The sequence below is a fragment of the Mauremys reevesii genome, linkage group 26 (assembly GCF_016161935.1).
Source record: "Mauremys reevesii isolate NIE-2019 linkage group 26, ASM1616193v1, whole genome shotgun sequence".
NCBI lineage: Eukaryota > Metazoa > Chordata > Testudines > Geoemydidae > Mauremys > Mauremys reevesii.
Genome location: NC_052648.1, coordinates 14,874,640 through 14,946,089, shown reverse-complemented (window position 1 = coordinate 14,946,089; position 71,450 = coordinate 14,874,640). Strand labels below are relative to the sequence as shown.

The window sequence follows — 71,450 nt, the reverse complement described above, 5'->3', positions numbered from 1 at the left end:
CTGCTTCTCTCCTCAAGCCCCCTCCCTCCCCCTCTCTTCAAGCAAACACTAGCTGTGGGCGTTCCAAAGGGAGCCCCCTGCCTGCCTCTGCTCATTCACAGCAAACAGTAGCTGTGTTTGTTTTTTTGATAAGCAGCTTCAGAAGCCCGGAGTTCACAACAAAATAGAGGCATCACAACAAAACAAAGAGAGTAATTTTTACTTAAAAGGATTATGGGAAGCTTCTGGAGGTCAGTTACAGCATACTAAGATTATTCCCTGTTTACACTGACACCCCAGCGCTGCAGCAGCAGCGCTATACTCTTCATTCCTCTTGTGGAGGTGGAGTACAAGCAGCGCTGTAGCCAGGGAGATACAGCGCTGTATGTGCCTTGCCAGTGTGGACGGGGAGTGAGTTATAGCGCTATAAAGCCACTAACAGTGCTGTAACTCTCAAGTGTAGGTAAGGCCTAAATCTGCTGGGCTGTAGTTTGAACCCATTGCCTCTTGTCCTACCCTCTGTGGCAAGAGAGAACAACTTTTTCCCATCTTTTTTGTGGCAGCCGTTCAAGTATCTGAAGATACTATCATGATTCCCCTTAATCTCCCCTTTTCCAAACTAAACATACCCAGTTCCTTCAGCCTTTGCTCATATGGCTGCATTCCATCCCTTTGATCATCTTTGTCACTCGCCTCTGGATCCTTTGTAATGACTCCACATCCTTTCTATATACTGGAGATGAAAACTGGACACATACTCCAACTGAAGTCTAACCAGTGCTGAGTAGAGCGGTACTATCACCTCCCATGACTTGCATGCTCTTCCTCTGTTCATGCAACCTAAAATTGCATTTCCTTTTCTTGCAGCAGCATCACACTGCTGACTCATGTCGAGGCTGTGATCCACCACAACTCCCAGATCCTTCGCAGCAGCGCTGCTGCCAAGCCAGTTATCCCACACTTTGTATTGGTGTATTTGTTTTTTCTTCCCTAAGGGTAGGACCTCACATTTGTCTTTGTTGAGTTTCATTTTGTTGTCTATAGCCTAGTTCACCAATTTATCAAGATTGCTCTGAATCTTAGATCTCTCCTCCAAAGTGTTGGCAGCTCTCGTGCCCCCAGCTTTGTGTCATCTGCAAACTTGATCAGGATGCTTTCTGTTCCTACAGCCAGGTCTTTAATAAAGATGTTAAACAACATCGGACCCAGAACAGATCCCTGTAGAACCGCACTTGAGACCTTCCTCCAATCTGACTGTAACTTTAGCGTCCTCATGGCCAAGATGGAGTCTGCTCTGCAGGCAGCTCTGGCCAAGAGAAGGCGCGCGCAGAAATGCAGCAGGAGAAATCCCTTCCACCCCAGGGGCACCTGTCAGGGACACCCAGAGGATTCAGGGGGCCTGGGGTCTTCAGCGGCGGGACCTTGCACTTTGGCGGTGGGTCCTGGGGCGGAAGGACTCCCCGCCGCCGAATTGCCACCGAAGACTCACCCCAGGACCCACCGCCGAAGTGCTGGAAGGACTCCCTGCCACGGGTCTTTGAGGCACTTCAGCGGCGGGTCCCGGGGTGGAAGGACCCCCGCCGCCGGATTGCTGCCAAAGACCCGGAGGGGAAGAAGCTCCGGGGGCCCAGGCCTTGCGAGAGTTTTCTGGGGCCCCCGGAGCGAGTGAAGGACCCTGCTCCAGGGGCCCCGACAAACTCTCGTGGGGGCCCCTGTGGGCAGCCCTGGTGCCTGTTCCAAACCCCCCAGAGTGAACACCCCCCCCCCCACAGGAAAAGTACAATGGCTATAACAAAGGGAGATATTTATTTACAGAGGGATGAGAAGAGAAATACAACGGGGGAATATAGGGGGAGCAGTAAAACAGGGCTGCATCCAAGCCCAGGCCCCACGGGCCCAGCGGTAGCACAGTCTGGAGGGGCAGGCACTGAGGAGTGTGTCTGCACACAGAGTTCAGGAGGCCTGAGCAAAGTTCCAGGCCAGTGGTGAGTCTTGGGGGCTCCAGGTCATCTTCAGCGCCAGTGAACTCTCCCCAGCAAACCCCTCGGGTGCCCTCTCCTGCCGCTCTCTGCAAAGCCCCCGAGAGCGACCTCCCTCCTTGCTCCCAGTGCAGTCACCAGCCCCAGTGCTCCCAGCCCCACGCAGCCCTGGGCAGGCGTGATCCTGGGTCCAGCTCCGGCCTGTCCTGCTCGGGCGATTCCCCCCCTGGCACCGGGCTGCTCCTGGCTCCTGTCCTGGGCTGACCCCGATCGGCCGCCCTGCCCTTCCCAGGCCTCAGGCAGGTTCTCTCTGCTTCCTTTGCCAGGGCCTGCCGGCTGCTCCCCCTCTCCCCTGGAACTCCAGCCCCACCCCCGGGAGTTTCCCTCCTTTTTTCTCACTCTCCCCCTCCCCCCTGGGAAAAAGATTTAAAGGGGCCATGCTCTCTAAACCCCAGAGGGGTTACATGACATTGTTCCAGTAATAGTTACTCTTTCTTTGTGGTTATTTAACCAATTATGTATCCACCTAATGCCAAGCTCACATTTCTCCAGCTTACTTATCAGAATATCATGTGGGACTTTTTCAAAAGTCCACTGAATTTCCCCTATCCACCAAACTAGTTACCCTGTCAGAGAAGAAAATCAAGCTGGTTTGGTATTATTTGTTCTTAGTAAATCCATGCTGGCTGCTAGTTATTACCTCTTCATCCTCCAGGTATTCGCAAATTGAATGTTTTATATATTGCTCTAGTAGCTTCCCAGATATCAAGGTCAGGCCAACTGGTCTATAGTTCAGCCTCTTTTTCCCCTTTTTAAAAATGGGCACGATGTTAGCCCTTCTCCAGTCTTAGAATCATAGAATCTCAGGGTTGGAAGGGACCTCAGGAGGTCATCTAGTCCAACCCCCTGCTCAAAGCAGGACCAAACCCAACTAAATCATCCCAGCCAGGGCTTTGTCAAGCCTGACCTTAAAAACCTCTAAGGAAGGAGATTCCACCACCTCCCTAGGTAACCCATTCCAGTGCTTCACCACCCTACTAGTGAAAAAGTTTTTCCTAATGTCCAACCTAAACCTCCCCCTCTGCAGCTTTAGACCATTACTCCTTTTTCTGTCATCTTCTACCACTGAGAACAGTCTAGATCCATCCTCTTTGGAACCCCCTTTCAGGTAGTTGAAAGCAGCTATCAAATCCCCCCTCATTCTTCTCTTCTGCAGGCTAAACAATCTCAGTTCCCTCAGCCTCTCCTCGTAAGTCATGTGCTCCAGCCCCCTAATCATTTTTGTGGCCCTCCGCTGGACTCTCTCCAATTTATCCACATCCTTCTTGTAGTGTGGGGCCCAAAACTGGACACAGTACTCCACATGAGGCCTCACCAGTGCTGAGTAGAGGGGAATGATCACATCCCTCAATCTGCTGGAAATGCCCCTACTTATACAACCCAAAATGCCATTAGCCTTCTTGGCAACAAGGGCACACTGTTGACTCATATTCAGCTTTTCGTCCACTGTAACCCCTAGGTCCTTTTCTGCAGAACTGCTGCCCAGCCATTCGGTCCCTAGTCTGTAGCAGTGCATGGGATTCTTCCGTCCTAAGTGCAGGACTCTGCACTTGTCCTTGTTGAACCTCATCATATTTCTTTTGGCCCAATCCTCTAATTTGTCTAGGTCCCTCTGTATCCTAGCCCTACCCTCCAGCGTATCAACCTCTCCTCCCAGTTTAGTGTCATCTGCAAACTTGCTAAGGGTGCAGTCCACACCATCCTCCAGATCGTTAATGAAGATATTGAATAAAACCGGCCCCAGCACCGACCCTTGGGGCACTCCACTTGATACCGGCTGCCAACTAGACATGGAACCATTGATCACTACCCGTTGAGCCCGACCATCTAGCCAGTTTTCTATCCACCTTACCGTCCATTCATCCAGCCCAGACTTCTTTAACTTGCTGGCAAGAATACTGTGGGAGACTGTATCAAAAGCTTTGCTAAAGTCCAGAAATAGCACATCCACTGCTTTCCCCTCATCCACAGAGCCGCTTATCTCATCATAGAAGGCAATTAGGTTAGTCAGGCATGACTTGCCCTTGGTGAATCCATCCTCCCTTGCCTGTTTCATTCAGCTATTGTGGCTCAGAACCCTAGACTGCAAGCTCTCCAGAGCCAAGGCCGTCTCTTAGCCACATGTTTGTGCAGCAGCAAGCATGGCGTGGCCATGATCTCTGACTGAGGCCTCTGCAGTACAAATAAACAGTATCAGCTGGATATTAACCTCCCAGCCACCCCACTGCTGTTGTTATAATTTACATTAGTGCCCACAACGTGCCAGACTCTGCACAGGCCTATCAGGAGCCAGCTCCCCACGAGGAGCATACACCAAAACAGACAAAGATCAGGAAGAGGTTACAGATTGCTGGGAAGGGCTGCAGTTGGACCCCCAACTCCTGGACTCTTCTGCAGCAAAGCTTTCTGCCATCTCCAAATTCTTGTGGCTGATGACCCTGGCCATCACAGGCGCCGGTTTCCGCTGGGCCCTAGGGGTCCTCAACCCCTGGCTCCGCCCCAGGCCCAGTGATACTGATCAGAGCGATTGGGCAATAATTCTTTGGGTCATCCAGCTTCCTTCCAGGCTTAAGAAGTGTCACTATGTGTAACCTTCACCAAACCTTTGGAACTGATCCGCATTCCAGACAAACATGAGAGAGTCTTAGCAAAAACTCACAACATGTGATGCAGGAACTTCCCATGGATGTTGTTAAGCTCAGGAGCCTTGTAAGATTTTAAGAAAGAAACAGCTGATTTCCTTTGCTCTTTTCCTTTTCCTTTGCTAGTGAATGGCTGGGATAAACTGGAGTTGGCTGAGAGAGTTGACCAAACCTTCCAGGCATGAACTCCATTTGTGATCACTGGTTGGCTGTTGGCCACAAGGTGGGCTGCCCAGAGCATTTGCTGAGCATTTGTCTCCTCAGCCCAGAGGAGACAAAGAAGGCAGAAGGACCTACAGTTTAAGTGGGTGAAGTCCACATTCTCACCACATTCACGCCACCTTTCCTGCCTCTTAACATTGAGATGTTCCATTAAGATATTAGTGGCTTGTTTTGTCCCCTTAGGCAAAGCAGATTCTCTGACTTTTTGACAGAAGTCATGTAATGGGGGACACTCAGCTCTGGAGCACTGCCTGCTGCCACTGCTGGCACCCTCTGTAGATTGCCGACTTGCTTGGTGGGTCTTCAGTGCGCCAGCCTTCTGGCCAAGTCACACAGTCAAAATGGATGAACGCCTTCTGAGGTAGCAAAAGTCCAATCAAACTATCTGCCCCCACCAGGGTCTTCAGCTCCACCTCTGGGCCCTTTAAATCTGGCCCTTCAATTAGGCTTCTAAGCAAGCTGTGTCTCTTCTTGGGGCTTAGGCTACTTCGCCAGTGGTCGGTGGGGGAGCCCGGGCCCACCCACGACTCCGGATCCCAACCCAGGGATCCTATAAACAGCAGCCACATGCCACTCCCTTTAATTCCTTCAAATATTTGCTGCTGCCTCACCTGAGCCTCTTTCCACCTGGTCTCTTTACCTCCATCCATTCCCTTAGGGCTAGAGCTCTCAGGTCCTTTTGCTCTTAGGTTTAGCAAATGCAGCTCATTCAGCTCCTGTGGCCAGAGCATCCTTCCTCATCCCTCTGGTCCCAACCAGGAACTGACCTGCTGAGGCCCTGCAGCTCCTTTTATCTGAACCTTCTGGGCTCTGATTGGCTGCTTCTGTGCAGCCTTTCTAGGCAGGCCTGGGGAACCCACCTTTGCTGCTCCTTCCTGGCACAATGTGTAGTAGGACCTAATGGCCTCCAGCAGGGGGCCACGAGGGGCCAAAGACACCCCATCACAGGTCATCACAGAAATCATCCCATAAGAACATAAGAACGACCATACTGGGTCAGACCAGTGGTCCATCTAGCCCAGTATCCTGTTTTCCAACAGTGGCAAGTGCCAGGTGCTTCAGAGGAAATGAACAGAACAGGGCATTTATTGAGTGATCCATCCCCTGTTGTCCAGTCCCAGCTTCTGGCAGTCAGAGGTTTAGGGACACCCAGAGCATGGGATTACATCCCTGACCATCTTGGCTAGTAGTCATTGATGGACCTATCATCCATGAACTCATATAACTCTTTTAAAACCCCACTATACTTTTGGCTTTCAACAATATCCCCTGGCAATGAGTTCCACAGGCTGACTGTGCACTGTGTGAAGAAGTACGTCCTTTGCTGCCTATTAATTTCATTGGGTGACCCCTTGTTCTTGTGTCATGTGAAGGGGTAAATAATACTTCCTTCATTTTGTCCACATGATTAATGATTTTATAGACATCTATGATATCCTCCCTTAATTGTCTCTTTTATAAGCTGAACAGTCCCAGGTTAATCTCTCCTCATACTGAAGCTGTTCCATACCCCTAATCATTTTTGTTGCCCTTCTCTGTACGTTTTCCAATTCGAATATATCTTTTTTGAGATGGTGCAACTGGAACTGCATATAGTATTCAACATATGGGGATACCATGGATTTATATAGTGGCATTATGATATTTTCTGTCTTATCTATCCCTTTCTTAATGATTCCTAATGTTCTGTTAGCTTTTTGATTGCCGCTGCACACTGAGCAGATGTTTTCTGAGAACTATCCACAATGACTCCAAGATCTCTTTCCTGAGTGGTAACAGCTAATTTAGACCCCATCATTTTATATGTATAGTTGGGGTTATCTTTTCCAATGTGCATTACTTTGCATTTATCAACACCGAATTTCATCGGACATTTTGTTGCCCAGTACAGATCCTTGGGGAATCCTTTTATTTACATCTCTGCACTGTGAAAACCAACCATTTATTCCTATCCTTTGTTTCCTATCTTTTAACCAGTTACCAATCCATGAGAGAACCTTCCCTCTTATCCCATGATTGCTTACTTTGCTGAAGAGCCTTTGGTGAGGGACTTGGTCAAAAGCTTTCTGAAAGTCCTAGTACGCAATATCCCTGGATCACCCTTGTCCATATGTTTGTTGACACCCTCAAAGAATTCTAATACATTGGCAAGTCAAGATTTCCCTTTACAAAAGCTGTGTTGATTCTTCCACAACATATTGTGTTTATCTATGCATCTGATAATTCTATTCTTTACTATAGTTTCAACCAGTTTGCCTGGTATTGAAGTTAAGCTAACTGGCCTGTAATTGCCAGGATCACCTCTGGTGCCTTTTTTTTTTTTTAAAGGCATTACATTAGGTATCCTCCAGTCATCTGGCCCAGAGGCTGATTTAAGCGATAGGTTTCATGCCACAGTTAGTAGTTCTGTAATTTCACATTTGAGGTCCTTCAGAACTCTTGAGTGATACCATCTGGTCCTGGTGACAGATTAATGTTTAATTTATCAGTCTGTTCCAAACCCTACTCCTGTACTGACACTTCAGTCTGGGACAGTTCCTCAGATTTGTCACCTAAAAAGAATGGCTAAGGTGTGGGAATCTCCCTCACATCCTGTGCAAAGAATTTGTTTAGCTTCTCCATAATGTAGGACCTACCTCAGCAGGGTATATGTGTAAGGGGACTGTTGCCCCCCTTACTAAAACTTCATAGGGGTGTTTTGGTTGGCTGCTCCCAGTACCAAAAGGAAGGGGAAGGGTCGATGGGAAATCAGGACCCTGAGACTGACAGTCCCCAGGAACAACGTGGAGAGGCCAATGCTCTAGGTCAGCCTGATTGACAGGGCGGGCAGGCTAATCAGGGAGTCAGGAGGCCAAGGTGGGTCCCCTCCTCCGTGTGAGCTGGAGCTGCCTGGGTCAGACAGAGTGGGACCGAGCTAAGGAGAGAGCAGGGGCCCAAGCTGAGCTAGGAGCAGAGCCGGGCCAGAGCCAGGCCAGAGCCAGAGGGGCCAGAAAAGCAGCCCAGGAAGCAGGTCAGAGCTTGGAGCAGAGTCACAGAAGCAGCCCACAGAATAGACCTGTGCTGGGAGCAGAGCTGCAGCAACCAGAGCCAGAGAGGCCAGAGAAGCAGCCCAGGGGGCTGGAGGCAGAGCAGCAGCAGCAGCCGTGCTGAGGCAGAGTGGAGCTGGAGCTGGAGCTGGAGCTGGAGCTGGAACCGTCCGGAGCCGGGTGCGGTGAGCAGCTGGGGAGAGTGAGGGGGGACTCTGGGCAGTGGGCCCAGCACAGGGAGAAGCCTCAGCCAAGAGGCTCTGCAGGCCAGACTGGGAGGGGGATCGTAACCCTGACAGGGCGGGGGTGACGCTGGGAAGAAGGGTCCTGCCACCCAGAGCCTGAGAGTGTGTGGCCACCGCCAGAGCAAGTGTCCAACCCGCAGCGTCCCTGCAGCACAGCCAGGGCCTGAGGAGGAGACCTGGGACGTGTGAGGAACAGACTGTGAACTGCCCTGACATTCCAGAGACACTGGTTGTGATGTTCCCGTACCACAGAGCGGGGTGATGTGTTTTCCTTTAACCTTTCCCATTTTTTTCTTATTTTTTTAATTGGTTGCTGTTTAATAAATTGTATTTGCTTTGAACTATATGTAATGATCAGTGGGTCAGAGAAGCATCCAGTGCAGAGAGCACCCCGGAGTGGGGACACCCTAGCCCCTGACCTAAGTGACCACAACAAGGTTGGAGGTCGAGCCCCCCAGGAATCCTGGGCCCAGCCTTGTTGGGGTTACGAGGACTCTGCCACACAGGAGATGGAAGGGGAGCCCTCGAGGTCAGACAGGCCTCTGGGTAAAGGAAGTGGGAGCGAGGACTCAGATCCTTTCGCTAGCCCACTTCACCGGGGTAGTGCAGAAGCCAGGAAAGTTCCCCACAATAGCGGGACCATTCCCCCGCTTACATATGTGCCCTACAAAAATCATATGGAATCAACTTTCTAGCTATACTTAATCAAGTTTCACGGAAGACCTTGTAAGCCAAGTTCACATCATCAGCCACATAGCATGAGGCCCTGACTATAAGGAGTTTTATTTCTTCTCTGAAGCAGTCCTAACATACTGACTGCACGTGGACTATATACAAATAATTACCATTGGCTTTGCCACCTCCAGGAGGAGAGAGGGAAGGTGGTATGGCCAGCATTTCTTTTTTCCTTTCATAGTGTTAGATGGAATCCTGTGGGTAATAGTGTGGGGCTGGCAGAGTAAACGTATATATGTAAATGGGCATATCAGGGCACTGCTGAATGAGGGCAGAGTTAAGGCTGCATGGGCAACCATAACTCTGCATTTCCTAGTTTTGAGAAGATTGAGTTTTGCTCAGATCAACATTCTGCAAGGGGATGTCATACCATTAAGCATCATAACTCTGCATTAAAATATTAACATCTACAATGTGTGTGTGTAGTGTATGTATGTATATATATATATATATATATATATATATATAAACATACCAAAAAAAAAGACCATTAATATTGCAAAGTCAAACACACAAAGTACAGTTGGCTGAAATTCAAAATTTCCCATTTGAAAATTATTCAGGACAAAACAAATTTTGTCCAAATATCCCGTGAAATGGAAATTCTGTAACATTTTCATTTCAGAAACACTGAAAATGTTTCTGTTTTGAATCTTGATGATTGGTATTGTTCTATGGTACAACCTCTTGCAAGACTGCCTGTCTGTTTTGTGTTCAGGAGGTGCCTAGATCGTTTGGAGCCAAAGCTGAGCTATAAAACTGTTGATGACATACTCATGTGATTCCCGGTAAGCTAAATTTGTTAATTGTAGAATTATAGAATCACAGAAGTTTAGGGATGGAAGAGACTTCAGGAGGTCATCCGTCCAATCCCATGCTCAAACAGGACCAACCCCAACTAAATCATCCCATCCAGGGCTTTGTCAAGCCGAGCCTAGCTCCATCCTCTTTGGAACCCCACTTCAGTTAGTTGAAAGCAGCTATCAAATCCCCCCTTCACGCTCCTCTTCTGCAGACTAAACAATCCCAGTTCCCTCAGCCACCCCTCATAAGTCATGTGCCCCAGCCCTCTGATCATTTTCATTACCTTCCGCTGGACTCTCTCCAATTTGTCCACATCCTTTCTGTAGTGGGGGCCCCAAAACTGGACGCAATACTCCAGATGTGGCCTCACCAGTAGAGGGGAATAATCACTTCCCTCGATCTGCTGGCAATGCTCCTACTAATACAGCCCGATATGCCATTGGCCTTCTTGTCAACAAGGGCACCCTGCTGACTCATATCCAGCTTCTCGTCCACTATTATCTCCAGGTCCTTTTCTGTAGAACTGCCGCTTAGCCAGTTGGTCCCCAGCCTGTAGCGGTGCATGGGATTCTTCCATCCTAAGTGCAGGACCCTGCACATGTCCTTGTTGAACCTCATCAGGTTTCTTTTGGCCCAATCCTCAACTTTGTCTAGGGCATTCTGGACCCTATCCCTACCCTCCAGCGTATCTACCTCTCCCTCCAGCTTAGTGTCATCTGCATACAGTGCTGCCCAGTGCAGCAGTCTGGGAGCTGACCTTGTCTGTGAAGACTGAGGCCAAAAAAAGCATTGAGTACTTCAGGTCTTTCCACATCATCTGTCACTAGGTTGCCTCCCTCATTCAGTAAGGGTCCCACACTTTCTCTGACCTTATTGTTGCTAACGTACCAGTAGAAATCCTTCTTATTACCCTTCACATCCCTTGTTGGCTGCAACTCCAGTTGTGCTTTGGCCTTCTTGATTATACCCCAGCACACTCCACCAATATTTTTATACTTCTCGCTAGTCATCTGTCCACTTCTTGTAAGCTTCCTTTTGTGTTTAAGATCACTGAAGAGTTCTCTGTTAAGCCAAGCTGGTCGCCTGCCATATTTGCTATTCTTTCTGCACATTGGGATGGTTTGTTCCTGAGCCCTCAATACGCCTTCTTTAAAATACAGCCAGCTCTCCTGGACTCCATTTCCCCTCATATTAGCCTCCCAGGGGATCCTGCCCATCAGCTCCCTGAAGGAGTCCAAGTCTGCTTTTCTGAAGTCCAGGGTCCGTATTCTGCTGCTCTCCTTTCTTCCCTTTGTCAGGGTCCTGAACGACCATCTCATGGTCACTGCTGCCCAGGTTGCCACCCACTTCTACTTCCCTTCCCAATTCTTCCCTGTTTGTGAGCAGCAGGTCAAGAATTGGTTGGGAATAACTAATGGTCCTAATTTGAAAAGTACTGTCCACGGTAAAAGTTGACCCATGAAGAGTTAAAATTAGTTACAACTCTTCCTGGGATCAACAAATCTAGTGTATTAGATTTCAGCTTCCCTTGAGCTGGGATTTGGGCACAGCTTGCTGAGGCCAGGGCAGGCTGAGAAACATTAATGCAGACACTGCTCCCTCACTCCATCTGTGGTGTCTGCTGCTGAGGGGAAGGCTTGAACCTGGACACTGGTGACCCAGAGGTGGCCACACAGCCTAAGGAATTCATATTCTCCTGTTGGTGCCCATTTTCTTTCTTTCCTGCCCTGCTCCATTCGCTCTCTGCCTGTCTGCTGTGCATCCTCCTCCACTGACCCTTCAAATCCGTTTCCAAAATGGCCACTGCCTCACTCCCACTTCATGAGGAGACTTATATCAGTTACGTCAGAGGTTTGGCAACATGAATGCTCAGAAGGAGCGAATAAGAAGGGGGCACAAACAGGCCAGAGTCAGCCCAGGGTCTGATGGGAAGAACCCTTCATACATGGATTTTATGTTATGGGTGGGGTTTTCAAAAGTGCTCAGCACTAGCTGAAATCTGCTCTCAACAAAGTCCCTGGGTCTCCTACCATAGGCTCAGTGGAAGTAGGTTTAGGCCAAAACTGAGTAGTTCTGACAATACAACCCTCTGAGACCTGCTCTGCTGAGAATCTCCATTGGTGAGAGCTACCCACATGCAGTTCATGAGCCACCATGACTGGCAGGCATCAGCAAGCTAGGCCTGGATTTCTGACACTGGGTTCTGGATTGTTAGTTATTCCCACATCAGATCAGAGAAAACCCTGTCAGTCCAGCCTGTCTGAGCTTGCCTAGTGCGCCTCGGAGGGTTCTGGGCAGAGCTCGTGCCAGGCCTTAGGGAGTCATGGCCATTAGGCTGCTGTGCAGTTTTCATGGAGAGGGTCCTTCAGGCAGAGGTTGGCTGGTACCAAATAAACAGAAAGTGTTTGTCAGACTGTGCCAGCGAGGGGACGATCACACACCCTTTGAGGCGGGGATGGAGAATTGACACTAGCCCAAGCTCGACAGGTCCAGCAGGGAGTTCAGTGGGCACTGGATGAGGGAGGGAGGGTCTGTAGGAACAGTGCCACCAGTTCCATGTGTTTCTTTCCATGGTGTCACTCCTGGCTCAGCTACATCTAACATGCCATGGGGAGCAGGTGAGGAGGAGCCGCCCCTATGAACAGAGCTAGCCTTGTTGTCTGCACAGCACACTGCTTACCTTTCCCCTCGCCTTTTTATCCTGCTCCCATGATTAACTGGGTCTGTAAAGCTTTGGCTCCCAGCCACCACATCCTTACTGTGGGGAGAAAAAGCAGGCAAACTGCACTCCAGTCTCCAGCATAAAGGCTGCTAGGCCAGTCCCATATTATGTGTGGCTCAGTGTGTGTGTGAGCATGTACATAGCAATGGCCAATGCCACTCTAGCTTCCTATGGTGTGAATAGACATTAGAGTTGAAAAAGGCCTCAGGAGCCGGCTCAGAGGGAGGCTGCGCCCTCACATGACACCCTAGTACTGAGACTGAGAGTCCCTTGAGAGGGCCACTCCAGTACCTGCTCCAAGAGCGGCAGACTTTACCTCCCCTGCCTCTGGGGGAATCACAGGAACAGCAGTGTCCACTGATCCACCACCCCCAGGCGGAGCTGGTGAGTCAGGTTCCTCGCCTCCTCTTAGGGCAAGCAGATGATCTATATCCCACCTCACGCTGTGTTGTAGCGGGCTCGGATCACACCGGAATAGCAGACCAGCACTTTTGCCACATGGAGGACCCCATTTTGTCAGGTCACACTGCATGGAGAACGCCATTTTATACAGCCAAATAGCGTTCTCTGCGTAGTGTGACTTCACACTTGCTGTACATGTGAAACGGGGCCTGGTGTGGAACGGGGGTGGTGGGAAGAGGCAGGGTGGGAGCTTGGGGGAAGGGGTTAGGTGGTGGTGGTGCCCAGGGGCCGGGGGGTGAGCACCTCCTGGGCCCAGAGGAAGCCGGCACTTATGCATGACAGGATCTGATGATGAACACACCTGGTGTGTATAAACAAGCTCTGTAGCTGCTCCATACCTGGTACAGGAACATGACAGTCCCCAGGCCAGGCCCCTCACTGTGCCTGCTAGAAATGCCTCAGTCACAGAGGCGGTTGGGGTTGCTTCCTCCTTCTCCCTTCAGTTTGGCTCCCTACATATGAACAGAGTATTAGCACTTTCCCTTACGGAAGGGAGCTTAAACAAAAAAAGTTATCGCCTGCTATGCAATGGGCCAGTCTTACCATTAGGTGGCACCAGTGACCCACATATGGTTGGTACAAACAGCCTCTCCAGGCTATGTCTACACTAGGCGCTAAGGGTGTGATGTCCCTCCTTGTGTGCACGTAATAGCTGCAATAGCTTGATGAGAACTAGCACCACCATGGCAGCATGAGCAGCAGGACCACAGAGACGGCTGAGCTTTGCCAAGTATGTGCCTACAGGCCTCCATCTCCTGTGCTGCCATGGCTACCAGCTCCGCGAAAGCTCTTGCAAGCACATGTACGGGAGCAGGGGAATCACACCCCTAATGGGTAGTGCAGACATAGCCATGGCCCCCAGACTTCCTGGAATATCCCTCTGGCAAATGCAGCCCAGCTTATGCGGGGAGGGGAGGGGACTCTGGGCTGTCCAGTGCAGTTTTGCCCTTCATTGCCCCTTATTCGCCGGCCTGGCCATTCTCTTCTACTCGAGACGTGCTTCCTGCTGCTTGGTCACCTCTCCCAGTGGACTCCCAGCTCCCCTGGGCATTGCTCAGCAGCTGGGGGCAAACATGAAACAAATGGCCATGCTTGTCTCTGGGATCTGCACTCCAGCCTATGGCTCCCATTTGTTACACTTGCCCGTCCTCCTGTTGCTTGTGGGTCAGCGACTGCTGTGAGACCCATGAAGGAGATAGCCTGAGCCTGGGTGTGATGCTGCTGGTATCCATGATGTATTGAAAACTGTTAAATTGTAAACTATCACTTTACATTTCTAAGGAGTCTAGGGGGCTCTGTAGGGAAGTGTGGGATGAGTCAGTCTGGAAAGAGCCAGCCTGCAGCAAGGTGGAGTGAGTTGTGTCTCTCTGTGTCAGGGAGCAGCCTGCTTTGTCTCTCTCTGGTTTTGGTTACCATGTGTATTTGCTCAGGATTCTAAGAATAAAAGTCATGTTTTGATGCAACCTTCCAGCCAGAGTTTTTTATGTTTTATCTTACTTCTCAGTGTGTGTGCCATGAACATCATAGCAGCATGTAGCTCTGTGTCAGGTAGGTGTGGAGATGAACGTGTGAAGCAGTGGCAGACAGCAGGAGTCTCCTGAAAGCCAGGGGGCTTGGAGAGACTATCCACTGACAGCAAGCTGGAACCACGAGACTCAGCGGCAGGAAGGGGCTCTGGCAGGAGAGAGGGCTGAAAAGAAACACACCAAAAAGATGACGGCAGAGAGGGGGCATGCACAGCTGGGAAGGGGGAGGCCGGTCTGGTGCACTGTCTGCTCCAGGGGCCCTGTGAGGGCCACACAGCAGCAGCCAGCCTCAGACATGGCACAGGCAGCTGCTGACAATGGGGCAGATGGGAGGTCAGTGGGTGTCAGTGGCAGGTGAGGCATGGCAGTGGAGGGGGTGGGGGTAGGGCCGGTGCAACCATTTAGGCGACCTAGGCGGTCGCCTAGGGCACTAGGATTTGGGGGGCAGCATTTCCTTCCGCAGCAACCGCGGCGGCCGGATCTTCGGCTGCCCCAGTCGCCCCCGGCATTTAGGCGGAGGGAGCTGGGGCAGGGGAGTGCGGGGAGGGATGCCTGCAGCAAGTAAGGGGGTGGGGCGGGCAGCACACAGGGGAACTCCCCGCCCCAGCTCACCCCTGCCCCGCCTCCTCCCCAAGCACGCCGTGGCCGCTTCACTTCTTCCGCCTCCCAGGCTTGCGGTGCCAATCAGCTTAGGCACCGTAAGCCTGGGAGGTGGGAGAAGTGAAGCAGCGACGGCGTGCTCAGGGAGGAGGCGGGGCAGGGGTGAGCTGGGTGAGGGTGCCTCAGGGCAGAGGGTGGGGTGGGGAGCTGCTGCAGAGGGGGGCGCCTCAGGGCGGAGGGGGGAGCTGCTGCGTGGGGGGGGGCACCTCAGGGCGGGGGCTCAGGGAGGGTGCAAGGTGGAAGTTTTGCCTAGGGTGCAAAACAACCTTGCACCAGCTCTGGGTGGCGGTGAGGTGGGAGTGGTAGTGATTGGTAGTTGGTGAAGGATGTTGGGGTGGCAGTGCTGGGTGGGAGGTTGGGAGGACAGTGGTGGGTGTGGGGTAGCAGTGGTTTGTGTGGAGGTTGAGGGGCAATGGTTGGTGAGCGAGATGGGGGGTCGGTTGGGGACAGTGGTTGGGGGGATTTTGGTTTAGTGCCTTGTGTGCTAGGTACATTGCCTATAGACATTTTGCATCTCTGTTATGCTGCTGTAATCTATTCAGAAACTCAAGGCTCTTTACAAAAGATACCCAGCAATTTTAATGAGACAATCTGCAGAGCTGAAATAATTATGGAGGCCAAAGGAAGCAGTATGATTTGGTGTCCTATAGGGTCCGTGTATGCTTATGTATCTGAACAGCACACAGCACAAAGGGATGCTGCTGTAATATACATAATTTGCAATGAGAAGGCACCAGCTTCCAGCTGCTTCAGGAACCAGATTTACAGGCCAGACAGACAAAAACTGGTCAAAGTATTTAGTAGTATTAATATTTGCTGCAAATTTACCCATATCTGTTTGTGAGTCATTCAGACCAATTCTGATTTCTGCAAATGTGTCTGCTGTTCCTAAGTATTGGCCGTGCAATTTGGAAGAATAATTGTCATGCTACAGGTGCTTTGCAAACTGTTCCCCTTGACTATTCAATTTACACTGTTGCTGAGGATCGTGCTGTTTTTCACCCCTGTCACATGGTGTTGCTTCTGCTCCCTGACTGATGACTTGCACCTTTTAAACAGGGGAATAAGGAATGCTAAATAATGATTAACCAAGAACCACAGTTTGTTTCATTCACAGCAATGATTCATTCTACAATTCATGAAACTTTGGGGATTTGCAAACAACTGTTTCTGATCAGCTGAGTTCTGAGAAATAACAAGTAACAGGATCTGACTGACAGCAATGGAGTGAAGGAGGCTGATCTGTGTAAAAATAAATTCATGAATCTGCTTTTCTTTCTTCCACTCGTTCTACTAGAAATTAATCACAGCTCAATGATTCTGAACAAAGCCGGGGATCATGGATTGGTTATTTTCGTTACTGAAAGGGGAACAGAAACACCTAACTCTTCTCTTCTATACCATGCCCATCACCATGACAGCTGACAAATTAAGCAAAGTGATCACTGTTATGTGTGGTCCCTTTGCCATTCCTCTGCCCTGGAGGAAATTTGCATGCACGTTGATTACACTGCTGTGCAATGTGCTATTATTGGTGCAGGTAAGAAGTGCACCTTGCCTTGGGGCTAGAGCAGTGAAGATCCAGGCAGTTCTCAGCTCCTGGCGAAGACAGTTCCATTCTTCTTAATAAAGCTCCACATGCCATGTCCTGTAGTAAAATCCCAGTTTAAAATTGTTTCCATGGTGGAAAGGAAGCAGCATGACTGGTGGGAGTGTCCAGTGCCTATCACATTACTAAAGAGGAAATCTCAGCTAGTGCTGAGCCCAGGTTATATTCTGAACACGATAATTCCATCCTGTTTCATGATCACAAGGCCATCAGATGTTCCCCCAGGGCCACATTCCGTTCTGATTTAGACAGGATCAACTCCCCTGACTTCGGTGCAGTTGCTAATGATTGTCACAGGTGTGAGTTCAGAAGCTAGTCCTGAGTGTGTTCTAAACATTACTCTGCAGTGGCATGGTTTGCGGGAGGAGAGCTGAACCCTGTCGCTCTGAGTGAGACAAAACTTCCTGTTTCCGCCATAGGAAATATTTACAAATACCCACCCGGGAGCCCTAATGGAGTCACCTAGAGACTTTCTCTTCATGGCTTCCAGATGAACTGATGGAAAATTCATCACCAAAAAGCATGTCTGTTGGAGAAATATATGCAGAGAGCTGCTTCCGCCATCAGTCCTTGGCTTCTGAGACATGACGCGAGGACTGATATTCCTCTGCCAGATACTTTGTTTTTCATTGTTCATATTCACATGGCAAGTTATAAGCTTGGATTACAGCTCTCATTTCCGCATAGCAATGGGTGACCTCACTGCAGTAAGTGTGTGAAGCTATTTAATGAAAAGTAAACCACTGAGGTATGGCCTGGATTTCAGCAACAAGTCCAAATGGCTGTTTGGGAGGGTTTTCTGAAGGCACAGAATCATCTGCCCTGATCATCTGAAAACTAGAGCTGGTCAAATAATAGTATTTGCTGAATCAAATGAATGCAGCCTTTTTGGTTCTTGAGTTCATTCCTGATTCCTGTGACTGTGTTTGCTGTTCCAGTGTATTTGCCAAGTGGCTTAGAACTATTTTGTGACTATGGGTTGTTCATGAACAGGTCACTATTTGCTACTCACTGTTGGTGAAAATCACCCCTGTGCAAGAGGGCAACCTGAAATCTAGGCACCACATTGGTCCCACTCCAGTGCTGCATGGGCCTCACGCTGGCCCTCTGCACAGGGGTGAATTTCACACTATTGGTGCCGTTTGATTAGTCACATGCTTATTTTCTGCTGCCTGATTGGATGATTGAAACTTTTAAACAGAGGAACATATGACATAGAACTAATAGCAGATAAGGAGTAATGTGTAAGGCCCTTCCGTGTACAAAGTCCAGGGTCCTTGCTGGTCTGGGAGATCGTGGTTATGTGCAGTAATGGGTAACGTGGCCCCAGGGAAGAGCAGCTAATCCTGGTCACACACATTCTCTCAGATCGTTTTAAATGATTTTACCAGCTGGACCGAAGGCATGCAGTTTCTGGGGGAATTAATGTCTCTAGCAAAAACTAGGATGCTTCTGTAGACTGTGACACCAAACTGCAGTGACAGTGTCCCTCCCCATAACAGTGAACTAGGCCCCATGCAGTGGGGTGCAGTGACAGTGGGACCCCCCCATAGCAGTTCCCTGGGCTGTATGCAGTGGGATGCAGTGTTAGGCTCTGTGCAGCAGGGTGCAGCGACAAAGTCCCTCCCAGCAGCAGCACGCATGCAGTGGGGTGCAGTGACAGTGTCACTCCCTGTAGCAGTGCTGGGCTCTGTGCCATGGGACATGGGAGCAGTGTGTGTAGTCATTGGCGGCGAGTTCTATGGGCCCGTGGTGCCGGGGCACCAGGAATATTCCTGGCGCAGGGCCCAGCTCCAGCAATGTTTGAGGCCGGGTCTCTCCCTCGGCCCCGCCTTCCGCCCCTGGGAGCTCCCTCCTGTGTGTCCGCCTTTCCCACACACGTCCTCCCGCCCCCAAACTCCCTCCCAGAGTCTGCACCCCCACCCCAGCCCAGAGCCTGCACCTAAACTCTCTCCCAGAGCCTGCACCCTGCACCCCTCCTGCACCCCAATCCCCTGCCCCAGCCCAGGGCCTGCACCCCAGACCTCCTCCGCCACACCCAAACACCCTCCCAGGGCCTTAGGCAGGTGGGGGTGGAGTTTGGGGGAAGCGGGCTCTGGGCATTCTCGGCATCACCAAAATTTCTACAAATCTGCTGCCCCTGCGTGTGGTTTATTGTGTCTTGAAGTATGGCGCTCTAGTTTGTTCTATCATGTGCTAGGTTTGCTTGTCAGGGTTGGCTCACCCCTTTCCTTTCCCTCCTCTCTCCCTTACAGGTGCTCCCATTCCCCCCCGCCCCAGTACTGTCCTCCTGCCCTGCCAAGAGACATTGCATCAGGGGATGGTGGACACGGAGCTCTCCGCTGCTGTGAGTGCATGTCTCAGGCAGGAACTGGCGCTGCCAGAGATGCCCCAGGGAGCTGCTTATTTGCGCAGGAAACCTCCTGCCTGCTTTTTTTTCACGGTCTTGATAATATGCCTCTGCAAATGGACGCTGGGGCAGATTCCGTTTATTCCTGTGGCCTCTTCTGCTGGCAGCACAGGAGGAAAGTTTGACTTCACGGCCGTTGTCATCCACTGCTGGCGGCTCTGACACGAGCTGTAGTAGGCCCAGTCCCAAGTAGCCGGCCCAGCAGCAGCACTCTGGTTCTCGGGCGTTCGCCGGTTTGGATGGCGGGCTGGGTTGGATTCAGGTTGTGGGGGAGGAGGAGCTGGCTCAGCACACTACAGAACATTTGCATGTCGTCTTCGCATTTTTCTCTCTTCCAATCCCTGCCAAAAGCCTTTCTGCTGGAGGGGAAGGACTTGTTTTGTTTCAGTCAGACAGGCTGCTCTCCAGCACTCTGACTTTAAGCCACATGAAAGGGCCGCCCCCCTCCCAGGGGAGCCAAAGAACTGCAGCAGCCTCCAGAAAGCCTGAGGTGCCCTGGCCGCGGGGCGAAGGGCTGCCCAAGGCACAGAGCTCTGAGGAGCGCCCCTGCATAGCCCTCCTTGTGCCAGCACCCAGGGCCCTGCAGAATAATGAGCCTTTGAGGTTCTCCAGCATTTTCCCGCTCAGCCAGTCCACCCCGAGCAGAGACAAACCCGGAGAGAGTCACACACATCAGGAGCAGACTGGACTGGGCCAGCTAGCCAGTGTCCTGGCTCTGACAGCGGCAGTACCAGATGTCGCAGAGGAAGAGCTCAGACACCTGCAGGAACAGATGGGGGTAATCTTCCCCCGCCCCCGCAGGTCTCATCCTGATCTCTGATGGAGATTGGCTCAAACATCCCCCCAGTTGTTCCATTAGCTACGATAACGTGGGATATTCTTGTGACCCTTATTGTAGCAGGGCGCATCCCTCGCCTGCCTTTGGACTGCAGAAACCTGCTCAGACTCCACGGGTTGTCACACTCGGGTCCCTCCACCCACCCCTTACCGTGCCCTGAAGCAATGCTGTTTACAGCCTCCCCTGGGCTTTCGGCTCTTTCCTTGGGGCCTGAAAGGAGCAGAGTCTCCTTTCTCTGAGACTTCTGTGAGACTGGGTGCAGCCAGCCCTTCACTTCCTTCCTGTGCCCTTCTGATCAGTCTTGAGCTGATTGGCTAACTGGCTCTTTAGCTCACCCAGACCCCCCCCCACCACCTGATTAGATAATTAACTTCAATTGCCCAGTCAGCCTGCTCCGGGGGAACTAACTGAGTGCCTGCTCATCTGCTAACTCCCAGTGCTCTGTCACACTTAGATATATCTGATCCCTTTTTGAAACGTCTTAATTTCTTGCCCTCAGTGACTTCCTGTGGCAGTGAGTTCCACAGTCTAATCACATGCTAGCTCAATCAGCTAGCATGAGCGTCTCCTGGAGCTGAAAGTTACAACCTACCTCTGGTACAGACATACCCTATAGCCCCTAACTTTCACTTTAAGTGCTTAAGTCCAATATTTAGGTGCCACTGAGATCCTCAAAACCTCTGCTCAGCTGCCACCTAACCTCAAAGGTATCTAATTTCCCTGGGTGCCAGAGTTCCAGCTGGTGGCCATGTGGAAAGCTGCCACCAGCTGGTCGTGATGCTACGAGCAGCTTGTGCTCTATCGCACACTGAAATCGGGTGAGATTTTCTCAGTCTGTCTCACCTGCAGGGGCCAAGCTGGCAGGTGTTCCCAGTGCACACTTCCCATGCACCACAGGCAGCTGGGGTGACCAGCTTGGGAATTTGGGGCAGGCTGGCTGGATTTGTGCTCCCCACTATAACTGGAATGTAGCTGGGGTGGCGCAAGTGGTGGGAGAGGCTAGTGGCCCTGAGTCTGGTCCCACAAGGCCATTCTCGGGGCAGCAAGCCCTCGTGCTACACTGCCGGGTTCAGTGTGCTTGCTCAATCCAAGCTAGGGTGGATATGCTGGAAATTCTGCTTCCCAGCTCCGGCGGAGATACCCCTGTGACGGTCTGTACCTCGTGGGAACACCCTACACCCCTATGTTCATCCTTATATGATTGTGTGGTATCCAATGCAAAGTTTGTCATGTCGGGTGTCTTCGGAAGGCTCATGATGTACTGAGCATTGTTGTTATGGTAATGTTATAGTAATCATTGTTCTACTAATGTTACAGATTGTAATTTCATTTAGATAGTTATGAGGCTGAAAATGTGTCCTCATGGCTTAAAGCAAACCCAGGCAAAAACTCTCTAAGAGCAGAGGGGCAGTTCACACCTCATCAGGGCATGTGTGGGACAAACCCAACTCAGCCTCACAGGAACAATGGACACTGGCCTAGGCAACAACAAAGGATCTGTTGTCTCTCAAGTGAGTCACCCCCCTTCCCTTGGGACCGCGATGAGGTAATGCTCCCCTGACTCGGGGGTGGGGGGGCAAAGCCAAGAGGGAAGAAAGCACATGATAAAAAGAAAAGACATTTGCCAGGCTCCTTCTCTCTCTTCCACCTCCATCTACAGACACCACCACCAAGAGAATGAAGCGCTCATCAAAGGGGAGAGCCTGGCTGAAGGGCAGCCAGCCAGTCTGAGAAGCATCTACGTTTGTAAAGGCATTGAAAGTGTTAAGATCAGCTTAGAATGCGTTTTGCTTTTATTTCATTTGACCAAATCCGCCTTCTTGTGCTTTGACTTATAATCACTTAAAATCTATCTTTGTAGTTAATACATTTGTTTATTTATTCTACCTGAAACAGTGCATTTGGTTTGAAGAGTGTCAGAGACTTCCCTTGGGATAACAAGCCTGGTACATATCAATTTCTTTGTTAAATTGACGAACTCTTATAAGCTTGCAGCGTCCAGCGGGCATAACTGACACTGCAAGATGGAGGTTCCTAGGATAGTGTCTGGGACTGGAGATATTGGCTAGTGTCATTCGGTTGCACAATCCAAGGAGCAGCTTACATGCCAGAGGCTGTGTGTGACCAGCCCAGGAGTGGGGTGCTCACAGCAGAGCAGGGTAAGGCTGACTCCCAGAGTCAAGGATTGGCATGACCAAGCAGTTCACTGGTCCGGATAACACCAGAAGGGAGCGTCACAATCCCCTCTGTCCCTTTGTGGCTCTAGCCCTGGCTTCCTAGTACCACCCTTGGACTGTCTGCCATCACAAAACGGCTTTCCACCCCTAGAGCCAAGGAAGGAGGCAGCATCACGAGGGAGACAAACTGACTGAGCCAGGCTTTATCGGGGGTATTCAGACACTGGCTGGAGTGACAGGGGCTGGCCCTGCCCTGCCCCGAAGGAGACACCGGAGAGGTGGAGCTTTGTGCTGTTTGAAGGGCGGGATGCTGAGAGATGCTGTACCTAAGGGCATGTTGACACATCCCGTGCTGCAGCACGTCTGGTGAAGACGCTCTACGCCGATGGGAGAGAGCTCTGCCAACAGCATAATGGAACCACCTCTGCCAATGTGCTTATGTCGGTGTAACGGGTGTCGCTCAGGGGGTGACATAGGCTGACATAGGCTGTAGTGAAGGGCTTGGGCTGTCCTTAGCCACCGGAGAGCAGCCCAAACCTCATCCAAGCAGCAACCAGGACATGCAGCCCTGGTACAAGTAGATGAGGAAAAAGACAGTCAAAAATCATCGTAATTAATAATCATCGTCCCAGGCCATAGCTGCGCCCTGCATGGCTCAACCTGGGAATCTAGGAATGAGGCTGATCGAGGTGGCTCAGCACAGAAGAAACAGAGGGTGCAAGGCCAGAAGGGACCACTGTGATCATCTCATCTGTCCTCCTGTGTGACACGGGCCAGGAACTAATTCCTTGTCGGAGCTAGAGCAGATCTGTGAGAAAAAATCCAGTCTGGAGAATCCACCGCAACCCTCCCTCGGGAAGTTGCTCCAAGGGTTAATTACCCCTCGCCACTAATCACTGACACCTTTGTTCTAGCCTTGGCAAGGATAAGCTGCCTGTTAGCAGTAATGCTGGGGGTGGCAGGGGATACCAGGGGGCATTTCTTTTGCTTTTAAAGTTTAGCAGGAAGCCAGGCAGGAGCAAAGGGGAGATCTCGTGAGCAGCACCGCACCAACACAGGCAGAGCTGCCCTGGGGTAAGGCTGCTGAGCCCACCTGACTCGGACAGTCCCTTGCTCAGTGTCAGCTGAATGTGTCTTTCCCTGCCCTGGGGTGGGAGGAGTGGGGCGTGTGAGGAAGTGGGGAGACGGGGGAGCAGTTTGGGGTGGGGGAGGCTGTGTCTGTGGAGAGAAGGGCTGAGGGGTTGGCAGGGCTGGGGCAGGAGAGCAGGGCTCATGCACATGGTCACTCCAGAAGTATCTGATGATGGGGGCGGGGGTGGATCTCAGTAAGATGGTCCCTAGGGTGCTGTGGGTGTGAGATGCAGGCCTGCGGGCAGAGGGATCTACACGAATGCCTGGGGTTGCACCTCCCTCAGTGCACAGTGAAGGTACCTGAGGCTTCCTAGCTAACAAAAGGGCCATTTCCCATCACACCCTTAGTCTCCCAGACATTCCTGCACAGACACCGGCTGGCCCAGCGATTGCCCTGCTGTATGCTACAAACACATTGTCCCAGAAGGCTCCCGAGCTGCGGGTGCCACATCCCCAGTAAAGGTTCCGTCTGCAGCGGCAAACCTCGGAAAATAAAACCAGCCTGAAAGGAAACTGCTGATCCCTGGCTCCTGGCCAGGAATGGGCAAAGGACCCCGCTCTGGCACAGTGCACAGTGTGTGGGGCAGGGGTGCTGCTAGGCACAAGCTCTGGCACGAGGTCAGAATGTGGAATTGGGCTTTCCCGTATCTGTGAGGCTCAACAGACCCTCTTAGAGAGGCAAGCGGGGTGAGGTAATATCTTTTATTGGACTAACTTCTAATAAAAGGTATGACATCACCCCCTTGTCTCTCCAGTATCCTGGGACTAACACGGCTACAACAATACTGCATAGAACCCAGTTATAGAATTGCATTTAACTCCTGAGGCTGACTCCGAACCTGGCACGAGCGGGTGCAGTGCCACGGGATCCCGACCTGGCACGAGCGGGTGCAGTGCCACAGGATCCCGACCTGGCACGAGTGGGTGCAGTGCCACGGGATCCCGACTGGGCATGAGCAGGTGCAGTGCCACAGGATCCCGACCTGGTGCGAGCAGGTGCAGTGCCACGGGATCCCGACCTGGCACGAGCGGGTGCAGTGCCACGGGATCCCGACCTGGTGCGAGCAGGTGCAGTGCCACGGGATCCCGACCGGGCATGAGCGGGTGCAGTGCCACGGGATCCCGACCTGATGCGAGCAGGTGCCGTGCCACGGGATCCCAACCGGGCATGAGCGGGTGCAGTGCCACGGGATCCTGACCTGGTCTAAGCGGGTGCAGTGCCACGGGATCCCGACCTGGCATGAGTGGGTGCAGTGCCATGGGATCCCAACCTGGCGTGAGCGGGTGCAGTGCCATGGGATCTAGACCTGGCGTGAGCGGGTGCAGTGCCACGGGATCCTGACCTGGCACGAGCGGGTGCAGTGCTACGGGATCCTGACCGGGCATGATCAGGTGCAGTGCCACGGGATCCTGACCTGGCACGAGCTGGTGCAGTGCCATGGGATCCCGACTGGGTGTGAGTGGGTGCAGTGCCACGGGATCCTGACCTGGTCTAAGCGGGTGCAGTGCCACGGGATCCCGACCTGGCATGAGCGGGTGCAGTGCCACGGGATCCTGACCTGGTCTAAGCGGGTGCAGTGCCACGGGATCCTGACCTGGCACGAGCGGGTGCAGTGCCACGGGATCCCGACCGGGCATGAACGGGTGCAGTGCCACGGGATCCCGACCGGGCATGAGCGGGTGCAGTGCCACGGGATCCCAACCTGGTCTAAGTGGGTGCAGTGCCACGGGATCCAGATCTGGCGTGAGCAGGTGTAATGCCATGGACTCCTGATTCACACCAAAGGCCATTTCATTCTATATCGCCCCATCCCCTCATCCCACATTACAGCCACATTGGGGCGCCGAGTCCCAGACCATTGTTCCTCACATGGGTCTGTTTGTAGTGTCAGCGGGATCAAATCATCTCTTATCACTCTAGTGAGCAGGGGAGTGAATTCACCTTGAGTGGGAATGAATCCTGCAGGAAGCCCAGCCAAGGGGCTGGGAGCACTGGTCTCTGAACAGTGACCCAGTGTGAGAAATAATTTTCCTAATAATTTCATGAAGGTTTGCCACAACTCAGTTTCCACACAAGCAGTTTCTTACTAGCCCAAAGGCCACTTGGTGTAGGGCACAACCAAACCAGGAATACAAGTCTACGAGTTGGCCTGTACTCTATATCCAAGCCACAATACAGTGATAAGCATTGGCTGAATACGCGCAAGCAGATCCGGTCTGGAGACCCCTTCCCGTCCTACGTGGCTCCAAGCTCTGACAAAGAACCCCTAGGACGCCTGGCTTTTCTCTGCACCCTAATGAACAGCTGATGTCACTGCTGGTGTTGGCCCTGAGCTAACACCAGCTGAAGCAGTTTAGGGCTGTGCTCTGCTCCCTTGAAGGTTTTTTCCTTTCTCTCACCTTGCCATATTCCCCCAGCTATTAAATGAAGCATTTCTAACCAATTATTTTCTCCACTGGTGCCTAGTTAACCATGTTTTCATTATTTGTATTGCTCAGCCCAACCCCTAAATAAGGTCATGCTCCTATTTCAAAGAGTCACTAACAATCCTCTCATTCGGTCAGTCTTTGGGGCCAGTTACTCATGCTCCTATCCAAACTCAGTTAAAAACCACAGTCATTCAGGCTAGTCTGGGCCTCTAGGCCGCACCCCTCCACAGGCGGGAGGCTTGCTCTGTTCAGAGCAGCACCCAGAGTGTTGGATGCTCACCTGAACTGTTAGCTCAGTGCAATGACGGGCCCGTGACTGGTGAAATGTGTCCAGAGAGCAGTGTGACACTGTGAAGGAAAACGTCCTGCCTTTGAGAAACTCTCCTGGCTTCTCCTGACCATCCCAGGAACTGTAAGTGGAATAATTAACCATGTTTGGATTATTCAACAGAACTGAGGAAAGGTCACATTTTTCAGCTGAATTCTAGAAGCCAAAGTGAAAATAATCATGGAAATAAATTCTCCGTCTTTGGGATGGGGAGGGTACTGAATGCGCCACGAGCCCATCCCTGGGCTCAGTTCTAATCCAAGGCTTTGCGGGGCATTGGCTTTCTTGGGATTGAGTTCCCTAGTTGGGGTTTGTCACAGAAGTGTTAGCTGCTGCTTAGGGGTTTGGGAGGATCTGACATTCTAGCCCTTGGCATGAGCGTGGCTGGGTTTGTTGTATCAGAGGCTCCATAAAGCCAGCCCCTTGCTGCTGCTGGACTCAGCAGGGCTGCCTCAGTGGCATGGGATGGGGAGTATGAAGCCCCACAGGCCATTTGACAAATCGGGGCATAAATTCAAGACTCTAGGGACAGGGAGAACAAAGTGTGTCAGGAGATGTCAGAAGAATGGGGCATGGAGCCTCGCCTTTCCAGGGCAGTGGGTCAAAGCTGGTTCCAGTCGGTACAGAGTCCAGACCTTTACTGGAGCTGATTAAATACAGCAGCATTGAGCCCCCTTTTTTGTAGCAGTCACATGGCCAGGTTTCTGTCTGCAGAGATGTTTGGGCTTTGCTTTGTCCCAAAACCAACACGTAGGAAAGGAAGTGTTTGTTTAGACCCAAGAGATGTGAAAGGTGGGCACTACCCCAGCTGAGGAAGTCGGATCTACACTTCAAACTGCAGGAGTGTTTCCATTCAGGAGCAAGGCCTGGGTTTGGGCAGGTCCAGTTTCGTAAAGAAACCGTAAAAACTGAACACCCCCATTGGGAGATGTTTAGGGGACTTCCCTTCAGGATTGCCTGTGGCAGTGAAGTGTGAAAGCCCCATGTCCCATATCTTCAAGGATCTGAAACAAGTAGCAATAACTGTTGATGATCTGCAGAGTTGGGGCAAAAATGCCTAACCCCACAGGGAGAGGCTGCATTGTGTTCTGTAGAGCGAAAAAGAAAAGAATTTTAACTTGAACCGGAACAAATGCCAGATGGGGCTAAGTGAAGGCAGTTATGCAGGAATCATACCCAGTGACAAAGTTCAGTCGGTCCAAGGAAGATGGAGACACTTGTACAACTAGAAGGACCTCAAACCAAGGATGCCTTAGAGATCCCTGGGCTTGGCACGTACATCAGAACGGTCATACCAGAACAGATCTCAGCAAATTCCCCCCTGACTTGTCACAGTTAGGTGCTGCATGCAGAATGCTGCTTGAGGCGTGTACTGCACAAAGCCACTTAATTTAAGCACTTCCACATTTCACAATCTACATCTCGTGCTTTGCATCAAAAACCAGCGTCCTGGCTCGCGTTATGGCAGAAGGCCCCTGTTCTGAGTGGTTTATGATGAATCTGCCACATAGCTCCAATTCCCACTCCTGGGGCGGTGGGGTCTATGTATTACAGCACAGAGTGCACGGTGCGTGGCCAGTGTGCTCCCTGCAGGACCCACCAACTCAGAGCTGAAGCAATGTGATTGCTTGAACGAGGTTCAAGTAGCCTGGCACAGCTTTACTCAAGATACAGCACAGGAATAGTTAGGCCGTGCACTATAAACACAGTTAAAGAAAGAGCCCATTCAGGGAGAGGAACTCCCAGCAGCTGGCTTGGAAACGTCTGTCTGCCCGCCCCTCTTTTCTTGTTCTAGTTTTCCATTCTGTTCTTAGAGAGTCTGTCTGTCTGTCTCTCGCTGATTCTCAGCGGCCCACAGGACTGAATGCAAATGTCTCTTGACATACAACCACTGCCTGCTTGGAGAGTGTAACTAAAGGGGGAACCCTCACCAGGTGCAGCACTGCATGGTGGGACAGATAGTGTCCACAAGCCAGACCCGAGTACTCAGGATGAGAGCTGTTGCTGGCTATGCAGAGACCTGTACGGACTATATGCAGCCCATGGGCCAGCTATAGAGGTTGCCCAGTGAGGTGAGGATATACAATCGCTGTTACTGAGTGTAGCTCTTCCTACTGGATCAGTGCCAAATGGAACATGTCTCCCAGCCATAACCAGGTGTGCCAGCCCACGGCACTCACTTGTCCACCTGGGTAATTAGCATCCACTGGAGGAGTGGTCAGATGGCTGACAAGAACCCATGGCCATGGAGTCCTTGGGTGTGTGTTACTCAGCATTTGTGAGTCTTGCCCTAGTGCCAAAGGCATATGACTGCAGTGGAGCCTCAGCCAATGCAGAGGTACTTCAAACACCACATTGTGGTCCTGTACAGCATAAGAATGGCCATACTGGGTCATACCAATGGTCCATCTTGCTCGGTATCCTGCCTTCTGACGGTGGCTGGTGCCAGGTGCTTTAGAGGGTATGAACAGAGCAGGGCAATTTATCAAGTCATCCATCCCCTGTCATCCAGTCCCAGCTTCTGCTAGTCAAAGGCTAGGGAAACACAGAGTATGGGATTGTGTCCCTAACCAGCTTGGCTAATAGTCACTGATGGACCTGTCCTCCAGGAATTTATCTCATTCTTTTGTGAACCTAGTTATATTTTTGGCCTTCACAACATCCCCTTGCAATGAGTTCCACAGGTTGACTGTGCGTTGGGTGAAGCAGCTCAGAGGGGGCACTGGCAGATTCCTGCATGTCGAACAAACAGCCTCATGGGGAGCGATTTCTCACTAGCTCATTGCCAGCAAAGAGAATGTACAGATAACAGGAAGAACCAACAGGCCAAAGCACAAGCTGCCCCGAGGCCCAGCTGGGAAGGCTCCACCTCTGGAGGGCTGAGCCCCACTGCTTATGGCAAGGGCCTGGTCCTGCTCTGAGTGCTGGAGTGAGAAGGTTCCTGGCTGACATGGAGCCAAGATTTAGCACTCCAGAGAGGTGGGTTTTGTAGCTCACTGTCGGACACTGGAGTTCTTGCTCAGGCCAAATTCCCATTGAAGCCTGTGCCTGGGTAAGGACTGCAGCATCAAGCCCATTCTCCTTAGGAAGACGACGAGTTGCCAGGTGCATATTATCTGGGAATTGGCTGTTTTCGTGGGCTCAGGGTACCCATGGCTCAAGGAGGGGCTGCTAATCCAGATGCTCACTGGGGCTCCCTGCAGTGGTGAGGTGGGGCAGGTCCTGGAGCAGGTCAAGATCTGCATTGCCCCTCCGCCCTCATTGACCTCCAGCCTCTGTGGCTTATGTGTCCTACAGAGCCCACACTTGGTCCCAGCAGGCTGCTGGGAACACCTGGCCTGGAGATAAGATGGGAACTGCTGAGAGCCAGTGTGTGTGCCAGTAGGGGCAGACGGGCAGGGCCCGGAGGGAGCCAGGCCTGGCTGTGAGGTGGGAGGAGAAGCTGAGGGAGGCAATAATCAGTTTGGTGATGGATCAGTTTGCGTCCTGCGTGCCGATTCCTGCTTTTCCTGCCCTCTGCACAGGCCAGGGGAGCTCCAGCCAGCCTGCTCAGCCTGGTCCAGTGGTGAAATAGCCACGCACTGTCTGTGGGGAAAAACATCAAAACACTTTTTCCTTGGAATCAGCAGATAGTCCAGCTGCTCAGGACTCCACTGTTGTGGTTGCCACGTAGCTCAGGGACCAGCCAGGCCATGAGAGCTCAGGTTCCTTCTTGTCTCTGCAGCTACTAAGAACATGGGGCGTAGTCCACAGGAACATGAACCAGATGCTAGTGTTTAATGTGAGGGAAATGGGGGCGTGTCCATTGAACATCAATGACTAACCAACACTACTGAGAGACAAATTCTTTGTTAACAATTCACTGCAGGTGAGACCTCACATAACATACTTCCCAAGTGGCAGTCCAGGAACACCAGGTTGGGCATTCCTGATGGTTCTGCTAAAAAAAAAACAAGCAAAGGAAAGAAGGCAAACCCATTCGGGTCTCCTTTAATTTTAAAAAGGGACCAAGACAACTTTTTAAAGAAACCCTTGGCAAATTACCTCTGTGCCTCAGTTTACACATTTTTAAAATGGGTTTTGGAATTACACTGGGGGGCTGCGAGTTGGAATCCATGTTTTTGTGATCCTTGGACTGAAGAAATCCCATTGACCATTTTGATTGATGGCCCCACCTTCTGCTTCCCTTCTGACTGGCCACAGTTGTGGTGAGTCGCTGTGGGAAGCACATCTGGCTTGACTGGAAGAGGCACAGTGTGGCAGAGCATTTGAACAAAGCTTTTGATACGGTCTCCCACAGTATTCTTGCCAACAAGTTAAGGGAATATGGATTGGATGAATGGACTATAAGGTGGATAGAAAGCTGGCTAGATTGTTGGGCTCAGTGGGAAGTGATCAACGGCTCGATGTCTAGTTGGCAGCCGGTTTCAAGCGGAGTGCCCTAGGGGTCAGTCCTGGGGTCGGTTTTGTTCAACATATTCATTAATGAACTGGATGTTGGGATGGATTGCACCCAAGTTCACGGATGACACTAAGCTGGGGGGAGAGGTAGATATGCTGAAGGGTAGGAACAGGGTCAAGTGACCTAGACAAATCGGAGGATTGGGCCAAAAGAAATCTGATGAGGTTCAACAAGGACAAGTGCAGAATCCTGCACTTAGGACGGAAGAATCCCAGGCACTGCTACAGGCTGAGGACCAACTGGCTAAGCAGCAGTTCTGCAGAAAAGGACCTGGGAATTACAGTGGATTAGAAGCTGGATATGAGTCAGCAGTGTGCCCTTGTTGCCAAGAAGGCTAACGGCATATTGGGCTGCATTAGTAGGAGCATTGCCAGCAGATTGAGGGAAGTGATTATTCCCCTCTATTCGGCACTGGTGAGGCCACATCTGGAGTACTGTGTCCAGTTTTGGGTCTCCCACTACAGAAGGGATGTGGACAAATTGGAGAGAGTCCAGCGGAGGGCAATGAAAATGATCAGGTGAGTCGGGGACATGACTTACGAGGAGAGGCTGAAGGAACTGGGCTTGTTTAGTCTGCAAAAGAGAAGAGTGAGGGGGGATTTGATAGCAGCCGAAAGGGGGTTCCAAAGAGGATGGAACTCAGCTGTTCTCAGTGGTGGCAGATGACAGAACAAGGAGCAGTGGTCTCAGGTTGCAGGTCGGGGAGGTCTAGGTTGGATATTCAGGAAAACTATTTCACTAGGAGGATGGTGAAGCACTGGAATGGGTTCCCTAGGGAGGTGGTGGAATCTTCATCCTTTGAGATTTTTAGGGCCCGGCTTGACAAAGCCCTGGCTGGGATGATTTAGTTGGTGTTGGTCCTGCGTTAAGCAGGGGATTAAACTAGATGACCTCCTGAGGTCTCTTCCAAGCCTAATCTTCTATGATTCTATGAACTGTCTCCTTCCCATATCCTGGGTCAAGCTGGGTGAATGAGGTGCTGGATATGGGAAGTGTTAGTCCACCTCTCCTGAGTCTGCTACCCAGCCTGGGGCATCATGTCATTGGGCAGTGGCTGCCTTGCACAGATGGCTACTTTACCACCAGGTTCTGGAGGAGGGTGTGAGAAAAAATGGGAATCCCTGACCCAGAGGATGTATAAGAGAGATGGGTATCCACTGATGAATTCTGCATGCAGGCGGGGGGTGCAGCCTCTTAGCTATTAACTTCAATAAGCTCCCCAAGCTACAGAGTGAAGGCAGAGACTCAAGCCAAGGGACGCTGCAGGCTGTCTGGCCCATGCCCTGCAGCCTGTGTGGCAGGGGCAGAGCCAGAGGGTGCAGCGGCTCCCTAGGACCTGCAAGAGGCTGTAAGGGGTCAAGACAAAAGAATGATGAATGCCCTTCATGACAGCTTCTGTAGCCCATCTGCCCCTGCTCCTGGGCAGGCCATGTGGTCACAGGGACTGGAGAAGGGACAGGGCTCCCTTGGCCACGCTGGGCTGTGCCCACCAGGCGGTACAAGGCAGTGAATGTGCGCTGTGCTTTCAGGCTGCTCCCTTTGATGCGTGCCTGGCACTGCAGTTGTTAAGCAGACAGTGCTGTTTGGTCTGGCCCGGATGCAACCCTTCTCTGGGGGCCTGGCTGGAATGTGGCTGGAATCCATTTGAAGCAGGAGGCAGCAGTTAGTTCAGACAGCCCTGGGCTGTGCTCCATCTCGGAGAGATCTGGAGACGTTAACCCTCGCATGCCCTCTCCGGAGACAGCCCATGTGCACCGCCAGCGCTGGCCACGGAAGATGGCCATGGGACTCCTGATACTATTGACTCACACAGAGTGAACCCTCCTTGGGGAAGCACACCCATACCCACCCTGGGAACAGCCACCAGATAAAGACCTGTGCCCTCTAGGCGGGTCCTTGCATGTCTGGGCAGCACAGCACAGCCCCTCTGCTGCTTCTGACTCCACTGCACACAGCTCTGCCCTCTGAAGGGGACTGTCAGTGGCTGGCCCAGAGGCTTGTACACAGCTGCCACCCCATGGCTTCTCTCCTTCACCTCTGCCTCCTGCACACCCACTCACAGCCTGTCCCTGGGTCTGGGCACAGGTCCAGAGGCAGAGCACGCCCCATGGTACATGCCTGGGCAGGGTGACCCTGACGGACCACCCGCCGTACCGGAGGGTGTGACTGACCAGGGAGGAAGGCAGGGCTGGACCCTCAGCTCTGTGCCATCAGGAAAGGGCCAGGTGCAGGCCGGGAAAGCAGTGCTGGGACTTGCCCCCAAGACTGATGCCAGAGGCCATCCATGCTGCACCCATGCTGAGGCTCGGCCGTCATTCCCTCTGCACTTGGCTGTGAGCATCAGCCCAGTCCTGCTGCATACGACATGGCTGCTCTCAGGGGTGCTCTGCATCCAGGGACCCATGTTCCTGCAGGACAGTCCCTTGATATGGACTTCATGAATCCGGCTGAGCCCCCTTGTCCATGGCAATGTCTGTGTCTGGCGGGCCTCCCCCCTGGGCACCAGGGAACCTGCAAGGAGAGGGAGACCCTCGCTCCTGAATGAGCAGCTGCTCGCATGGTCCTAGAGCAGTCCCAGGGCTGCTCCCCATAAATCCCCCAGGGATCGTGCTTGTGGGGATGCTGCTGCCCTGACAACACTTCCCAACCCAACTCCACCTCTGCCTGCTGTTCTGGTAGGCCCAGAAGACGAGCCTCTCTCGCAGCACTGGTAACCCTGCCATTTGTCTCTGTCCTCCTTGGGCCCCCAAAACAAGGAGACTTCGAAAGGCCCAAGAAAAATTTTACAGAAAAAACTCCTCTCCTCACTCAGTTGGGAGAGATGCTTCTCCCTCTGCCATCCAGGACCTGCCACTCCAGGGACATTATCAGTCTTATCCCTAGAGTGAATGGGGCCCTGGAGGTCCAAGAAGGCAAATCCAGGATTCACTTTCAGGTAGAGCTGGACAAACTTTTCAGACAAATAATGAACGGTTCATGTAGACCTACCTGAGCTAGATTTAATCTAGCTGGCCCGGTTCCTGGAGCAGTGAGGCTGCAGCAGTGCACACTTCATGCTCTACCACATTGCTGCTCGTCCCAGCTGAGCTAGCCCAGGTATGTTTACACCAGCTGTAATCAAACCCTGTGATTACAATGCTGACGTGCCCCATGACAAAACTGGAATGGTTCTTTGTTCTGACCGATCCTGTATCTTCCTCTGAACAAATGCCGCTTTTACTCCGGAGGACATTCGGCGCCAAAAAATTAAAAATGCTGCACATAATATTTTAAAATTCTGCAAATTTTATTTGTCAAATAAATGTGGAGGCTCCAGCCTGGCATTGGGGAGCACAGGCCACTGGCTGCACAGAGGTGGGAGATCACTGTGCAGCCCCACCCCCGGGACATGGACTCAGTGGTGAGGCTGCACCCAACCCTGACGTGGTGCAAGGACCCAACCTGCCCCAGAAACACCCCAGGGCCCTGCCCCTCCGGGCCAGGTGCACCAGGCATGGGCAGGCAGGCTCAGCAAGGCAGGATCCAAGTGTGGAGGGCTCAGTGCGGGGGGATCCAGATGTGAGTTGAGAGGGTTCTGTGTGGGGCAATCTGGGTGCGGGCGGCTCAGTGGGGGACCCAGGTGTGTGTGGGGATCTGGATGCACAGGGGTTTGTTGGGGGTTCTGGATACAACAGTAATGGGACTCTGCAGGGAGTCCAGGTGCAGCTAGTCGGGGCTCACTGGGGGGGGTCCAAGTGCAGGAGGAATGGGGCTCATCGGGGGGGGTTCTAAGTGCGGAGGGGTGAGTCTCAGCAGGAGGGTCTGGGTATGAGGGGTCTGGATGCACGGGGGTTGGACGGATGGGGGAGCAGCTCCTTGTACAGGGATCCTGCCCCTCATGCAGGAAGCTCTGGGCTTTAATTAAACCCTTCTGTTTGCAGAAAGATCCCAGCTAGCTGAGAGCAGCCAGTTTGATCAGCCACAGCCTGTGCACCTGGTCGGGAGCTGTATGTCCTCTGGTCTTTGCTTCAGTTCCTGAAAGGAGACTTATGCTGAACCTGTGCCACTCTGGGAATAGCCACTGCTTGTGGAAATCCCTTTGGCAGCTTGGAGATCAAGCCAAGGTCTTTTAGAGGCTATTGCAGAACCAAACTACTGCCTGTTACAGGAATGCGCTGGTTCTTTCTCGGTACAAACAGATCATAGCTAAGGTGCCAGCTGGTGGGTTCAAGAATAGGTAGCATAGTTTGTGGGGATTGAAGGACCAAAAGTACTTCATTGGTTAAGACCTTGAACCAACACTACAATGGGGAAATTGCAGGAAAGATGGGTATCAACCAATTTCTGTGCCAAAATTTTTTGAAAAAACAGTTTCAAAATTGTTGAAATGTCTAGTGAAATGGGTTTTTTATTTGAAACAACTTTTCATGTAGAAATTTAAAGTTATTTGTTGTCATTTTTTAAAAAAAGGTGAAAATCAAAATGAAATGTTTTCAAATTATTGATTGACCTGAGCTGATTTATTTTTGATTATTGCTTTGTGAATTTTTTTGAGATTTTGATTTTTTTGTTCTGATTTAGGACTGGAAACATTTTTGAAGTCTCAAAAGTTTTCCTTGGATGGGAAAAACATTTCCCACCCAGCTCTAGAAAGTTTCACACTCTCAGGGCTTGTTTTCACTGCAGTGTTAGCTTGAATTCTATACACTGAGGCTGTGTTTACACTACGGACCTTACATCAGTACAGCTGTGCCGGTTCAAGGTCTTGTGTGTGGCTTCTCTCCTGCCGGCATCATTAAACCACCCCAATGAGCGGTGGTAGCTCTATAGGCAGGAGAGGGTCTTTCATCAACAGAGTGCTGTCCACACCAGTGCTTTTGTCGGTGACATTTATGTCTGTTGGGGGGTGTTTTTTTTACACGTCTGACCGACAAAAATTTTACCAACAAATGTGCTAGTGTAGACAAAGCCATAGTTAACTCCTCTCAAGTTAGCCTCAGCTGCCTCACAGGAGGGGAGAGTCACACTGCAGAACACCACCGAGTGGTTGGTTTAGCAGCATAAAGTAGCTGCATCAGCAGCACTCCAGCTTCAGTCTATTCTCCCCATCCCCGACAGACGAGCTAGTTCCCGTTTAAAACCCCACCTAACTCTCGCGAGAGGTTTTAGTGTGCGCTCAGGAGTCGGGCTGGGGCAGCACTCAGGTTACACTTTCACGTCAGTGAAGACAGGAGTTTTCTTGTCCTCCCTGGGATTTGCTGTCCCTGACTGCAGCTTACAAGGTGTTTCCATCTCCAGAACCATCTTTCCCCAGGCACTGTTGGTGTCCCAGCAGTGTGGCCAGGAAGCGGCTCCATGTCCCAGGAGGAGAAGGAGAGGTCTCTGTATGTTCAGGACAGGGGCAAAGCTCCAGGTTTGTGGGGGAACCCTACTTCCAGCTCCTCATCCACCATGGGATCGGTCTCCTCACGTCTGTCTAATCTTAACAGGCCTTCTGCCCCTCCCCTGCTGGGTCCGTGTCAGCTGAGTGACAGTCCTGGCTATGTGCTCTCCAGGGCTCTGCCCAGCCCAGCCGCCATGTTCCTGCCATGTCTCACCTCTCCGGGTCACAGCAAATCAATTACCAAGGTTTTAAGTGATTTCTTACCAATTAGTCAATTGGATTATTTCCAGAAATCCATGTTTTCTTTCCAGCCATGCGCCTCTGCCAGAATCCCACTGAGAGGCCAGAGCTGAGCAGGGACACAGAGTCCGTGTCTGGAGCTGGAGCTTTCCAATCGACAGCAGCATGTCTGGGGCAGCTGGGAGGGACATGCAGGCACTATTCAGTAAGCAGGGATGGTGACTTCTCACAGCCATGAGGGTCACTGATTTCCCGGGGGCTTTCGGGGAAGAAACACAGAGAACACAGGACAAGAGGCAACGGGTTCAAACTATATTTTAGCAGATTTAGATTAAATCTCAGGAAAAACTTCCTAACTGTAAGAACAGCAGGACAATGGAACAAACTGCCTAGGGAGTGTTGGGAAGCTCCTTCACTGGAGGTTTTCACAAGGAGGCTGAAGCTGTCTGTCTTGGATGGGTTAGACACAACAAATCCTGCATCTTGGTAGGGAGTTTGACTAGATGACCCTTGCAGTCCCTTCTAACCCTGTGATTCTATGGTTCTATTAGTCTAAGGAAGTTACAGAACTTCGGGGGCTGGTTTAAAGCTTGCAGAGGCTGAGGCAGAAGGTAGTGCGAGAGGAGAGGAGAGGCAGTACAGTCTAGAGTACTGACTGTTCCCAGCTCTGACCCCGACTTACTGGGTGGCCTTGGGCAAGTCCCATCTCCTCTCTGTGCCTCCATTTCCTTTTCTGACCTTTATTAAGTCTCTGGTGGCAGGGACTGGCTCTCACGCAGTGTGTGCACAGTGCCATGTACAATGGAGCCCTGGGGTTTGCTGCAGCCTCTAGGTGCTACCACAGTACTACTAATAAATGACATCAGTTCTCCTGTGCTGCCAGTCTAATTTGCATGTGGCTTTACAATGCTTTCATGTTGCAAAGGAAATCAATTCTGGTTAAAACAATGTCCCCTGCAGGTTTGCCATTTTCTCTTGTACATTTGTGACTTTTGCTTTAGGGCTGGTTTAAAACCTTTCGTCAAAACTGTTTGCACACGTTCTATAATGAACCAGGTCCAGGGACTCCCATGATGCACTGTGGTGGCTCAGCAACTGGGGAGATCGAGTTGCATTATGGGAGATGTAGTCAAGCCAGGGCCCTCATTTATGGGCCTGGGAAACCAGCGTGGATTGGTAGGAAAGGATCATTCTGCAGGCCTTGAACTTCAGGATGGGGAGGATGACCTTTTTTGAGATCTGTGCATAGAGAACCAACATGCAGTGGAGAAACAGGTCACCATTGTCTTCTGGAAGCTGAGAACCCCAGACTGTTACTTCTCTCAAGCCAACCAATTCAACGTGGGGGATCAGCTGTGGGGGCCATTCTCAGACAGGTCTGCTATGCTAGTGATTCTCAACCAGGGGTACACGTACTCCTGGGGAACGCAGAGGTCTTCCTAGGGGGTACATCAACTCATCTAGATATTTACAACAGACGACATAAAAAGCACTAGCGAAGTCAGTACAAACTAACATTTCATCCAGACAGTGACTTGTTTATATGGCTTGATATACTAGACACTGAAATGTAAGTACAATATTTATATTCCAATGTATTTTATAATTATATGGTATAAATGAGAAAGTCAGCACTTTGTCAGTATTACTGTGCAGTGACACTTTTGTATTTTTATGTCTGCTTTTGTAAACAAGTAGTTTTAAAGTGAAGTGAAATTTTAGGGTACACAAGACTCCTGAAGGGGGCACAGTGGTCTGGAAAGGTTGAGAGCCGCTGGGATATGCCACTGATAAGGTGCTGTCTAGCCAGGTCCTACAGCTGGGTAAGGCTCAGGAGGTCATGGCTGAATTTATAAGCTCAGTTCCATTGAGCTGAATGGAGGAAGGACTGTTTGTCCCCCAGGAGCAATGTGGACATTAATGATGTGGAGGTTGATCTGGTTATTCTGGAGTCCCCTCCCAGCTTGTCCTCTGATGCCCTGGTTACTGAAGCCATGTACAGGCCTCTTGGACAAAAGGAAGGAACATTTAACTGTCACAGAATGGTGGTGGAAAGTGCATTTGGCTGTTTGAAAGGCAGATGGTGCTATTTATTGAATAGGTTGGAAGCAGCAGAAAAAAATCCCAGCCTTTATAACTGCATGTCGTGTTCTGCACAGTATTAGTGAGAGCAATGAACAAAATCTTAACAATGTGTAGGAGGCTGAGGTTCAGAGACTTGCTTGGCAGCCTGGCACTAACACCTTGGGGAATATTGTCAAGGATGCCTATTGTTCATATTTTGAGTCTCAGGCCTGAAGATGTGCAGCTGTTACCCCGTGGAATGGGTGTCAGGACAGACACATTTTGAGTACTGGGGTGTTGCGTATAGGTGGTAGAAGTGGAATGTTCCCTGAGTACTTTTGTAAAACCCCATGAATTAGTTCAGCTTTATTTAAAGGATTTTTGAGTTAAAGGCAATAATGACTCATAGTGCATGGATTGTAAATGTTTTTTATTATAAAGGGACAATTCCAGAACCAAAGTTTTAATTAAACCAATGGCAAAATAACAATGTTTTTGTATTTAAAAATACATTTTAACCAAACAATCTACTAACTAGCCAACTATAAATAAACCTTTAATTAAAGCAACAGTTTAAACAAAACAGAAATTGCAACAGTACAACCCATGCAACTGAGCAAGGTTGGAATGCGTGGGTGGGTGCTTAAAGTAACCTTAAAGGCAGCATGTATTCACGTTCCCTCTGTTCCATCCAGTTAGGGACAGGTGGTCACCCTACTTGTGCGGCTTCTGGAGTGCGATCACAATTGTACCACCAGAATAATGATACACTGGGATCCAGGGGCAAATGAGTAAAATCTGGCTCTGATCAGCTTTTAAAGGGGGAAGGGAATGTCCTTGGACCTTGACACCAGAGCAGGGAAAGGCACACAGGTAAACAGATCCCCGCAAATCACTGTGGGATAGCTGTTGTAAGCATGCAAAAAGTGGAGAGCAGCAATTGCGTCCACATGAACAACAGGCTAAATCTGGTCCATTTTGCAAGAGGACTCCAGTGCTTGGTGTAAATGTGGAATTAGTACACAATGGTGGATTCTGTCATGTGCATGCAAGCATTTTCAAACCAGATTAACTTGATTTGATCTGGTTTAAAACCCCCGTTTAGATAAGCCCTTATTTTGTGGCAGGCAGAACACATAGTCAGTTGAGGCTTGTAGGGAAAACACAAGAACAGCAGACAAGAAGAGTGATTTAATTCTGTCAGCCTGGCGGCAAACATATCAGGGGAAAAGGAAGTGCCAGAGACCCCAGCTCCATTAATAAATGAAAAAGAGAATGAAATTTCACAGGACTCCAAAAATGACTTAAATTGTCAAAGCCTTTTTAAAATCTGTTTTAAAAAAGCAAACTACAGAAAAGAAGTTTGAATGATTAGTAAGGATGGGGGCCCTGTAAAAGCACTATTAATACAGAGCAATTGAAAGGGGACTTGAGCAGGGGGTTGGACTAGATGACCTCCTGAGGTCCCTTCCAACCCTGAGATGCTATGATTCTATGACTTAGAAAATAAGAACCTACTGTCCTACTGAGCCCCACTCTAGAGGAGTGAGGGCATTAGCTAGCAGATGCACTTTCTCACTGATGTTTATTTCTAAAAATAACCCTAGCCAGGTGGGAGGGGCCTGAAAGGCTGGAGAAAAGGAACTGTAACAACTTCAAAGGAATGAAGAGGTGTGATCCTGGCAGCTACTCTCCTGGACATCTGATTTCTTGACATAGTCAGCAATATTCAGAGGACTTGTTAAGGCCGAAGTACAGGGATGAAAGTTGGGTACCTGGATCAGTGGCCTGATCTTCCAAAGTGCCCTCACTGAATGTCTCGCTTGCTGGGGTTTGAACGGCTCGTTTTCTAAGCTGCGTGGGTCAGATTTTTTTCAGCTGATCACGGTGACAAACAAACCGAGGCAGACTGGCCTTTGATCCATGACAGTCTTTATCTCAAGCGGCAGCATTCATTCCCCCAATAAATAAACTGCAGCGTGCAGACTCCACCGGGCTCCCAAAGACTGAGCCAGCGGATTGGTCATATGCTGCAATGAAGGCATTTCTCTGCTTGTCCTTTATAGAAAGAAAATATTGGGTCTGATTCTCAGCTACTCTGCTCCTGCCTGTGGGGCAGAGACAGTGTGGCGGGGGTGGAGAGAGGATGGCCTTCTGGGGCAGTGCATGGGCCTGCCCAATCCCTCTCTGCTGCCAGAAGCCCTGTACAGCTGAGAAGCAGGCCCATTGTCCTCCTTTCTCTCTCTAGGGGCTGGCCCATAATCATTGTTAACAAGGAAAACTGTGACTGAATCTGCCTGTAGGCCAAGAGAATGGTGCAGCCCATTTCAGCACAGGGCAAAGAACTCAGCCTGGACCACAGACCATCCAGCCAGTGCCTGAGCTCTGGGGACGGGGCAGCCTTCCGCTCTCCCGTGTGCGGGGGGCGCTAGCCCTGGGCGGGCCTCTCGCCACTCATAGGCCCCAGAGATTGACGTGACTCTTACAAATAAATAAATCCCAGATTGTTTTCCTGGCCAGAAGTGAGGCTGGGCTGAGGAAACGGAAATGCCAATGTCCTCCTCAGTGTTGTGACCCAACAGATAAAGTTACTTCTTCTGGCATTGGGGGCGGGCATTAAAACTTCACCAGGAATGTTCTGTGCCCCTTGAAAAGTATGAGCTGTCTGTCTGTTTCCACCATGTCCTGAGACTGGCTACTCTGCAGGGCTCACAGCAAAAGCAGTGAGAGCAGTGAAAGATGCTGCTGTGAGCTGTGCCACTAGGCAGTGTGCTGCTTTGTGCTGCCGTCTGTGAGCCAGTGGCAGTGCCGTAACGAGGGCAAGGCGAGTGAGGCACTTGCCTCGGGTGTGGAAGGTGAGGGGCACAGAAAATTTCTCCTTCAGCAGCAATTCGGCGGCAAGTCCTTCCCTCTGAGAGGGACTGAGGGACCTTCCGCCTAATTGCAGCCGGTCGTCAGCAAGGGAGAGGGGCGGCACATCCTGCTCTTTGGCAGAAATTCGGCGGCGGGTCCCTCAGTTCCTCTCGGAGGGAAGGACCTGCCGCTGAAGAACGGCGGCAATTCGGCGGCAGGTCCTTCCCTCCGAGAGGAACCCGCCGCCAAAGAGCCAGACGTGCCGCCTCGTCCCTTGCCTCGGGCACAAAAATCCCTAGTTACGGCTCTGGCCAGTGGAATCGAATGTGGGAACTCAGACTAGATAAAGAGGCCGCCCTCTGAGAAGTGCACTGCTGCTCCTTCCGCCAGTGCAGATGCAGGTGCAGATGCAGGAGGGGACTTGCTGAGTGAGTCCTTCAGGACTGTCTGCATTTCCACCTTTTTCGGGAATGAGACGGAGCAGGAACATGTCACCTGGAGAAGATGGTCAGAAATCCTGCTGGGTTCTCCTCGGCTTGAGCTAACCCATGATTCCAAGGGGCTGCCAGCTGAATAGGCAGCCATTGACCCTCCATTGTACCTGGTCTGGGAGGGACTTGACATAGTCCTTGTTAGCACAGTTTGATAGTAACGATTTAATCACACCCACCTGGACTCATACGTCATGCAGACCGATTGCCCAGATCAGCACAGTTGGGCAACTGGTCTCATTAATCAAGGCTCAAACAAATGAGTTGTCTGCCCTACAAGGGGGATGACTCATGGCCATGCCATCTCCCTTGGCAGCTGGTCAATCCCACTGTGAATCCTACCCAGCTCTGGGCCTCTATGCTACCTTGTAGCAATAAATTCTGCCGGATAATTTTTCATTGTTTTAAAAAGTCTACCTAAGGGGTTATCGTTCATCATCCGACCGCAAAGAGAGTGGGGTCAGGTGTGACCAGGGCCTGGTTCATCTGACCCGGGTCATCTATCCCTACCTACAGTTGTAGGAAATGCAAAGGAGGAGCATCTGCTCTGAAAGAAGCACGTGCATTCTGGATTCTGGCCTGAGAGGGTCTGGCAAGCAGCTTGGCTTGCATCTGATTAAGAATGTTCAGGGTCGGAGACAAAATGAATGTATCATTCCCACTTAAATGCAGAACAAGGGAACTGGCAGGGGAGGGGAAGGAAAAATTGCAAGGGCATTTGGCACATGGCTGCTATGCCTTTGCACTTGGCTCAGGCTGTGCTCAGAAAAGGCTCCGGCCTAGCGGAGGTGGCGTGAGGAGCGAAGTGGTAGGTGGTCTGTGCAGGTCAGGATTGGAAAGAAAAGAGGAGAATGCGGAAAAAGCATGTCTTCCACTGCCAAGCCGAGTACCTGAGAGTGATTGTTGGCATGGACAGTCCCTCCCAGCAGCCCAGATCCCTGCAACAACCCAACAACAGGGGGTGAGAATGGGAGGGAGACACAAGACTGGGTGGCAGGGTGAGTGCGTTTCCTGGCATCTCCCCAAGGTCACTGAAACAGCTGGTGTATTTGAAGAGCTAAGAAAATGATCCCAACAAATGTCATTCCAGCAAGGCCCCTCTGGACCTGAGCCCTCCCTGTCCAGAGAACCCTGCATGCTCCAGCTCCACTCTTACAAGGGGCGCTGTGATTTGGGAACGTCTCCACTGGATTTTCTTACCTGCCGGTTCTAAACAGCAAGTGTTTCCTTACTTGCAGTTTTCCTTCCTGGGACTGTGCCTGCCCCAGAACAAACGCCAAACTCCTGGGGTGCTTGGGGCTCCCGGGGAAGGAGCAGCAATGTGGCAGGGGTGTTAGCTCAGGAGAACCCCCAAGGCTTGGGGGGATGGGAGGGGTGGGGAAATCTTTGGTGGTACTGCCAACCCAGAGCCTAGCTCTTTCTATAACCATTAGCACCCTGCTGCCATGTCACTGCTAGACACATGGCCCCTTTGCTTTCCCACAATCCCTGTGGCAATGGCACATGCTGCAGATGCAACAGAGAGAGAGAGGAGTGTGTGGCCTGCCAGGGGTACCAGGAGGGGGCAGGGGTAGAGGCTGCACTCACACAGACTCTCCAGAGCCCACACATGTCCATACTGTGCCTGAGGTTCCACTAGTACAAGGCAGGGCAAAAAAAAAATTAAATTGGAACTGCAAATTGTTTGTTTTATCAAAAAGTTTGTCAACAACTGCAAACCTGCTGTGCTGGCCTGCCAGATAATGGTGCTTCAGCGCTTCCTGCTGCTAGGACGCTGACCTGAGGCCCTGGAGGGCTCGCACGCCTGGGAAGCAGAGGCTCTCATACCACAGGCAGGGAGAGGGGGAGGAAGGGAGAGGGGGAGGCTGCTCCCCAGTGCTAGTGTTCTGGGTCCTGCTGCTTCATTTTGTACGGTGTAACCCTTCTGCCAGTTGGAGCAGGCAGCAAGAAGGGCCGGGTTCAATATTTAGGGAGTTTCTTTTCAACAATATAACACAGAACCGGCTCGAGCCCCCACCCAGTAACCTGGGAAAATTTCACTCTACCCTCTGTGTGCCTCTAAGAGGCAATTCTTCCCCCCTCGCAAGCACAGGTAGAAAGGGTTTCTTTAATAAAAGTAACCTAGCATTAATCTGAGAAAACAGCACAAGCGGTATTCAGCATGAGCAAGACACGCTCCCCAGAGTGCACTGGGCAGTGTCCTTTGCTTCAGGTTCTTGACTCCAACACCCAAGTTCCTGTAGTGCCCCCCCACCCCCCCCACGCACAGTTGCTGTGCCTGGTCAGCACAGACCCAGAGTGCACAGGTACATCTGTGTGAATGAGCGGGAGGGTAAACGCCACCATACTCGCTCCACTGTCCAAGCTCCTGCCAGCCAGTCTCTTAGTGATGTTAGCTCTGTGCAGGAAACACAGGCCTGCCACACCTGGTTTCAGTTCTGATTCAGCAATTACAATAACAAAAGAGGCTCCTAATGAAGCCTATTTCGCTCTGTTTTTTGAACAAGGGGGAGGAACAGGTTAAACCAGTCTAGGGCAGACCCTTAAGGATGTGCAGCTGCCTGCCCGCCTGCCCGCCCACCCGCCTCTCACTTTCACAGGGCTCTGACATTCGAGCCATAGGCAGCGAGTTATATGGGACCATGGGGCCTGTGTTCCACCAATATTTAGGAACGTGGACCCAGCTCTGCCAATGTTTGGGCTTTCCACGCTTTGGGAGGCTTCAGGGGGATGTGAGGTGCAGGGCGGCCTGAGGGGTTAGCAGTGAGTGACCCAGTCCCAGCCATCCCGCCCTGCCGGCTGCCGGCGTCGCTCGGGGAAGGGGGCGGAAGCCAGAAAGAAGCGGGGCGGGAGCTTGGGGGAAGGGGTGGAATGGGGGCAGAGAGGGGGCAGTATATTTCACTACCCCTGCATTCAGTACTAAGGTCATTTGTACCCAACACCAGCCAAAGCAGTATCTATAAACAGAGCAGGAGCAAACGGTATTTACATAAACACACCCATAGTCTCTTCCCCTCCCAGCTGGCTGTCAGGGGAGCATTCATTCAGCCCCTGCTTACACAGTATGGCTGCGATGACAAAGTGGGGGAGGTCATACCTTTTACTGGGTCAATGTCTGTTGGGAGAGAGAAAAATGTTCCAGCTACCCAGAGCTACTTTTTCAGAGAGTCCCAGCTAAATACAAGGTGGAACAGATAGTTTAGCATAAGGAGTTAGCACATATCCATTTTAATCAGTGGTTCAAAAATTTTGGATTTTTTTTAAGCAGAATTTTTTTATTGTTTCTTTAAACAATCAAACACAGCAAGCAGCAAATATTTGGCCACACACTTCTGAAACCTCAAACCATATTCAGGTTTTGGCAGACTAATTTCAGCTTTTCAATTAAAAAAAAACCACAACAAATTTTGAAGGAAAGCAGACATTGCCTGTGATTTTTTTTCTGCTTTTTAAAAACTCCTAGTTTTCAATCCAGAAAAAGTTTTGAAGGAAAATATTTTTCCAACCCTTTTAATGAGCTTTAGTGCCTTTTAGCACTAGCTGATGCTGAGAACCAGTGATACCTTCTTTACAAGGTTTCTCAAAACTGGGTTTGTGCCGTGATGCATAAGGTTTATTTTCCCCAGGGCCGCCTGGGGGGGTGGGGGGGGGGCAAGTGAGGCAATTTGCACCAGGCTCCACAGGGGCCCCCACGAGAATACAGTATGCTATAGTATTGCAATTTTTTTATGGAAGGAGCCCCCAAAATTGCTTTGCCCCAGGCCCCCTGAATCCTCTGGGCGGCCCTGTGAAGCAATGGCTGTTACCATACACACTCTAAGGAGAGTGCTCAGTTAAGGTGAGCTATTACCAGCAGGAGAGAAAAACAACTTTTTGTAGTGGTAATCAAAATGGCCCATTTCCAGCCGTTGACAAGAAAGTGTGAGGAACCGTAGGGGGTGGAAATAAACATGGAGAAATAGTTTTACTTTGTGTAATGACCCATCCACTCCCAGTCTTTATTCAAGCCTAGTTTGATGGTGTCCAATTTGCAAATTAATTCCAATTCAGCAGTCTCTCATTGGAGTCTGTTTTTGAAGTTTTTTTGTTGTAATATTGTGACTTTTAGGTCTGTAATCGAGCGGCCAGGGAGACTGAAGTGTTCTCCAACTGGTTTTTGAATGTTATAATTCTTGACGTTTGATTTGTGTCCATTTATTCTTTTGCATAGAGACTGTCTGGTTTGGCCAATGTACATGGCAGAGGGGCCACATATCACATTGGTAGATGTGCAGGTGAACAAGCCCCTGATGGTATGGCTGATGTGATTAGGTCCTATGATGGTGTCCCCTGAATAGATATGTGGACAGAGTTGGCAATGAGCTTTGTTGCAAGGATAGGTTCCTGAGTTAGTGTTTTTGTTGTGTTAGAGAGTGTTAGTTTTAATCAGAACCAACCCAGTGCTGTGTTTAAACTGAGCTGTTTTGAGTAACTCCAGTTTAAGTAGCAAAGTATTGTATAGTGATCTCTTACATTGCTTCACACTGACTCAGACATTCTAGGCTTCAGAGGGATGTTTGTGGTTGTTGTGTGTGGGTTGTGTTATGCTGGAAAACTTGATTTGTGTGGATGGTGAATGAGCGGGAGTGCTGCCATGAGGGCCTATAAATATTTGGGGTTATTGTGTATGCTGGTTGTGATGTTGTGTGGGTAGTTGTGTTGATATGTTTGTATTTTGTGTTGGATGATTTGTGTTACTTTGTACGGGTGGCCATTGAGGTGTGCTGCTGTGAGGGGCTATTGCATTGTGTGTACACCTTCCAAAGACAAGCCTGGGAGCTTAAATTCATCACTAAGCATCAAGGACTGAACAGAGACACTGGATTTGTGGCTTATTAGAACAATCTGTAACCCACTTCTCCCCTTTTTGTCCCATGACTACAGGGGTGTTAATGAGCCACTTCACCTGGAAAGGTCCCTGAGGCCTTGGCTACACTGGCGCTTTAAACACCCCCCTGAGCACAGCAAGTTACAGCGCTGCAAAGCGCCAGTGTAAACAGTGAATATGAAGTGGGTTTATGCTCAAATAAATGTGTTAGTCTCTAAGGTGCCACAAGTGCTCCTGTTCTTTTTACTCTCTCGCTCTCTCGCTCTCCAGGATAGCCTGCAGCCTGGTGATTAAGGACCATTGCCTTAGGACCAGGCAAAGCTGAATTCCAGTCCCTGCTCCAGAGACACCATTGAAACCTGGGCCACCCCATCCCTGGTGAGTTCTCTAGGGGCACCTGTCCCTTTGTGACTCCAGCCCTTCATTTCTTTTGCTCCTATTTAAAAAGAGTTTAAAATGTTCAAGATCAATCATTCAGCAAAAACAAAATTCCAACTTTTTTGATTTGCTAATAATTCTGAAAAATGTTGGTTTTGGTTTGGGTCTAAATGATCTTGTTGGGTTTTGTGGTGGTGGGTTTTTTTTTACTTTTGGTTTTTCAGCTATGCAAGTGAACTGAAAAATCAGTTATACATGCAATTCTATTGCTCACAAGGGGACAAAGTTAAGGTTTTATGTGCAATGTTAGCTTTGGCATTTCTGACTTTTTAAAGTGCTTAACATTGTTTTGGTATGGAATGGACTGTCACACTATGGCACAGGGTCTTATTGTTACAGAGATCTGTTGTCAGTTCATCTGCTGCCCTCTACCTGGCCCTGCCAACAATTCAGCAGGCTTTCATAGAATATTAGGGTTGGAAGGGACCTCAGGAGGTCATCTAGTCCAACCACCTACTCAAAGCAGGACCAATCCCTGGATTTTTACTCCAGTTCCCCCAAATGGCCCCCTCAAGGATTAAACTCACAACCCTGGGTTTAGCAGTCCAATGCTCAAACCACTGAGCTATCTCTCCCCCAAACCACCTAGCCATTAGCCTTAGCTTTCAGCTAAGCCCAAACCACCTAGCCATTTCCCCCCCGATTCCTCATGTTCATTGCCCCTTAAAATGATGCCATAATAAATGTCTTATGTCAGGAATGCAGCTGTTCCGCATAACTTTGTCCCTCAGGCGCCCCAGACAGCACATTTCTGTAAGTCCTGACAGCAAGAGACATGCTTTAAATCAATCTCTTTTTCATTTACTGTGGTGTTAGAAGATCAGACAGGAAGTGATGTCATCTTCCCCCTCCACCCACACCTCCCTTGGCATATGACATCACTCTCATGATTTCCAGCTCTGGCTGTGTTTTGAAAGAACTCCTTTAAGCTCTGTGTTTAAATCATATTTAGCTTTTATCTGCAAGGGACCCTTCGTAGTATTTTCCAAAGAAATGGCATTTACTGCAAAGCTTGAGATTCCCCCATTTAGCGTCTGTGGCACTGTAGTTCCATAGGTGCTGCTTAATGGCTCTGGTTTAATGCAGAAATGTAGCCCACTGGTCTCTGGAATGAACGATTTAGATGAAGAGGTTTTTAAGAAATTCCTTTTACCGGTGCCACCTATAGGACTCGCAAATCTCAAAAAGGATGTTTTTGTCTTGGAGATTGTGATGGGGTTTACAGACCCCACACAGAAACTCAGGGCTGGTCTGCAGGGGGAACTTACAGTAGCATAGCTGCGTCTCTCAGGGGTGTAAAAATCCACACCTCAGAGACGTAGCTCTGCCAGCCTAACTCCTGGTGTAGACAGTGCTAGATCAACAGCAGAATTCTTCTGTTGCCCTGGCTACCAGCTCGCGGGGAAGTGGCTCACCTACTGCGCTGGTAGGAGAGCCCCTCCTGTTAGCATAGGTAGGGTTGGCACTGAAGCACTCCCATGCTGCTGTAGTGTTTGAAGTGTAGACACTGACATACCCTACGGGAGGGAAGGAGCAGCACTGGGCCAAGAGGGCCCCACCACTCTGCAGTTGTGAAGCATGTACCAAATGGAGCATCTGCACAAAAGGGGACTCACGGTTACGTGGGGGCAGAGGAAGCCGCATCAAGGAGAGGCTGTCCAAAGAGAGGAAGCCAGTTTGCAGCTTCTGACAAAGTGACCCAAAGAAGAAAGGTCTGAACTGTGGGTAAGACCCCAACCCGGAGGGCAGGGACTTTACCCTTTTCCCTTCCCCACCCTATGCTGAAGGAGGATAACTGAACATTGGGAAGAGAGCTGGGGAGTACTTATTTGACCCACTGAGCCATTGGTACTGGTTGGGAACTCCCTGCTGGGAGGGATAGGGGCTGCGACCACTCCCCAAGCCAAAGAGAACAGGGGTGGGAGGGGAGAAGGGATAGGAGGAAGTGGGCCAGGGAAGGCTGGTCGTGTATGCCAGGAAAAGGTGACCGAGGCACTCCATCCCTTTCTCCCTTGGGCCCTGGGCTGGGGAATGACAGGCTGCCACTTGACCTTGGGCCCACTGATTGTCAGGACTTTGGGGTAGAAAAACTGTCATGCCACTGCCTACCCAGTAGGCCGGCTGGGCTCTGAGTCGAACCACTACAAACTGGTGGCAAGACAGTGGAGCCAAAGCCTGCACAATAGGCCTGCTGGCCTTCGAGTGAAACTTGCTACAGAGACTTTGCAAAACAGAAGTAACTACTGTCACAGCAGCACGCAAAGGAGACGCACAGGAGAAGGCAATTCTTTTCATTTCTCTCATTTTTAATCACTGCAGGTTTTTCTGATATATTTATAAAAATGGAAAGAAATGAAGAATCCTCCTTGCAGATGCTTTTCGTTTCGAGGAGAAAGAAAGCAAAGCTGGGAGAGACATGGCTGGAGGCAGCAGAACATCTAGGCAGCAGCTTTGCTGCAGCACAGTAACGAAAATCCCTGGCCATCATTGTAGGAATTAACACAGTACAACTCAAACCTCCCTTGTCGTACGTTAGCGATCGTCCCTCCTCTGGCTCAGTGGGAGGCCACTCTGCCTCACTAGATCCCTGCATGATTAGTACCGGTCCCACCATCACCACTGGCTCTGGTGCCCCACCATCAGAAGCTGCTGCAGGGTCTTAGGATGACATCCAGCAGCAGCAGTTGCTGCTCTCCATCTTTGTTTGAGCACATGAGAGCGATTGCTGGGAAAACTGAGAAGGAAAGAAGTCAAATGGAAAGGCTCACACCTTCCATTCAAACCTTATGAATGGACTATAAGGTGGATAGAAAGCTAGATACATTGTCGGGCTCAACAGGTAGTGACCAACAGCTCAATGTCTCATTGGCAGCTGGTATCAAGTGGAGTGCCCCAGGGATCGGTCCTGGTGCCGGTTTTGTTCAACATCTTTATTAAGGATCTGGATGATGGGTCGGATTGCACTCTCAGCAAGTTCGCAAATGACACTAAGCTGAGGGGAGAGGTAGATACGCTGGAGGGTAGGGATAGGGTCCAGAGTGACCTAGACAAATTGGAGAACTGGGCCAAAAGAAATCTGATGAGGTTCAACAAGCACAAGTGTAGAGTCTTGCAGTTAGCATGAAAGAATCCCATGCACCGCTACAAGCTGGGGACCAACTGGCTAAGCAGCAGTTCTGCAGAAAAAGACCTGGGGATTACAGTGGATGAGAAGCTGGATATGAGTCAGCAGTGTGCCCTTGTTGCCAAGAAGGCTAACAGCATATTGGGCTGCGTTAGTAGGAGCATTGCCAGCAGATTGAGGGAAGTGATTATTCCCCTCTATTCGGCACTGGTGAGGCCACATCTGGAATATTGCATCTAGTTTTGGTGCTCCCACTGTAGAAGGGATGTAGACAAATTGGAGAGAGTCCAGCGGAGGGCAACGAAAATGACCAGGTGGGTCGGGGACATGACTTATGAGGAGAGGCTGAAGGAACTGGGCTTGTTTAGTCTGCAAAAGAGAAGAGTGAGGGGGGATTTGATAGCTGCTTTCAACTACCTGAAAGGGGGTTCCAAAGAGGATGGAGTGAGGCTGTTCTCAGTGGTGGCAGATGACAGAACAAGAAGCAATGGTCTCACGTTGCAGTGGAGGAGGTCTAGGTTGGATATTAGGAAACACTTTTTCACTAGGAGGATGGTGAAGCACTGGAATGGGTTCCCTAGGGAGGTGGTAGAATCTCCGTCCTTTGAGGTTTCTAAGGCCTGGCTTGACAAAGGCCTGTCTGAGATGATTTAGTTGGGGTTGGTCCTGCTTTGAGCAGAGGGTTGGACTAGATGATCGGGGCGGCTCTTGACATTTCGCCGCCCCAAGCACGGCGGCATGCCGCAGGGGACGCTCTGCTGGTCGCCGGGAGGGTGGCAGGCAGATCCGGTGGACCTCCCGCAGGCATGCCTGCGGAGGGTCCACTGGTTCCGCGGTCCGCTGGACCTGCGGCTTTGGTGGACCTCCCGCAGTCCACTGGAGCCGCGGGACCAGCGGACCCTCCGCAGGCACGCCTGCGGGAGGTCCACCGGAGCCGCCTGCTGCCCTCCCGGTGACCGGCAGAGCGCCCCCCGCAGCATGCCGCCCCAAGCACGTGCTTGGCGTGCTGGGGCCTGGAGCCGCCCCTGTAGATGACGTCCTGAGGTCTCTTCCAACCCTAATCTTCTATGATTCTAAATGTTCACAAATAAAAGGAATTGCAAGGCAGGGGCTGGGAAGGGAAACAGGAGGCTGCTGAGTGCTGAGAACTGGAGCTCCATTCTAACCCACGACTGCAAGGAGAGGGGCAGGGGATTGTGTGGGGGGATGTTTTCCAAGCCTCTTCCACTCTCATCGAAAGGGAGAATGTCAGGAGGGTGATATTTCATTCAAGTGCAGGGACCAAGCCCTGAGCTGCTAGCTTACGTATTCAGGGTAAAGTTAATGTAGGCAAACTTTCCATTAAAATGAAACCACCCAAAACGTTTTATCTGTCGTAAGAGAAATACAATCTTCCTGCAGCATTGCAGCATTCACCCTGCAGTAGGTATCTCAGACCGATCTGTCTTCTTCTGTACTGCACTCTGTGTAAAGTTCAGTAGCACTCAGGAAGCAGGTTACAGAGAGGGCCCCTTCCATCTCCTCTATTAGTGGCACAGATGTAAGCAGAGTCTGAATGAACGCTCCCCTGACAGCTAGTTGGGGAGGGGGAGAGACTTCAGGAGCAAACTCTATTTACATGAACAAATCTACTCTGCATAGGTATCCAGCAGGCAGGAACTGTGTGGCTCCAAGTAATCAACTTTGGCTGGTGTTGGGTTACAAATCACGTTAGTACTGAATGTAGAAGTAGTGAAATGTTATCAATGTTGTTGTCTTTATTGTATGACTAAAGGGGAGCAGAATTGTGCTTAGCCTGTCCCAAATGAGGGGGTCACCCTCAGCTGAAAGGACCTCGTTAAGCCACAGGCTCAAATGCCAGACCCCTGTGAAAGCAAAGATGGGTGGGGGAAAGTGTCCTGGCTAGGAGGTGGGGGACTCTTCCTAAGAGTCCCTAGGCTGGTTTAACCTGCTCTTCCCCACTGTGCAAAGATAGAGCTAAATGGGTTCCATTAGGAGCCTTTTGTTATTTTAAGTGCTTGTGGTGGGACAGCATCTCTGCCCAGTCTCAGAGCTGATGCTCACTAAGACTCAGACTTTAAGGTCAGAAGAGACCATTATGATCATCTAGTCTGATCTCCTGCACAATGCAGGCCACAGAATCTCACCCATCCACTTCTATAACAAACCCCTAATCTATGTCTGAATTATTGAAGTCCTCAAATTGTGGTTTGAAGACCTCAAGCTGGAACCTCAAGAGGCTGCAGAGGTCAGAGCAGAGAGGCAGGTGGCAGAAGGTGACCAGCGAGTGGAACTGTGGCTGGTGAGGTGGGGAGCAGTGCAGAATGAGCAGCTGGCAGAGCAGCCAGTGGAGAGAAATGGCGGGTGGCAGGGCGGCCATCTGAGAGGAACCATGGCTGGTGAGGTGGCTGCTCATTCTGCTCTGCTGGCCACCACCCTTGTTGTTTGGGAATGTGCCTGCAGGAGAATGGGGATGGCAAAGAGACTATAAGGCAGTGGTTCCCAACCTTTTTGTCTGGCGGGCGCCAGACGAAGGACTGTGGCGGTGGTAGAGCATTCGCCGAAATGCTGCCGAATTTCCGCGGCATTTCTGCGGCGATGCCTCTCGATGACATCACTTGTCGGCGGTAAGCGGCGTCATCGAGAGGCGTCGCCGCCGAAATGCCGCAGAAATTCGGCAGCGGCGCCTCTCGATGACGCTGCTTGCCGACGACAAGTGATGTCATTGAGAGGCGTTGCTGCTGAAATGCCGCCGAAATTCAGCGGCATTTCAGTGGATGCTCCATCGCCGGCCAGGGCGCGGGCGCATTTAGATGCCCCCTCGGGCGCCATGGTGCCCACGGGCACCACGTTGGGGACCCCTGCTGTAAGGGGTCTGAGAACAGACAAGGTGGTCTTATTGCCTAACCAGAATTGAGGGTTACTGACCTCTTGTTATAACAACTCCCATTTTCAGAAGAGTTGTGCATAGGAGTGGCAACTCTCCAGGATTGTCATGGAGTCTCCAGGAATTAAAGATGAATCTTTCATTAAAGATTATGTCATGCAATGAAACCTCTGGGAATATGTCCAACCAAAATTGGCAACCCTAGTTTAGGGTGACCAGACAGCAAGTGTTAAAAATTGGGACAGTGGGTGGGCGGTAATAAGAGTCTATATAAGAAAAAGACACAAAAATCAGGACTGTCCCTATAAAATTGGAACATTTGCTCACCCTACCCGAGTTGTACAGCTTGGGATGATCCCAAGATAGAATTGCTCTGCCCCTTGTTGCTTTGGCTGGACTACTTAGAATCATAGAATATCAGGATTGGAAGGGACCTCAGGAGGCCATCTAGTCCAACCCTGTTGGCTCTGGTCAGCACCGCTGACTCAGCCATTAAAAGTCCGGCCGACGACGCAGCAGGGCAAAGGCAGGCTCCCTACCTGTCCTGACTCTGTTCAGCTCCCGGAAGTGGCAAGCATGTCCCTGTGGCCTCTAGCCACAGGGGAGGCCGGGGAGGTTCCTAACATTCGTTGCACTGCCCCAGCCCTGGCTCCGCAGCTCCACGGCCAATGGGAGCTGTAGGGGTGGCGCCTGTGACCGGATGCAGTGCGCAGAGCTGCCTGGCCACGCTTCCGCCTATGGGCCTCAGGGACATGCCAGCTGCTTCCAGGACCTGCCTGAGGTAATTGCTGCTTGCACCCCAACCCCGAGCTCCCTCCTGCACTGCCTCCCAGAGCCCTCATCCCCTCCCAACCCCCTGCCTAGTCTGGTGCAAATGAGCGAGGGTGGGGGAGAGCGAGGGAGGGGGGATGGAGTGAGCAGGGGGTGAGGCCTCCGAGAAGGGACAGGGCAGGGGATGGGGCAAGGGTGTTTGATTTTCTGCAATCAGAAAGTTGGCAAACCTAGTTTGACTGCACCAACAGAGTGCTGTCCTCAGCTTCAAGATCTTCATGCATGCCCACACCGAAGGCTGCCTGACTGCCGCCCTTTACGGCGACCAGCACACCGCCCCCCGCAGCTTGCCACCCCAGGCACACGTTTACTGCGCTGGTGCCTGGAGCTGCCCCTGCCCAGGGGAGTGTTGCCTGCTCCCGAGTAACACAGGAAAGAAAGAGGGATGTTTGCATAACTACTCTCATACTGACATTATACCAGCTCCTTAGCAGAGTTATTCCTGGGCTAGGACAGCAGAGCACAATTTTTTGAATTAAGTTTCTTTTTTGTTTTGGTTTGGCAAAAAAAAATGGCGTTTTTTGAAAAAAGTTGTCAACATTCTTGACTTATTTTGTCTTTGTGATTTTTTTGATGACATTTTTATCAAAATTTTTATCAAAATAATTATTGAAATGGTTGTCAAGTATTTTTAAAATAAAAAACAGGGTTTTGGTAGACAACACATTTCAAAAATTTGAAATTGTGATAAAAATTTTGTTTTGTCAAAAACTTGTTTTTAATAAACAACAAATTTCAACAACCACTTCATAAAAAAAAAAGATTAAAAAAAATCACAAAAATTTGACAGGGGATGGATCACTTGATGATTCCCTGTTCTGTTCATTCCCTCTGGGGCACCTGGCATTGGCCACTGTCAGACGACAGGATATTTTTCTGTGTAAAGGAAATGAATCCTGGTGGTGGCTGGCTGACTCAGTATGGACATTCTTATGTTCACAAAAGCAGTATCTTTCTGCACACGGTGAAATGAGAACTGTAGTGGGGCGACGACTCACTGGCGTGGCGCCTCTTGTTGGTCATCCAGGGAATTAGCTCGCCAGCCTCTGGAGCGCCCTCTGCAGGCTGGTTTCTCACCTTGCTGCTGGCCCCCATGTCCCTCTCAGACTCCGGTGCCCCTTCTCTCAGGGTTCTGCCCTCTGTAGTACCCCGCAGTTCACTGGGTCTCCCCTCCCCGGGGAACCCCCGGCCCCCTATTGCCACCTCGCCTCAGTCTTGGGGTACTGCCAGTCACCATCTAGCTCCTGCTCACTGGGGCGGACTGCAATATAATTGCCACTCATCATTGGCAAGAAGGGTTTGGACCTGCTGCCTCTGCCTACCCTTGGGCTGCCCCCTGCAACCCCACTACCTTCTTGGCCTTTAACAAGGCCTCCAGCCTGGGGATTTTCCAGGCCAGAGCTCCCCTGCTCCTCTGGCCGTTCCCCAGCCCTGCTCCAGTCTAGGTACCCTGCTCAGCTCCCAGCAGCCAGGCCCTTCCCTCTCAACAGCTAGAGAGAGACTGTCTCTGTTTAGCTTCTGGCCCCAGCCCTCTTATAAGGGCCAGTTGGGCCCTGATTAAGCTGGCCACAGCCAGGGCCGGTGCAAGGATGTTTCGCACCCTAGGCGAAACTTCCACCTTGCGCCCTCCCCTCCCCTGCGCACCCCGCCCTGAGGCGCGCCTTCCGCGGCAGCTCCCCCCCTCCACCCTGAGGTGCCCCCCCCGCCCCAGCTCACCCCTGCTCCGCGCACGAGCACCCCATGGCTGCTTCACTTCTCCCGTCTCCCAGGCTTGCGGCACCAATCAGCTTAGGCACCGCAAGCCTGGGAGGTGGGAGAAGTGAAGCAGCCATGGTGTGCTCAGGGAGGAGGCGGGGAAGGAGTGAGCTCGGGCGGGGAGTTCCCCTGCGTGCCGCTCCCCCCGGCCTTACTTGTTGCAGGCGGCCCTCCCCGTGCTCCCCTGTCCCAGTTCCCTTTGCCTAAATGCCGGTGGCGACCGGGGCGGCTGAAGATCTGGCCGCCACAGTCCCTGCTGAAGAAAATGGCGCCCTGCAAATGCCAGCACCCTAGGCGACCGCCTAGATAGGTAATAATTGGAGACATACCAATCTCCTAGAACTGGAAGGGACCTTGAAAGGTCATCAAGTCCAGCCCCCTGCCTTCACTAGCAGGACCAATTTTTGCCCCAGATCCCTAAGTGGCCTCCTCAAGGATTGAACTCATAACCCTGGGTTTAGCAGGCCAATGCTCAAACCACTGAGCTATCCCTCCCCCCTAGTTGCCCTGGCCCTGGCCCTGGCCCTGGCCACAGCTGTGGTCAGCGACTCACTTGGCTTCTCACAGCTGTTCTCACTCCCTTTCCCTGCTGCAGCCCTCTCCAGAGCTGCTTTTAACCCCTTCAGGGTCGGAGTGGGGTGACCACCCCACTACAATTAACAACTTCAAAATTTTCAAGTATTTTTCAAATCCCCTGCCCCGTATGTTGACCAGCACAACACACCTGTAACTCAGTCCCTCTCCTTGGCCCCATCAGACGAGCAGAAGAGTTATGAGCCATTGCCCAGGGCATATTGCCCAAAGCGCCAGGGACGGCTCACCTGGAATCATTTTGTCAAATTCTTTTTTTCAGTGGCAGCCACCAATTATTGCAGTTAAATGGGAGCCAAATGGGTTCCTTCAGTCCTCAGAATCAATGAGACACATATTATCCTCCAGGATCCCTGCAATCTTCCAGAAGGCGCTGTGGGAGTTACCATGGTGACTGGGTTTGATTTTACTGGGTGAGTGTGGGTAGGAGAATGCGTGGGTACACAACACTGGAGCTGGGCAGTGTGATTGCCAGCTGGAGGAGACCTACCCATGCTAGCTTTGATCGCACTAGCACACTAAAAATAGAAGTGTAGCCACAGTGGTGGGAGGGGCTAGCTATCCCGAGTCCAATCCTATCCAAGACCCTTGGCAAGTATTCGGGGTGGGTGGTCCCTCCTGCCAAGGCGACACTTCTATTTTTAGCATGCTAGCTCGATCAGAGCTAGAGTAAGTATGGTTACAGAAGCTGGCTACACAAGTATGGTTTCCCGCTCCAGTACAGACATGCCCTGGGTGAGAAGGAGCCGTATGTAGTTGTGTAGCGTTAACCTGTATTTCCAAAGTTTTGTTGGTTTAAGCTGGGTGTTATTCATTTGTAGCAGCATTAATTGCTCTTAGCAAAGGTTCTGTGTGCTTTCGTCTAAATGAATATACGACTCGCCCTCCTGCTGACTCTCCTCTTAAAACATTACAGGGGCACCATGTCATTGTAGACTGTACACTACACTACCAGTGTAGCAATGTCGCACTTCATTGTAGACCCCACCTATGCCACTGGGAGGGGTTCCTCATGAGGCAGTAGCTAGGTCATGGAAAGAATTCTTCTGTCAACCTAGCACTGTCTACATGGGGACTTAGGTCAGCTTAACTACGTTGCTCAGGTGATGTAGTTATGCCAACCTAATTTTGTAGTGTGGACCAGGCCTGAGACGTGCAGAGGAGGGTGTCTATGAGAGAAGATTGCACTGTAGCTGCCTATGCTCTGCCTATCTGTGAATAAGAGGACTTGGTTCACTCTCATGGACTGTCTCTATTTGGCACTTAATTGACTTAGGAAACATAAGAACATAAGAATGGCCATACTGGGTCAGACCAAAGGTCCATCTAGCCCAGTATACTGTCTTCCAACAGTGACCAATGCCAGGTGCCCCAGAGGGAATGAACAGAACAGGTTATCATCAACTGATCCATTCCCTGTCACCCATTCCCAGCTTCTGGCAAACAGAGCCTAGGGACACCATCCCTGCCCATCCTGGCTCATAGCCATTGATGGACCTATCCCCCATGAATTTATCTAGTTCTTTTTTGAACCCTCTTATAGTCTTGGCCTTCACAACATCCTCTGACAAAGAGTTCCACAGGTTGACTCTGAGTTGTGTGAAAAAATACTTCCTTTTATTTGTTTTAAACCTGTTGTCTATTTATTTCATTTGGTGACCCCTAGATCTTGTGTTATGAGAAGCAGTAAATACCACTTCCTTATTTACTTTCTCCACACCAGTCACGATTTTATAGACCTCTATCATATCCCCCCTCAGTCACCTCTTTTCCAAGCTGAAAAGTCCCAGTCTTATTAATCTCCCCTCAAATGGCAGCCGTTCCATACCCCTAATAATTTTTATTGCCCTTTTCTGAACCTTCTCCAATTGCAATATATCTTTTTTGAGAAGGGGCGACCACATCCGCATGCAGTATTCAAGATGTGGGCGTACCATGGATTTATATAGAGGCAATATGATATTTTCTGTCTTGTTATCTATCCCTTTCTTAATGATTCCCAACATTCTGTTCGCTTTTTTGACTGCTGCTGCCCATTGAGTGGATGTTTTCAGAGAACTATCTACAGTGACTCCAAGATCTCTTTCTTGAGTGGTAACAGCTAATTTAGACCCCATCATGTTATATGTATAGTTGGGATTATGTTTTCCAATGTGCATTACTTTGCATTTATCAACACTGAATTTCATCTGCCATTTTGTTGCTGAGTTTTGAGAGATCCTTTTGCAGCTCTTCACAGTCTGCCTGGAACTTAACTATCTTGAGTAGTTTTGTATCATCTGCAGATTTTGCCACCTCACTGTTTACCCCTTTTTCCAGATCATTTATGAATATGTTAAAAGAACTGGTCCCAGTAGAGACACCTGGGGGACACCACTATTGCTCTCTCTCCATTCTGAAAACTGATCATTTATCCCTACCCTTTGTTTCCTATCTTTTAACCAGTTACCAATCCATGAGAGAACCTTCCCTCTTATCCCATGACATCTTACTTTGTGTAAGAGCCTTTGGTGAGGGACCTTGTCAAAGGCTTTCTGAAAATCTAAATACACTGTATCCACTGGCTCCCCCATGTCCACATACTTGTTGATCCCCTCAAGAATTCTAGTAGATTGGTGAGGCACGATTTCCCTTTACAAAAACCATGTTGACTCTTCCCCAACAAATTATATTCATCTATGTGTCTGACAATTTTGTTCTTTACTATAGTTTCACCCAGTTTGCCTGGCACTGAAGTCAGATTTACAGGCCTGTAATTCCGGGGTCTCCTCTGGAACCCTTTTAAAACATTGTCATCACATTAGCTATCCTCCAGTCATTGGTACAGAAGCTGATTTAAATGATAGGTTACAAACGACAGTTAGTAGTCCTGCAATTTCACAACCTGCCCCCACTGCATGGAGCCTACCATTGATTCTAGGCACAGTCCACTGTTCATCTCTGAGCTGGACCAGGCATGTTCCAGCCTTTCTCATACATTTTTTACTCTCAGCCAGATGAAACTACTTTCCTGATGTTTCCTTTACAGTGTGGAACATTTGAGGGGACACAAGACATTCATCTTTGGTGTTTTCAATGCAGGTCTCAATAGTTTCTCTTACAAGATCTATGTCAGCCCTACGTATGGCCAGCCACAAAGCCCTGCTGTTGTCTCTCTGCAGAGTCCAAACAGACCTCTGGCTCCGCCTTGTTCCCATGGCATGCAGGGTTCAGTCTCCAAATGAGAATGGATGGAACCCTCTGAGTCTTGTTCCAACCTCCCTCCTCTGACCCTCATCCTGCAGCGTCTTCTCGGCTTCCCTCTGCACCGCAGCTCTTCTGTGCCCATGCCAGAGTGCTTCCCGGGGGAACTGTGGGGAAAGCTATGGATTAACCAGGATTAATATGGACATGGCTGGGATTAATCTCATCCTGACTCTGTAATTCATGACTACACCCAGTGTCCCTCACACATGCATCATCTAAGCACACCATGACACTGGGCTCCATGGGGCTATGACCGGGGGCCCCACTCCTGAGCCCCCAGCTTGGAGGAGCAGCTACCCTCCCACTCATGTCTGGGAAGGGGGAGGGGCTGAGGGAACCCTGGAGCAGGAGGAGCAGAGGTGAGTTTAGGACAAGGGGCAGATGTGGGGCATAACCGATGTGTGGGGGCAGGATTAATTAATTAGCATATGTATCCGCCAGGAGTGCCACATGGTCAGGCAGAATATTATACAAATCGCTGTAATTTGATCTCAGTTGGATCCGGCAAGAGCTCCCTGAATGATCTTACTCAGCAGATTTGGAAAATTGGTAACAAGTCATTGTCACAAACACATTGGAGAGGAGGAGCAGAAGCTTCCTAAAAGTGGGAGGTGGGGAAACCAGATCTGGAACTGTAGCCCTGCCCCCTGTATTGACCCGCTCCCCAAGGCCCCATCCCACACGTCCGCTTCTCCCAGAGTCCCCGCACCACTGCCCCTTCTCACCACAGCCTCACCTTTGCACAGCCCCTTCTCCCTGAGCCCCACCCTCCCACTGCCCCTTCTCCCGGAGCCCCACCCTCCCACTGCCCCTTCGCCCCGAGTCCTGCCCTCACACCACCCCTTCTCCCTGAGCCCCACCCTCCCACTGCCCTTTCTCCCTGAGCCCCACCCTCCAACTGCCCCTTCTCCCTGAGCCCCACCCTCCCACTGCCCCTTCTCCCTGAGCCCCGCCCCACAACTGCCCCTTCTCCCTGAGCCTCACCCTCCAACTGTCCCTTCTCCTGAGCCCCACCCTCCCCCTGCCCCGTCGCCCTGAGCCCCCCCCTCCCACTGCCCCTTCTCCCTGAGCCCCACCCTCCCACTACCCCTTCTCCCTGAGCCCCACCCTCCAACTGCCCCTTCGCCCCGAGTCCTGCCCTCCAACTGCCCCTTCTCCCTGAGCCTCACCCTCCAACTGCCCCTTCTCCTGAGCCCCACCCCTGACCCTTCTCCCTGAGCCCTGTCCCCCCACTGCCCCTTCTCCCTGAGCCCCACCCTCCAACTACCCCTTCTCCCTGAGCCCCACCCTCCCACTGACCCTTCTCCCTGAGCCCTGTCCCCCAACTGCCCCTTCTCCTGAGCCCCACCCCAACTGCCCCTTCTCCCTGAGCCCCACCCTCCAACTGCCCCTTCTCCATGAGCCCCACCTCCAACTGCCCCTTCTCCTGAGCCCCACCTCCACAACTGCCCCTTCTCCCTGAGCCCCACCCTCCCACTGCCCCTTCTCCTGAGCCCCACCTCCCTGCCCCTTCTCCATGAGCCCCGCCTCCCACCACTCCTTCTCCCTGAGCCCCACCCTCCCACTACCCCTTCTCCCTGAGCCCCACCTCCCACTGCCCCTTCTCCTGAGCCCCGCCTTCAACTGCCCCTTCTCCCTGAGCCCCGCCTCCCACTGCCCCTTCTCCCAGTCCTGCCCTCAAATGCCCCTTCTCCCTGAGCCCCACCCTCCCACTGCCCCTTCTCCTGAGCCCCGCCTCCCACTGCCCCTTCGCCCCGAGTCCTGCCCTCACACCACCCCTTCTCCCTGAGCCCCGCCCTCCCACTGCCCCTTCTCCCTGAGCCCCACCCTCCCACTACCTCTTCTCCCTGAGCCCCGCCTCCAACTGCCCCTTCTCCCTGAGCCCCGCCTCCCAACTGCCCCTTCTCCTGAGCCCCGCCTCCCACTGCCCCTTCTCCTGAGCCCCGCCTCCCACTACCCCTTCTCCCTGAGCCCCATCCTCCCACTGCCCCTTCTCCCTGAGCCCCGCCTCCACTGCCCCTTCTCCCTGAGCCCCGCCTCCCACTGCCCCTTCTCCTGAGCCCCACCCTCCCACTGCCCCTTCTCCTGAGCCCTGTCCCCACTGCCCCTTCTCCCTGAGTCCTGCCCCCCACTGCCCCTTCTCCTGACGCCCGCCCTCACACTGCCCCGTCTCCCTGAGCTTCACCCTCCAACTGCCCCTTCTCAGTGCAGCCCCACCCTCACACTGCCCCTGTTCCCCACCCACCCACCCCCCCATCACCGAGACCCACTCTCCCACTGCCCCTTCTCCCTGAGCCCCACCCTCGCACCGCCCCTTCTCCCCATGGCTCTGCACTTGCACCGCTCCTCCCTGAGCCCTGCCCTCGCACTGCCCCTTCTCACCACAGCCCGGCCCTCGCACCGGTCCTTCTCCCTGAGACCCGCTCTCCCACTGCCCCTTCTCCCCATGGCTCTGCACTCACACTACCCCTTCTCCTGAGACCCCACCCTCACACTTCCCCCTCTCCCTAAGGCCCCGCACCACCTCTTCCTCCCAAAGCCCTGTCCCCCGTTCACTCCTCTCTACCCCCTCCCCGCCGTCGCTCACCCTTACGGCCGGCAAAAAGGTGGGAGGGCCATGGGCCCCTGGCTCCCGCTGTTCTGGTACCCCTGCACTGGGGTTGGCTGGTGGGAAAGAGGAATACAATGATCAAAAAGACCACAACAACATTTCTGTTTTAAAAATCTCAAAATTTTGGAGCCGAACTCATCATTTTTAGGGTCTGGCTTGTGCTTTTTGAACTTTTGCGGTTGGTAATACTGTGAGCCTAAACAAAACATCCCAACATCTCTGATCTTCCTAAAATCTCATGCTTCCGGGTTTCAACCGGCCGCCAGCAGGGGTCAGGATGGGGCTTTCCTGCCCAGTGTATTTCTATTGTTCTTTTCTTTCTCTCTCTCCTTTAAAGCCGCAGGGCCACAGCTGGAGATGGGTCACTGGAGGGCCAGGGCCAGGGCTGTGAGCTCCCATGCTCAGGGACTAACTCATCACCAGTGGGGGTCAGGGAGGAATTTTGCCCCAGGTCAGGCTGACAGTGACCTTGGCGGGAGTTTCACCTTCCTCTGCAGCGTGGGGGTGTGGGTCACTTGCCAGGGTTTTCTGGGTATCTCTCACTTACTCATTTCCCTCGGCCCCTCCTGTTCTCTGCCTGTGGCACGGAGCGGTTTAGTCTCCTGTGGTCTCGTTTCGGTTGTTGGGTTTGGTGTGCAGGGGCTGGGTGGGGCTGATGGCCTGTGATCTGCAGGCGGTCAGACTCCCTTGTGCCCTTCAGCTCCAGGACATTACTGATTTTTGTTGTTGTAACTTTCCATTCTGTGAAATAGATCAGTTTTTCATCACAAATGGGGATGAAACCATAAGCTCCAACTCCGTGGGTGCAGTGCTTAGCACCCACCGGCAGCCAGCTCCTTCCCTCCCCCCCACCCGCCGATCAACTCCTCCCCCTCCCAGCGCCTCCTGCCTGCTGTGGATCAGCTGTTCTGCCATGTGCAGGAGGTGCTGTGGGGGAGGGAGAAGAGCGGGGATGGGGCACACTTGGGGGAGGGGGAGGAACTAAGCAGGAAGAGGCGGGGCGGGGGTAGGGACTTGGGGGGAGGGTTGGGTGGGGGCAGGGCTTAGGGCAGAGCAGGGGGTTGAGTACCCCCCAGGGTCTGAAGGAAGTTGGCGCCTGTGGATGAAATCAAGGTCAAAATAGCAGTCTTCTCTGTGGGAAGGGCCTTCCAATTTCCCACCAGTTCTAAGTAGCATCTGACTTCGTACCCTGCTCACAGTCACTTACTTGTTCATCTACCATCAGCCTCTCCACTCATTCATCTGTCAGTTCATTCTGATCCCAAAGACTCTTGGGCTCCTTCCCATCCATTAGCACACACCATCATCAACCTCTCGGGGGCACATTTCCAAAGGCGCAACGCGCGATCAGACATCTGAGATTTGGAAGCTGGGTGTTCTAACTCCCATCTGTGCTAGGAAAATCTTCCTCTGAAGAGGTAATGCCACAGACACTTTAAAAGATGTAATCCATTCCTACACTCAGAACCATGGCAAGAGCATGCCCAAGCTCTGGCTTTGCTGCCATTCGTACAAGAAGCCCCAATTTCCTCTTAGACCAATCTGCTGCTATTTTAACACACCCGAAAGAGAATAGGTGAGGTTCAGCCATGGCTCAGTTCATTTGTTAAGAGAAATGCTCCTAAAATAAAGTCAGAGGAATCCCATTTAGCCCCAGTGCTACACCCAGAACATCTTAAAGTGTAAGACGCTTCTGGGGCTGTGGAACCCAGGCCCACAAAGGAGAGTGCTCAGAATTGAATTACTGCACCACTGACATAGTTTTAGAAGCTGATCCAAAGAGCTGGTGGAAAATAGAGCTGTGCTGACTGCAGAACTGAGATCCATTGTCATGTTCCATGCTTGTGTACGCACCAAATGTCACCCAGCTACCCATTGGCTGTCTTGTGTGTCCAAACAGGCAGGCTTTAGTTCACAGTTCTCATACACTTCACTGACTTTGCATGCAATATCGAGTCATAGATTCTGAGGCCAATGAGGGCCCAGAAATCAAAGAGAGCCTGTAGAGGTTTGTTTGCTAATTATCAGATCACCAGGAATTTTTGAACTGTTCTCACAGGGGCAGATTACTGAGGAGTTAACAGCAATCTTTTATTGAGCTAATCTGGTCAGATCTCACAAGATGAGCAAGGGTGAGCTTGGGTAGGGACTTGGCTGGGAGACCAGCAAGGAAAATCTATGGCAGGTGGTGCTGGAAGTACTGCTTAGGGTTAGAATGGGGCACTCTGCCTGGTGAGTCATGCAGCGCCCCACCATGAGGTTAGAGGCCTCTCTCTTGCTGGCAGTGCCATCTTTTGAATGCTATGGAAGTCCTTCTCATTTGTCATTATTAAAGATCTCAGAGCACTTCGTGTGAGAGCCGGGTCATTGAAACCGAGCCCTGGCCGTGTTCTAGTTTTGGTAGGCACATTCTGCTGTCAATTTAACACATTACCCCTTTTCACATCCGGTTCTAAACTTCTGTGTAATGTTCTTGAGCACTGTGAAACAGCTGCCATATTTCATGTCAGAGATGGTGGCATTTCAGTAGGGGAAGTGAACCCTGCATGTGGTTTGTGAGGTGTTGTAGGGTGACAGATGCTACATAAGATCATAGCTGTTGGTGGGTTGTTGATATTAATTTATACTCACAATGTATTATTTGCAAATGATGTGACCTTCACAGGTTTTGGCCCTAACAGCTTTATGGGCAGGTGGGGCTGGCGTTGCACCTGCCCCGGAGTCTGAGGAAAGGCTCCCATGGCCTCCCATCTGTGCTAATGGAGTTTGTTCGTGTGTGCAGTTAGCAGAACAAAACAAGTCAGCACTGACGGATTCCAAAGCTAATGCGGAAAGCTCCCCAACAGCTCCCTCACATTCTCCGTCCAGTGGGGGTGCATTTCACAATTTACTACAGTCCTGCTTGATTACATTGCTTGTTTCACCCATGATTGTTTCTCATTACACAGCGGATGCCAATGGAAGCCGTCCCTGCCAATTCTCCATGAGTAGCAGATGGAGCCTAGGCCAGACAGTGCAAGCTGTACCCCTCTGAAGAGCAGTGATATAAACAACCCCATCCCATACCTTTTGATTTTTATTAAATAAAAGCCATACTGAATGCAATCATGTCTTTCACATTAGCTTAAATACAACTAAGCAAATTTAATTTACTCTACAAAGTGAATCCATATTTTTTATGCAATCTTGGACTAATTATTTGCACTGCACCAGTGCTCTAGCTGGCTGACCTGCCATAAACTAAATATACTGTGTCTACAGTGAATATATATGTGTGTGTGTGTCTCTCTCTCTCTAATACACACACACATATGCTGTGTGAGGTGCCTGCATGGGGGTGGGTATGTATGTACAGTAGAGCTGAGTAAATAATTAATAGCAAATAATTTATTCAACAAAGTTAGCCTTTTCCCCATTAGGGTAAATGTATTCCTTTTGCAGAATTATTGTCTCACCTTTTTTTGGACAATATTTTTGTTGTTCACAAACAGATCTTTGTGGGTACGCGGTATCTGAAATGTGAGATTCAGGCTGGGTTGGTCACATGAGTCACACTGTGTCTGTCTGGTCTCTGGCTGGATGAGGATAACTCTTTGTAAGTCCAGAATGAAAGTTTAGGAAATCAAAATCTGTGTTCCATGAATATTCTGTAATATTTGTTGAAAATGTGCTGTTTCCTGGGCAGTCCTGCCAGTGAGCTCACTAGAGAATTCACAGGAAGTGAACAGGAAAGGGGCACACTGAAGCAAGCTTTTTTTTTTTTTTTTTTTTTTTAATTTGGGTGAGTTTTTATATTCCATTCTGAGGCACTCACTCAGCTCCAATGTACAGCACGCACCAGTGTTTGTCAGTGGGGTAGATTTTTATATTGACCCGCACTGTATGAGGAGCCGGAACTCTGCTTACGGAGACCCTAGACCAGGGGCTGGCAACCTTTCAGCAGTGGTGTGCCGAGTGTTCATTTATTCACTCTAATTTAAGGTTTCGCGTGCCAGTCATACATTTGAAGGTTTTTAGAAGGTCCCTCTCTCTAAGTCTATAATATATAACTAAACTATTGTTGTATATAAAGCACATAATTTTTTTGAATGTTTAAGAAGCATAATTTAAAAATTAAATTAAAATGCAGAGCCCCCCGGACCCATGGCCAGGACCCAGGCAGCGTGAGTGCCACTGAAAATCAGCTTGTGTGCTGCCTTCGTTACGCGTGCCATAGGTTGCCTACCTCTGCCCTAGACATTTTCAGAAAGACACAGAGGTCATTCCTGTGCCTCTGGGCATCCAAGCACCAACTCTCACCTAAGCCCTAGAGCAATTCACAACCTTGGGGCGATAGGTGTTTGGCCACCTAACTCACATGCAGGGCCCCATCCAGCAGGCAGCTTCTGAGCAGGCCTAGTGGATTGGGCCCCTCAGGTGAGCTCGCACAAACCAGCCAGAGGAGAAGCAACAGTCTAACCACTGAGCGATGGGCTATTCTGGTGAGGGGCTCTCTCAGTCTCTCCTGCTGAAGCTGCCCCACTGTGGATAAATAGCCTCACTTGGGCCAGAGAATGCAAGAGAGCACATGCATGAGAATGGCTAGAGCACTGCCCCGGGATGTGGAGACCCAGGCTCCTGTCCCCCTGCTCCGGGCACTCTGTACACACTGGAGCAGCTTCAGCACAGGAGAGTCCTAGGGCACCCCACATCAGACTGTCGCATAGCCCAGTGGTCAGGGCACTCCCCTGAGAGCTGGCACAGCCCTGTGCAGACACCTTCTCCCTCTTCCAATGAGAACCCGAACCACTGAGCTAAACATTATGAGTGTGATTGCTCCCCTCCCCCCCCCCCCCGCAGCTTCTTGCAACAATAGCAGAGGCCGCCAACGCCAAACAGGGTTCCCTGCTGAGGATCACTAGCCGAGTTAGGCGCCTCCTGCAGCCTGGACATAGGCAGCTATCTCCGAGAGAGGGGCAGGGCTTCACTCACACCCCTCCCCTCAGCATCTCCCCTTGCTAGCTTAGGTGGCTCCCTGCCTTCTGTGTGGGCTCTTCTGAATCATCAGCTAAGGCCCTTCCTCTCCCCATGCACAGTGCAGGGAACCTCGCTCAGGTTTTGTGAGCTGCGCCTAACTCCTTCTGTGCCTATCTCCAGGCCTTCCTCCAGATGGTTCCTTCCCAGCGTGGAGCACTCAGCCGAGTTCCCCAGCTACTCCTCTTTTCCTTATTTTTACATTCGGTCAGGGCCTCACACGAAGGTCAGAAATGCATCTAACATCTTCTCTTGCCCTACCATAGTTCTGAAAACACAGCTTGTCACCTCAGAATCTCCTTCTTTCCTGGAAGAATCCCCGCAGCCCCTTACCCTGTCCCCAGCCATTGGATTAGTGATGGGCCTGGCAGACCCGTTCTGCACTTTGCCCACTCTTTGAAATGAGGGCTCATTTTCCTCACATGTAGTGTGGAGCTTGCAAGGAAGCCAGAAAGCCTCACCCTACCCCACATGAATGAGAGACTTTCAGATATCGTGCACAGGCTATGCTTTCAGAGAGACGATAAAACAGACCACTTCCTTTGAATGATCTACTGATCAATGCGAGATGCAGACCTCTATCAGCACAGCCCTGGGGGGAAGCTGGCGAACGCCCAGCCTTCATTCAGCGAATTCCACAATAGCTTCAGGATAGGGGCAGGTCTACATTTCAAAGGCTGCAGCTGCACAGCTGGAGTGCTTCAGTGAAGACGCTACTACATGGAGAGCCTCTCCAATCGGAGTAGTTAAGCCACTTCTTCAAGAGGTGGTAGCTCTGTGGATGGGAGAAGCCCTCCCGTTGACATAGCCCGGTCTAACCCTATCTGCATTGCTCAGGGGGTGGATTTTTTACATGCCGTTATAGCCATGTACGTTTGTAGTGTAGACCTGGCCTAAATCGGTTACTGGTAGCAAAGGAGGAGGGGGAGGAGGGGATGTAACAAAACCCTGTTCAGTAATTTTAGGGGGGAGGGATAGCTCAGTGGTTTGCACATTGGCCTACTAAACCCAGGGTTATGAGCTCACTTCTTGAGGGGGCCACTTAAGGATCTGGGGCAAAAATATGTCTGGGGATTGGTCCTGCTTTGAGCAGGGGGTTGGACTAGATGACCTCCTGAGGTCCCCTCCAACCCTGATATTCTATGATTCTAAATTATTCAACCAATCCTGTTTTCACTACTCACCCAGTTTGCAGAGCTGGGAGAATAGGTCACAGGGGTATTCGTCTGATCATTTATTTAATGATATAGTTTAAATAAAATAGTTTCCATTTTATTCCCAGCTCTGCCTACGATTCATCACCCTCTGAGCACACTTCACCCAAATGGTTTTAGCTTACCAGAGCCTTCGCTAGGTTAATTTGCTACTGCTTTGATGTAGTGTGCACTACATGCTCCCTTTCCACTTTCCCAACAGTGAAAAGCAACGGCAAGAAGCTGAGCTGCAGATGATCATATTGATTGCTTCTGGTATTGCCCGAGATGAGCTAGAGGTTTTCCAAACAGAAATAATGTCCAACCCTGCCCAGAAGACTCTGCTTCCCATCAGATGGGCATCCTCATTCAGAGAGCCCTGCAAATCTGCGGATATCCACGGACTATGTGTGTGGCTCACAGATGGGATGCGGATACAGATTTTGTACATGCTCAGGGCTCTACTCATTCAGCCTGGTAGACCAGAAAGTTTTGTTCTGCCTTAGTGTGCTAAGGCCACTTGCTCAGCAGAGAGAATGGAGCTGGAGATCTCATTGAAATCAAATTGGAACAGGGAATGAGCTGTGTCTGTTGGATTTTTGGGGCTATGGAAGGGAGACCCTTCGCTTTTCATGGAAGCAATGGGTGAAGGAAGGGAATGTAAACTAAGGAGGCCAGGGCAGGAAGAAAGAAAACAGTCGTTGACGGGGAAGGAAGGAATCAATGAAACTTTAAACACCTAAAAAGACTCTTTCTGCCTCAGGGTGAGGTGAGCTGGGACAACTGTCTATTGAAACTGTTCCCATATAATGCCCCATTCATGACGGGGCTCCTCTCCTGTGACATCCCCAGCATCTGTACCTGGGGGAAGTCAGAGCAGAGTGGGGTCCTGCAGCAGGCCTTTTCATGGCCTGGTGACCTCTGAATAGGAAGAGGTGTTGAAAGGAGAAAAATGCGGTCAGAGACCAGAGAGGTCACCAGGATGTGGTGAGAGGAGATCTGAAAGCAGCTTTATAGCCAAGGAAACCAAAATGCATGCTTTGTAACCAGACTCTTCTCTTTGAATCCTCTGCCCCTTCCATCTCAGACAGTGTTTTTGTGGGGACTAATTGAATCCTTATTCCAAACCCTGTCAATTAAAGTAAATGCAATGCAAGAAATAATGCAAGAAAAATTAGGCTGCTTTCTAAGTGAGCGCAGCCAAGCAGCTAGTGGAGGGGAGCTAAGTCTTGGTGACAGACTGTTACAAACAGGCTAGAGCCATTACCTCCTGCGGAGTGTACAACTAGCAAATGAAAGAAACAGCAGCAACTGCAGCATGGGCTCTGGGGACAGCACTGCTCCTGGGTATGTGGGGATCCCCCCAAGGCAAAGAGGAAGCAGGGATGCTCTTTTGAACTCTAAGGGTGGAATTTTCCAAAGCTCTCAGTCCTGGCCTACACTCTGCTCCCTTTCAAATCAGCGTTTACAGCACACACAAGAACAAAACAAACATCTATTCCTGCCTCCCACACAGTTTTCGTTTTTGGAACCCATAACCCTTTTCTTTTTTAGGGGGAGGGATAGCTCAGTGGTTTGAGCATTGGCCTGCTAAACCCAGGGTTGTGAGTTCAATCCTTGAGGGGGCCATTTAGGGATCTGAGGCAAAAATCTGACTGGGGACTGGTCCTGCTTTGAGCAGGGGGGTGGACTAGATACCTCCTGGGGTCCCTTCCAACCCTGGTATTCTAAGTCAATGGGGGTTTTAGCTGGGACTCCAGCAGGAGCATTATGAGGCCAACAATGACCACATTGCAGCCCCTACACATGGTGGAGTTGGGAACATGCACAGAGGCTAGTGTGGGGCTTGGTGAAGGGAACTTTCCTTTGAAGCTTTGGCAACCAAGTTGCAGGCGAAGAGGTGGAAGTTCATTCACTGCCACCATTAGTGCAGGTGGCATTCAACTCCATTAGACAATGCTGCAAAGAAAAGAGCATTCTGCTGGAGTGCTGAGGGGAGCACCACAGACACAGGCATGTAGGCAGGGAGTTAAAAAAGCAGCCCCATGGAGCCAGCTGAGGAAACTTAATTGCACATGAACAGGTCTGACATACCTCAAAGGGGGGCTGTGATAACACAGGCCAGTTCCCCTTGCTCCCTCCCGCCTCTTCTCCTGGAACGCAAAGCTGGCCTCCTGCACTTCCCTGCATGTCTCTCTCCCATGGCCCAATTAGAGCATTTCTTGGGAGAAAACCCTGCAGTTAAAATGGTGAAGGGGCAACTCATTCCCAGTCACATCCCCTCTTTCCAGTTGCAGATAACAGCACAACCTTAGACACAGGCATGGCCGTTAGCTTTAAAGGGAATTCAGCATTCAGATCCCTTAGGTGGCTTTGAAAAATCTCATCCTGGACCTTTGGTCTTGGTACATGGCTTGGCCTCAATATATTTCTTCCTCTTCACAATTCTTGCATGCGCATATATACACACACACACACACACACACACTTAAATTTCCTCAAGTCTGATAACCGCCAAGCCACCTGTTAAACACTGCAAAGTCCATGGTTTCATCGAACAGAATGCCTACATGGTGACGATGCTGGTTAGTTGAGCTGCCTGGAATGCCATAATGGCACCACTTAAGAAAGACCTAGGACACTGACCTGACTCTGATTACAGTCATAACAATTAGATGCAGCAGTCGTTAGCAACTTTGCTTAATTGCAACATAATTTCTTCAAATTAACTTAATTCCCAGTGTTTTAAATGCATTTAAACTCCATGGGAGCCCTTAAGGGATAGTAATGAACCATTTGTGAGCTAGGGGGACCCACAAAGCGTGAGATTAAAAGATTGTCTCTTAAAAATTCCTTATTTTCCCATCTTCCTTTAATTTTAATTCATAAACTAATGAACAGAAAATGTCAGCACCCCGGGTAAAGATTAGCAGAGTTATAAGCAATTGAAAACAGTCTAATAATGAAGGTAATGTTAACTATGGGCATTGCTTCCAGCCCCACCTATAATGTGAATAGTAACACTTAGCATTTACACAAAGCTTTGCAAACATGAACTAATTCATCCTCACAGCTTCCCTGTGAAGTAGATAAGCTAGTAGTATCTCCATTTTGAATATGGGGCACATCAGCCAGGCAAAACCTTGTCAGATGAGCCCTGTTCATGCTGTGTCCTGTCTCCCCATCCCCATTTTGGAGATGACAGCCCTGGGAGTATCTATCTGGGCAGTGTGGGGAAAGCTCTATTGCTCCTTGGGGACTGAAGAGAGCTTAGCCGGGGCTTGTCTCTCTCCGGGGCGGTGGGGAACCACACCACCTCACTAAACTGGGGAAGATGTCTTGTGGGGAATTAGTTCAGCCACGGGAGTCTTCCTCGGTGGCCTTTATGAGGGCAGAAATAAACTCAATAAGCCCAGGCCCTAGGTCAGGGCGGGGCA

The 71,450-nt window shown here is 51.0% G+C and overlaps 1 long non-coding RNA gene across 1 annotated transcript; it reads left to right on the top strand.

Moving 5' to 3' along the window:
• The first annotated feature begins 25,920 nt into the window (after nucleotides 1–25,920).
• LOC120391504 lies at nucleotides 25,921–64,900 on the top strand. Its single transcript, XR_005591363.1, has 3 exons — nucleotides 25,921–26,069; nucleotides 46,595–46,702; nucleotides 64,756–64,900. It is a non-coding gene; the product is annotated as an uncharacterized LOC120391504 (long non-coding RNA).
• The last annotated feature ends 6,550 nt before the right edge of the window (nucleotides 64,901–71,450 follow it).